The sequence below is a fragment of the Pongo abelii genome, chromosome 15 (genome assembly GCF_028885655.2).
Source record: "Pongo abelii isolate AG06213 chromosome 15, NHGRI_mPonAbe1-v2.0_pri, whole genome shotgun sequence".
Classification (NCBI taxonomy): domain Eukaryota; kingdom Metazoa; phylum Chordata; class Mammalia; order Primates; family Hominidae; genus Pongo; species Pongo abelii.
Window position 1 is genome coordinate 23,221,286 of NC_072000.2, and position 72,089 is coordinate 23,293,374.

At 41.6% G+C, this 72,089-nt stretch overlaps 2 protein-coding genes, 2 non-coding genes and 2 pseudogenes across 5 annotated transcripts; 5 read left to right on the plus strand and 1 right to left on the minus strand.

Moving 5' to 3' along the window:
• Positions 1-17,251: 17,251 nt before the first annotated feature.
• Positions 17,252-17,322, plus strand: TRNAG-CCC (transfer RNA glycine (anticodon CCC)). Its single transcript has one exon. It is a non-coding gene; the product is annotated as a tRNA-Gly (tRNA).
• Positions 17,323-23,602: 6,280 nt separating this feature from the next.
• Positions 23,603-24,112, minus strand: LOC100444177 (FAM231A/C-like protein). The gene has a single exon (XM_063715304.1). It carries the CDS (start codon positions 24,110-24,112, stop codon positions 23,603-23,605), a length of 510 nt encoding a protein of 169 aa, XP_063571374.1.
• Positions 24,113-26,634: 2,522 nt separating this feature from the next.
• LOC134759941 (uncharacterized) lies at positions 26,635-27,667 on the plus strand (annotated as a pseudogene). The gene has a single exon (XR_010136870.1). The product of XR_010136870.1 is annotated as an uncharacterized LOC134759941 (transcript).
• Positions 27,303-27,374, plus strand: TRNAE-UUC (transfer RNA glutamic acid (anticodon UUC)). Its single transcript has one exon. It is a non-coding gene; the product is annotated as a tRNA-Glu (tRNA).
• Positions 27,668-32,700: 5,033 nt separating the features above from the next.
• On the plus strand, positions 32,701-35,746 carry LOC134760020 (olfactory receptor 4N2). Its single transcript, XM_063715417.1, has one exon. It carries the CDS (start codon positions 32,701-32,703, stop codon positions 33,622-33,624), a length of 924 nt encoding a protein of 307 aa, XP_063571487.1. The 3' UTR covers positions 33,625-35,746.
• A 15,847-nt stretch (positions 35,747-51,593) lies between these two features.
• On the plus strand, positions 51,594-54,197 carry LOC134759942 (olfactory receptor 4K2-like; annotated as a pseudogene).
• Positions 54,198-72,089: the final 17,892 nt, after the last annotated feature.

The following is a 72,089-nucleotide window of genomic DNA, read 5'->3' on the forward strand; positions in this document are numbered from 1 at the left end:
AAGGGTGCAGTTACCAGCGAAGGACACTAGATAGAGCCACAGCCTAACCCCAGAGCCAGGAGAAGTTCCAGGTTGGGGGCTGCGACCTATTGGGTTCCAGTTCACCTTTTGTGCCTAGGACGCCAATTCTTCACAGGACTTCACATCCTGCCCATCTACCTCCCCCAGTCTTTCACCCCCAGATCAACCACATGCTCCACCCCGCATTCATCCCTCACCCACCCATCCAGCTGCGCATCCACTTGTTGCCTGCCCATCAACCTGCACCAGGCTACCCCACTTTTTCCACCCACCCTCTTGTTCCCAACATGACTTAGCCCCTCTTCTGACCCCTGTCACGTGTGCCCTCTCCCTCCCTCTCACACATATCCTAAGCCCCTCCCAGCTGACATCTCTCTGTCCCTAAAGCCCTGGTTCTGTGTCCACTTCCCTGACTCCTGAGACCCCAAGGCTGACTCTGACTGAGACCCCTGACTCTGCAGCCCCCATGGACCCCCACTCACTGATTTCTCCTCCCTCCCCACTCCCTAGACACAGGGATGCCATTTGCTGGGGCTGATGCTGAGCCGGGCACTTCATGATGGTGCGGGGAGCAGGCACCATGCCTGGTGATCCAGAGGGGGTCCCGTCGACACAGATGAGGGAGACAGAAGACCCAGCTATGTATCTATGTTCAGAAACATGCTGGCTCATGGCTGCCAGCCTCCACACCCCAGTGCCAGTGTCACCCCCACGCACATGCTGGTGCATCAGGAACAGGCTGTTTAATATTTCATGACCGACACTCAGCGGCCTAAATTATTCACCCGGTAACCAAGGCACAGTGAGTGCAGGGTGTTGGGGATCGGGGGCTGGTAGGGGCCCCCTGGGTTGTTTCTGCAGAGGCCCACGGCAGTGTGCACAGCTGGTGGGGGGCCAGACCTGCAGTGAGCTCTGCTCTCCCAGCACTCCCCACTTGGCAGAGATCCATGACCCAGGGGTGTCCAGCCAGCCGGAGAAGGTTTGAGAAGCTGGCGTCAAGCAGGATCTGAGCAGCAGGGGGCAGTGGTATCCACAGCCTCCTGCAGGGCCGCTGGCTGGCACTCCCAGCCCAAGTTCCTGGCACAGAATGAGCCCTCAGTAAGTGCTGGAGCGCATCACCATTCTCATTAGTATTTCACCATCTGCACTCTTGCACCGCATTATGGAGCCAGAGACTCCAGCCTGGAATATCCCAGAACACGGGGCAGATATGCTGATGGGCTGGGTGGGAGGGGGTCCTGGCTCAACATCCCCTTCTGCCTTGGCCTGAGGACAAGAAGAACAATGGGCACTCTCACAGTCACTGGGGAGTATTACAAAGATATGGATGGGCATAAGGACCAAAATGAAATTCCCATCACACACCTGGAATCCAAGCACCTTGGGAGGCCAAAGCAGGAGGACTGCCTGAGCCTAGGAGTTCGAGACCAGCCTGGGCAACATAGGGAGACCTCCCTCTCTACAAACAATACAAAAATGAGCCAGGTGTGTTGGTGCACACCTGTAGTCCCAGCCACTCAGGAGGCTGAGGAGGGAGGATCACTTGAGTCCAGAAAGTTGAGGCTGCAGGGAACTATGATCATACCACTACACTCCAGTCTGGGTGTCAGAGCAAGATCCTGTCTCTAAAATAAATAAATAAATGAGAAAATAAAATCCCCATCACTGGAGAGAGGAATTAATAAAAGTAATAATAGTAAATAATAGTGATAGCAGCCACCATTTACTGAATGATTACTCTGTCTCAAGCACTGTGATGAGTACAACACACACGTTCTCTCAGCTGGTCCTTGTAACAACCCCACAGGACAGGTATTAGCAGTGTTCTCCTGGTACAGATGAGGAAACTGAGACACAGAGAGTTAAGATCACTCTGTGAGAAAGAGGCAGAGCCCCGATTTGAGGCTGCATCTGATGCAGAGCCTGCTTCTGACTCCAAATGTGCCACGTCTACACCGCTTCTGCTCTTGGTCGGTCTGTCCCTCTGCCTCCCTCCCTCCCACCGCACAGACCACTGCCCTTCCCCACTGACCTCACTGCTGGGAACTCAGGAACACTCTTTGACAGCTGCTGGGGCACAGCCCCGCAGGAGGACCTGGCTCGAGTCCCGTGCCTTTGAGCTGTGCCACAGTCTTGCTTCTTGTCTCTTTGTGTTCCCAAACCCATCCATGAAATGGGGGCAACAGTTGTCATTCTGACCTTGTGTGGAGTGCCTGAGAAGTGCTTGCAGAGCCCTGAGCACAGGCCTGGTGCCTGGTGCACAGCTGTTGCTGAACTTTAGGATCCTTCCCTGTGCCTGGGAGGACCAGCTGCCAGGGGGGTCTATGGCTGGCCTGGGGTGTCCAGGTCCTGCCAAGTATGGGCCAGGCTAGGCATCATTTCTGCTGTGGGGAACACTACCTAGAGGGGAGAGGATGGGTCTTGGGGGAGACGTCTGACTCCCAGACCCTTGCCAGCTCTAGCCCCGACCACAGTGACAGCTGCAGAAAAATGCTCGCAGACCAAGGCCTTGCCCTTTGCCCTGGCTTTGACCCAAACCCTCTTTGTAGATCAGACACTCCCTGGCAATGATCATAGAAATCATGATTTGTTTTCTTTCTCCTGGGAACAAAGATGCTATGGACAAACTGTAACTATTCATCAGGTCACCTCTGATTACACAAAAGAAACATGGGTCGCCCGTGTGGGCTGTGGGAATCTCCGGTGGAGACTGGTGCCAGCTGACTGCCAACACCGCCGCAGGGAGTGAGCTGCCCATGGAGCCAGACTCGGGCTGCAGAATGATCCCCGCAGCCCTCCCCACTGCCAGTAATGCCTCCCCAGAGGGAGGCCAGGAAGAGGCTGTCCCTCCGAGGATCAGTCCGGTTGCGGCCTGTGACTGCCTTGAATTGAAATTCACGGAGCCTTTGGTGGCTCTACGGCTCTCGGTGTCCTCCAGTCAAACTTCCTGGCCTGTGTTAAAAGCTTCCCCAGTAGGCCTGGCCCAGGGAGGAAATACAGCCCTGATGTGAGAAAGGTTCTACACCCCAGCCCTTCAGCTAGCATGGAGTAGTTCCAGAAGCCTACAGTTGCCTGCAACTCTCCCAGCCTCCCAGGTCTTCCTCCTGGCCCGTAACTAGGCCAAATTTGATCCCACCTGAGGCCTCTACACCTCCCCACATCACTGCCAGTTCCATCACGGCAGGGCTGCGAGGCCGACCCTCTTTTCATTAGGGTCTCAGCTCTCCTCTCCTCAAAGATGCCTGGCTTCCCTGACCCCTCAACTTAAAGAACCATCTCCATCGCTTCCTACCAAACTGCTCATTTCACTATATAGCACTTGTCACTCCTGAATTATCTCGTTCTCCTATTCCTCAGACCCAAACACACGTGGATAGAAGAATGTGTGGCTGACATGATGACAGGCCAGGCAGTTGGGTGCACCCAGTTGCTGTTTGTCGAATGAATAAATATGAGAAGGGACATCCAGGCCAGGAGTAGGGGATGTCTCTTCACTCATGGCCTCAGCCTGGTAGGGCAGGTTGGGTCCACTTGCCAGATAGGCTCGGGAATGCCCAGAGGGGAGTTTCGTCTAGGGTCACATGCAATCAGCTGCAGGAGGAGTGGACAAGTCCCTGGATTCCATGCCGCACTCATTCAGCAGATGTTTACTGGAGTCAGGCTCTGGGCATACAGAGCCGGGAACGCAAAGCCCCTGGCCTCATTAGTCCGGGACAGATGCGATGAAAACACGCATCTGTCTGTGTGATGCAGGGCCTGGCCAGAAATCTGGAAATGCAGGGAGTGAAGAGATGGAATGTGTCTCAGGGGCTTCTCGTAGGGGTTAGCTTTCGGCTGTCACACAGGATGCACACAGAATGCAAAGCCAGGCGACCATAGGGCAGCTGGGAGGCCAGGTGCAGTGGCTTATGCCTGTAACCCCAGTACTTTGGGAGGCCGAGGTGGGTGGATCACTTGAGTTCAGGACTTTGAGACCAGCCTGGCCAACATGGTGAAACCCCATCTCTATTAATAATACAAAAATTAGCCAGGTGTGGTGCCATATGCACCTATAATCCTGGCTACTTGGGAGGCTAAGGCAGGAGAATCACCTGAACCTGGGAGGTGGAGGTTACAGAGAGCTGTGCCACTGCACTCCAGCCTGGGCGATAGAGCAAGACTCAAGTCTCAAAGAAAAAGGGAGGCAGGGAACAAGGCCAGTGGGAGAGTGAGTGGGCATCATGGGCGTGGGTGACAGTTTCAGCGAGGCTCAGGGTTGGCCTTGCTGAGGTGAGGTCTGGGCAAAGACTTGGAGGAAGGCAGAGAGCAGGCGGGGATCTCTGATCCCTGCAGAGGGATCAGCCTCTGTGAAGGCAGGGGCGCTGGCCTGTTGGAGGGGACCACAGCCCGGAGGAGGGACAGCCTCTGGGCCATTGTAAGGAAGTGAGCAGCCTTCATTGTAAGGAAGTGAAGCAGGCTTCAGTGGCCAGAAGCCTGTGATGGGATGTGCTCTTTTTTTTTTTTGAAACGGAGTCTTGCTCTGTTGCCCAAGCTGGAATGCAGTGGTGCTATCTCAGCTCACTGTAACTGCTGCCTCCCAGGTTCAAGTGATTCTCATGCCTCAGCCTCCCAAGTAGCTGGGACTACAGGCGGGAGCCACCACAGCTGGCTAACTTTTTTCCCCGAGATGGAGTCTTGCTCTGTCGCCCAGGCTGGAGTGCAGTGGCACGATCTTGGTTCACTGCAACCTCCACATTCTGGGTTCAGGCAATTCTCCTGCCTCAGCCTCCCGAGTAGCTGGGATTACAGACACCCACCACCATGCCCAGCTAATTTTTCTATTTTTTAGTAGAGACGGGGTTTCACCATATTGGCCAGGCTGGTCTCAAATTCCTGACCTTGTGATCCGCCCGCCTCAGCTTCCCAAAGTACAGGGATTACAGGCATGAGCCACTGCACCAGACCAGGAATTGCATTGTCTTCTCTTTTCTTTTCTTTTTCTTTTTTTTTTTTTTTTTTTGAGACGGAGTCTCGCTCTTTTGCCCAGGCTGGAGTAGAGCGGCACAATCTTGGCTCACTGCAACCTCCGCCTCCCGGGTTCCAACAATTCTCCTGCCTCAGCCTCCAGAGTAGCTGGGACTACAGCCACGTGACACCACACCCGGCTAATGTTTGTATTTGTAGTAGAGACGGGGTTTCTCCATGTTAGCCAGGCTGGTCTCGAACTCCTGACCTCGTGTTCTGCCCACCTCAGCCTCCCAAAGTGCTGGGATTACAGGTGTGAGCCACCGCGCCTAGCAGGACTTGTGTTTTCAAAGGCTGCGGGTAGACATGGACGGGTGAAGGCCAGGGCCTTTCAGGCTTACTGAGGACTTCCCCTTTTCCGTTCTGTAGTGCACAGCCTCATGGAGCCTGGCTGCTCCCATGGCCCAGCTGAGCCCAAGGGGTTCAGGTAGCCCCCACGTGAGGCAGAAAGGGGGTTTCTCAGAAGCCCTGGGACTCCCCAGCAGCATGCTGCTTACAAAGCCCCAGGGCCCAAGGCTCAGCTCTCCCCCTTAGAAGGGTAGGGCAGGGGCACTAGCCCCGGTTACATGACAGCTGGGACCAGGAGCTGCTGGTGGAGACACGAGATGGTCTCCTGCTGTGAGGGGCTTCTCCGGACTCCACCAGGCCCTTCCTTTCCCAGAGCCTCCACGTGGGTCAGGGGGTCAAGGACAGCAGCCACCTCCTCAGTGTGGACACAGGCCCCGCCCCCACTACCTGCTGCCAGGTGAACTGACAAACACCAAGGGTAGATCTGGGGCTGGTGATTAAAAAGGAATGAGCCCCCACGGCCTGTGGCAGAATCAGGGACCACCCCAGGCAGAGCCTCCAGCCTTCTACGGGGGAGAGTTGAGCCCTGGGCCCTGGGGCTCTCTAAGCTGAGAGTTGCTGGGGCTTCCCAAGAAACTCCCTTTCTGTCCCAGGTGGGGGTTGCCTGAACCCCTGGGCCATGGGAGCAGCCAGACTCCGTGAAGCTTTGCACAAAGGAAGGGAAAAGGGGAAGTCTCCAGTGGACTTGAAAGGCCCTGAGTGATTAGGACCTGGACCAGGAGTGGGCAAGAGACCCAGAGAGGAGGTACAGCCTGCTCAAGGCCACACAGCAAGCCAGTGGTGACCACAGCTGGTGAATCAGCCTCTCTAAAACACCATTTCTGTACCCGTCAGCTCCACGAGGCAGGGACGTTTGTCTGGTTCACCAGCATATCACTGGCATTTAGAATATTGCCTGGCACATAGAAGATGCTCAATAAACATTAGTTGAATGAGTCCATCTGTAAAATGGGCTGATTACATAGCTACTGCTCGGGGTGGTTGTGTGGCTCAGATGACACTGGGTGGTGCCAGACCCCCAGAAGATACTCAGCACTAGATTATTTTTCTTTTCTTTCTTTTCCTTCCTTCCTTTCTTTCATTCATTCTCTTTTTTTTTTTTTTTTTTTTTTTTTTTTTTGACAGAGTCTGCTCTGTTGCCCAGGCTGGAATGCAATAGCATGATCTGGGCTCACTGCAACCTCTGCCTCCCTGGTTCAAGCGATTCTCCTGCCTCAGCCTCCCAAGTAGCTGGGATTGATTACAGGCATGTGCCACCTGTACAGGCATAGCCCAGCCACACACCCAGCTAATTTTTGTATTTTTGGTAGAGACGGGGTTTCACCATGTTGGTCAGGCTGGTCTTGAACTCTTGACCTGAGGTGATCCACCTGCCTCGGCCTCCCAAAGTGCTGGGATTACAGGCGTGAGCCACCGTACCCAGCCCCAGGTACTTTCCAATCCCATTCCAGTCTAGTCTGGTCAGGGGTAGGGGAGGCTTTGGGGGAAGGAGGCACCTGCTGAAGTTGATAAAATCTCTGGGCTAACTGGTTTTCCAGCTTGCTGTGACTGGCAGCGCCCATGAGCCCAGGGGAAGAGCGTGGAGCCTCCTCACTCCCCAGCCTGGAAGCTCAAGCCTCAGGGTCCCATCTGATCCCCGGCTCCCTGACCCCCACAGCCCTGCCCAGCTGCTCAGGCTCTGGGGCAGCCAGAAGCAGGTGTGAGGGGGGAAGAGTGAGCTCCTGGGCTCCAGGACCCTCCTGGGAGGGTGGCCACCGGCCTTGGGGCCACCTGCTCTTTGCCCCTCCTCACTCTGCCCTGATTGGGGGTCTGGACCCCTTGTTCCCCTCCATCAGCCACTGGAGCTCCTGCCGGGAGGGCCAACCCTCCCAACTCAATCTCCCTGAGACCCAGGGCCTGGGACTTGCCCAGCCCAGCTCCTGCAAGCCCCATGCCTCCCAACTGAGAGATCCCTTTGCTTTTTCTTTTTTTTTTCCCCCTTGAGATGGAGTTTCACTCTTGTTGCCCAGGCTGAAGTGCAATGGCGCGATCTTGGCTCACTGCAACCTCCGTCTGCCGGGTTCAAGCGATTGTCCTGCCTCAGCCTCCTGAGTAGCTGGGATTACAGGCATGTGCCACCATGCCTGGCTAATTTTGTATGAGAGATCCCTTTTCTACAAGGGCTCAGAGGGAGGGTCCCACGTGGCAGCAGCCCCTGAGGTCACTGTGACAAGTCTTCTGCTTCTGGGAAGACTTGGTCCCATGAACGGGATAGACGGGAAGGTGTGGGGGACGTGCAGGACATTCCTGCAATCTCAAGCGCTTTCTATTATAACACCCCAAGGTGTAGCTCTGGAATTAGTTGAGCTTCCCCGAGGCTGTCCAGCCTTCCAGCTCCTCTGCAGCATGTCACTTCCATGTCCCACGGCCACCCACAGCCTCCCTGGGCAGGATTGAGTTTCCCACCAGCAGGTCTGGGAGCCCTTCCTTCCTCAGCACTCACCCACGCGCCAGCGAGAGAGCTAAGCCTTGTGAATAATTCACAGTGATTCACAGCAGGCCCCAGAGGCTCACAAGAGCATGAAGCTGGGCCACCTGGGTCCCCTGGGTCCCCTGATTGGGGCCTGTGGCCTGGGGCAGCTCAAGCCTCTGCCCTCCCCAGCTTCCAGCCCTCATATCCACAGCCTCGGTGAGCAGGAATCCCTACCCCCAAGATAGGAGGTTAAGTGGGTATCCCAGCCCCCAACCCCAATTCCCAGCTGCCTCTCCTGCATGAGCCCAGCATGGCAACCAGACAAAGACACCTTCTTATCAGTCGAGTCACATGCTGCTGTGGGGAACGGAGCCCAAGCCCTCTGTCCACCTCCCCGAGATTCATGGTGACTCCTGGGGGGCTGGCAGCTCGTCATTCCAGGCCATCTGGCCACTGAGTCGGCACCAGCGCTCAATCACACACAGCACCTGGCATGGCCTGGGAGGGGGTCAGGGTTCCCCAGCCCCAGAGCCCTGGAGGGCGTTCCACAGCACAACCAGTCTTCCTAACACCTGGGATCCAGCCCACGGAGGGATCGTGGCTTCTCAGTGAGGAAGGCTCGGGGGCTGGCGGGCCCCACCAGCACTTGCAGAAGGCGGGCTCAGCGTCTTCCAGTTCACACTTGGGCCATATTGGTCCCGCAATCAGGGGAACCTGCCCCTCTCAAGACCTGTCCTTCTCCTCTGCTTGAAGTGGGGGTGTGGGACAGGTGCATCAGAATCACCGCTGTGAGGATGGGGCCATGTCCCAGGTGTGGCTCCCAGGCCCCAACCTGGAGAGTCTAACTCAGGAATCTGGGACAGCCTCCAAGAGGTGCTGACAGGAGCCAGTTGGAACCCTCTACTCAAGGGTCCCTGGGGCCCTCTTAGTCTAAATCCCACTGACTTTGACATGATCCAAACCCTAGTTTGTTTGGAAGCAGTGAATTCGTACCAAAGCGGCCACCAAGAAGGCCTGGCAGGGCTGGTTGTGAGGCGCCCCCTCCTCAGGGTGCCGCCTGTTGGGTCTCCCACTAACCAAACCAGGGAGCCCCTTCTTAGCAAGGATGGAACCAGGCCCAGCTCCCCTGTCCTTGGCCGAGGGGACCACTGGAGCCCAGCCTGGTTGGTCCTAGGGCCACCCTACATCCACGCCAGTGTGCCTGGGCCCAAGAGGCTGCAGCCCTGGCCACCTTGCCACATGGCCATATGGCCAGAACTGGCCTCCAGCTTGCTCCCTCGTGGCCAGGGGCCCTGCAGGCACACCCAGAAACTGACCAGTGGTGGGGACAGGCCAGTCCCTCTCACCTCGTAGCTGCTCACATCCTAAGGCTGGGTCCACATTCACATTTACATCTCAGGCTCCCACTTAGACTAAAGAGGGTCACCCATCAGAGCACCCCACTCCCTGCTCAGACCCCTGTGGCATCTGACACCCTACCCTCTCAGACAGGGCCTGGGCAGCTTTTCCCAGGATCCCTGCCTCCCCAGGCGCACCTAAGACTTGAGTCCCTCCCTCCCTCCCCAAGACTCACACATGCTCCCTGCTCTGTACGACCCCCCACCCCACCCGGGGGAGCTCCCAGACCACTCCCCAGGAGGTTTGGGATCCCTGTGCTTCCCTTGGTAGAGGGAACGGGCTGAGGGGCCACAGGAGATAACAAGTTGCTCTCTGGATGGCCTCCAGCCAGGGGCTCTGGGGTCAGGAGGTGGGGTGGGTGTCTGGGAGGGGTCTTTCTCCCTTAACTGCTTGGTAACTAATGGGGTTCCCTTTCTGCCTGTTTGACTAGGGCCTAGGAGGTGCTCCTGCCCTTGCTGCCTCCAACTCCATTCTGAACAGTCTTGCAAATGAGCACAGCCTAAGCCAGACAGAGCCCCTGTGGCGGAAGCAGCCCAAGGGGAACAGGTGACCTTGACCTGTGTGCGCAGCCTCCCATGTCCAGCTGCGTGCGGCCGGGCAGCTGAGGATGCTGGGAGCACCTGCTTGCAAGGCTCTGGGGGCAGCCCCAGAAGGGGTTTTCCAGGAGGGGAAAATTTCACATTGAGTGGGAGCCATTTCTCTGGCCCCAGGATGGCCACTGGAGGGATTGTTGCCCTGGAGTGCCAGAGAGGCGTGGAAAATCCCAGGCCTCCCCAAAAGCCCTGGCCCGGCCCACCCAGGGGACCCCTTAAGAGGGGTGATCTTACTCAGGGTAGTGCCCGACGAGAAGCCTCAGGGAGGGGAAGTCTCCTTTGGTGGCAGCGTAGTGGATAGACAGGGCACCCATGTCTGTGGCCATGGTGGGGTCCCCACCGCCAAGATGCAAGAGCCAGTTCACCACCTCGGGGTGGCCGAAGTGGGCAGCCAGATGCAAGACTGTGGCACCAGAATTGTCTTTGTCCTGTGGGAGGAGAGCCAGTTCAAGTCCTAAAGCCTGTTGCTGCCCCGCCCCTGGCTTGGGCCACTCCCAGACTCCCACAGGCCTGGAAGGTAGCTCTGTGCTCTCTGTCTTCCCTGGAGGGATTGGCCAGGCCTCACTCAGCAATGGTTTTTTTGGGTCAAGCGGATCCCAGGTTTGAGTCCTGCTTCTGTCCTTGGGCAACTAATTGGCCCTCTCTGAACCGTAGCCAATAGGCAGCACCGTGCAGGGCTTTCAGAGGCTGCAGGTCCTGACTGCGAGCTGCCTACGTGACAGGCACCTGGTTGTCACAGCAGGAGACTGGCTCCATGCCCAGGGCCACAGCCCTGACTCCCAGGGGCTCAGGGAATGCCGGAAGGAGTGACACAGGGTTACTGGGGTGGGCAGGGCCAGGAAGGGGGGCTGTGGGGCTGTACCAAGCTAGCATCAGGATTAGGAGGCAGCCCCTGCATCCAACACTCACCCCCTCTCTCTCCACCCTTCCTAGGTGTCACATGGGAACAGAGACCTCTACCTTGGTGCGCCTCCAGCAACCCAACCTCAGTGCCTTAGTCAGGCAATAAGGGCCCTGGGGACTGGTTTGGGTGGGAAGGACACACCAAATGAGCAGGAGGAATTTCCCCATAGAGACGAAGAGAATCCAGAGATGGTGAGGGAGAAAAGCACATAAGAAATTAAAAACAAATGCAAACAAACGAGGTTGAAACAGGGCTGGAGGGTGTGAATGTGGTGATTCTTCTCTTCTTGAGGAGACAGGGTCCTGTGAGTTTTATCACAAGTCGGGACGCTTCATCAGCTCTGCAACACTTGAGTCCTGGATGGCAGGAGTTGATGGCTTAAGATATCTGGGTGCAAAGCCTGAGGCCCTGCCTGTAACTCCAACTCTCTCAAGGGCAGCTGAGAGGGAGGACTCGGCACTGGGGAAAGAGTCAGCAGACCCAGTCACAGAATTAGAATAAGGTGGAGCTACACAGGGAAGAGAACACCAACTATTTCTTTTTTTTTTTTTTTTTGAGATGGAGTCCAGGTCTGTCGCCCAGGCTGGAGTGCAGTGGCGCGATCTCGGCTCACTGCAAGCTCCACCTCGCGGGTTCATGCCTTTCTCCTGCCTCAGCCTCCCGAGTACCTGGGACTACAGGTGCCCGCCACCATGCCCGGCTAATTTTTTTGTTTGTTTGTTTGTTTTGTATTTTTAGTAGAGACGGGCTTTCACCATGTTAGCCAGGATGGTCTCGATCTCCTGACCTCGTGATCTGCCCGCCTCAGCCTCCCAAAGTGCCGGGATCACAGGCATGAGCCAGCACGCCCTGCCAACACCAACTATTTCATTGGCAGTAGAAGAATCACACTCTGCAGCTACTGAGAGGTGGAGGTGAAGCCACCCTGCCAAGCAGCCAACCTCACTTTTTGGTTATTATCCTTGTGCTGATGCTGCCAGACAAACTCTCTCTACAAATCTCAGCATGTGGAGGAAACAGAGGCAGGAACAATTGCCCAGCACCTTTCTATTTCTCGAGGACACTCTTGAAGTTATTTATCAATGTTTTAATTAAAGCAGATCTTATGGCTTTTCCTCAAATGGGAATTTGTTAACTTTTAGACTTTGTTGTTGTTCATTTTGGGCTTATCTTTGGTCTTTTCCTGCACTCTTAAAAGGGTGGAAATCAAAATCTGAGTATGATAATCTACTTATCATATGACTAATTACTTCAGTACAAGGAGTTCCTGCCTGTCTGTCCAATATTAATCTTACTACGTCCCAATGTCACATTGGCTTCTTTATCTTCTCAGTGGCAGCATTTGGAGTCTTAGTTAACTTAGGGTCAATTTCCACCTCTGAATTTTCCACCCCTCCCCCACAGCTGTTTCTGGGTCATGTTGTTTTCTTTTATCTCTATAAATATTGTCACTTGTAATTGTCACTTATATATTCATTCTGGCTATACTGAATCATTCCCCAATTATCCAAGTCATCCAAATATTCGATGTGCATTTCCACAAATCATGTAGTGGCCCCCTGATTGGTGATGATTTGTAGAATTAATTATATGCTTTAGATCTCCATTCAGGTCACCAATACATTGAACAGAGCAGGGCCCTGAACAGCTTATATGGATCAATGATTGACAGAGCTGATGGGGTTGGTGCAAAGCCACTGACTTTTGCTATTCCCCATAACAAAGTATGTTCAAATCTAGGTCACAGGTTTGTGGTAGGGTTGATTCACAGTATACATGTGCAATGGTGTTCAGTAGCATAGCAGTTGAGGTTGTGAAGACATGTGCACCCAGGTCAAAGAAGAAAGATCCTTAGACAAAGCCACTCAATTCCCAGGCACCCAATCTTCCTTGGGCTTTGTGAGCCTGAGATTTGACAGGCTCTTGGGAGTGTCTGTCTCTAAGACTCTGTTGGCAGGCTTAATCAGGCTGATGGCCATCTCCATATGTGCCCCCCAGCATTTGTGACAAAATAAAGGAAGGGGGACCCAATAAAACTACTTCTGAAAGCTTATGATCCCACCCCTCATTTAAACTGTGTGATGTTGTCATTGCCAAGTAACTTAACTAAAACACACTTTGCCGTTAGTCTTGAGTGTAGACACAGCATTATTCTTTTCTAGGCCTTAAGGGTTCCTTCTGCTTAATAATGTCTAACTTTCATGAAGTTTACCCATTATTAAAGTGCCTTCTGAATATATATTTATCTTGTTCTATTGGTTTCAATCTACCTATTTTCTTTAAAAAGAAAAAATTATGAACCACGAATGTTAACACCAGAAAAACCTTAAGGTACATCTGATCTAATTTTCCCACTTTAAAGTGAGAAAATCAAACATTGTCTAGGGGTCTGATTTTTCCCCAGGCTAATTTGGGTTTTCATATTTCCATCTCAAAGTGGACTTTCTTTGGCTAACTTTAAGTTTTAAACGTAAAGGCCTGAAAAGTAACTCAGGATCTAACTTTTTCATTAGTTTTGATCATGTATGAAAGCAAATATTTCTTTCTCCCAAATGAAACTCCCGGGCTTCCAGTATTTGTAGTGATAGTGTGAATCCATTAGGTCTATTTTTAATTATATCTCTCTTATTGGTTATTTTTTTCACATTTCCTAACTCATTTGTGATATTGCTTCCATATAATTCAACTTTTTGTGCGCTGGGTTCCCATTTGCCCCACAAAGGCCTATGTGCAAATCTGATATCCTGTTTGAATGACATTGTTTTGTTTTTACCTTATTTCTTCCTATCTTTCACAATAATGTTGTCAGTTCTCAACATTGAGGCATTAAAAATGAGCTTTTCTCAAATGTTCAGCATCATTAATCATTAGAGAAATGCAAATTAAAACCATAATGAGTATCATCTCACACCTGTTAGAGTGGCATTTGTCAAAAACGTGAATGATGTGTTAGACATAATGCAGAGAAAAGGGAACACACACATTGTGAATAGGTATGTAAATTAGTAGAGCTGGTGTGGAAAACAGTATGGAGCTTCCTCAAAAAACCAAAAATAGAATCTACCCTATGATCCAGTAACCCTATTTCTGGGTACATATCCAAGAGAAGCTTCAGAGAATGCTTTGTTGGCTTTTCTGGAACCCGGCAGGGCTCAAGTGTGTGGGGATGCGCTCTGTGAGCCTGTTTCCTCCGCTGTGAGGACTCCTCCCGCTCCTGTAGGAAAAGGCAATGCCCCTTTTGTCTTGTCCATGTGGGACTCCAAAGGGTCTAGACGCGACAGAAAGGCGGCGAATCCTCTCAGAGTGGCCAGGGGAAGAGATAGAATATGGGAATGGGGCAGTAGAGGGGTGGGATTTCATGACATTTCCTGATTTAAGGCTATGAAGTAGGCCTCTTTCGGAGCTCGGCCCTCCAGTCGCTGGTGAGGGTAACATCCCACCAGTCTCTGGTGAGGTCCAGTCGCCTCCCCCAACTGCATTTAAAGCCAAAAGCAGAACTAGGCCAGCACTGCGGCCTGGCGTCCAGTGACCAAGCGGTCTGCATATTCCCCAGGGTGGAAGCACTGGGACTTCAGGTTTGAAGGCAATGCGGTCACCACTGCAATAAGAAAAGCAACTAGGTAAAATAGCACCTTCTTCTCCAAACTTTTGAGACACTCTTGCTCTGTCGTCCAGGCTGGAGTGCAGTGGCGCGATCTCGGCTCACTGCGACCTCTGCCTCCCGGGTTCAAGCGATTCTCCTGCCTCAGCCTCCCAAAAAGCTAATTTTTGGCATTAAGAGAGAGAGAGGGAAGGCGGGGCGGGGGAGAGAGAGATTGATTTTAATGTCTTCAAGCAAAAAGAGACTTTCTGCCTGTTGGCCATCTGCTGCGAGGTGAACGTGAAAATCCATCCTGACGCTTTCTGTGAAAACCGCCTTTATCTCTTTGTCCCTCTTAGGTTAAAATGCGCACTCCAAAACCTTATTGAACAGAACAATTACAAAAAGCACAAATAAGACGTTTCAGTTTTGTAAAGGGTAAAATGAAACTGCCCTTCAAGAAGAATCAGAAGACCGACGAGGGAGAGAGGAGCGATCGTGAAATCTAAGTGGGCTTCCCCTGGGTCTTCCAGGGTTTTATACTCGGCCTCATGAAGGCGTGGCTTGGCCTGAGTTGATGTGCCCGTATTTTTAAACAGCCAAGTGCCCTGAGACACAGCCTTTGCTACGGTACCTGCTAGAATTTGAAAGTGTGATTAACTATTACTTACATTGAGTGGGACAGACTAAGAGACAGCAGCAGTGAAGGATGCCCTTTGGGAGGAAGACGTCCAGGCGCTGAGGCCAAAGGGTCCGCAAGGAAAGAGCGCGCAGCCCGCGCCCCTTGGCCTGCGGAAGGGAGGGCAAGGAGGGTCTTACGGTTCCTGGGAGGACGGGAAGAGCCAAGAGCTCTGACAGCTGGCGCGGGGGAAAAGGCTCCGAGGCGGGGTCCCCATCCCTAGAAGGGCAGCGTCCACACTCCTGCGAGGCACGGGGCGCCCAGGGCTCCGACGCTCAAAGTCCGCCGGCTCCTGCAGCTTCTGGGAGCCAAGAGTGTCAGCCGGGAGGATCCCGCACAGGGCGCTTAGTTCTGGAACTGGATACCCAGGGGAGGATGCGGGATCCTGAAGCCCGGGTGTGGGTCCCCATGGTGTTCCTGTTGGGGGTAGCTGCGGAACGCTAAGCCTGGGCCTATTGGGAGCCATAGTCTTCTTGATGGCTGGTGCTTATTGGGCTTTTTTCAGTCGAATTTCAAAATGCAGTTGAATTTCTTACTTTGGAAACAATAATAGAAATGGCTGATCTAAGATTTTCATGATTATGTTTTGCCTTTTCCAGTGTATGTGCAGTTTCTGTAGTGTAGTGGTTATCATGTTTGCCTCACATGTGAAAGGCCCTTGGCTCGAGACTGGTGGGAAATGTGGTTTTTTGGTTTTTCTTTTTGTCCCTTAATTTAGTGAGTTTAATCGAGGTTGGGAAACAAACAGAAAAGTAGTTGAACCTGTGGCTACATTTTAGAACTCCTCGATCTAGACAGATTGTTGACCAGGCTACAATTTCCACTGGTCTGCCAGCAAGAGGCCTGCTTAATATTAGCTTTGCTTCCAGAAATTCCTTAAGGTTCCCTTCATTCTCTTCTATCGCCTGGAAGTGTCCTGCTTGGCTTCGCTTTACTCTGATAAGTTGCAGATCTGGCTGATTTGCGAGACAACAAAAACAAAATATTTTTAAAAAAGGTTCTAAATCTGCATCTGGAACTCATAGAGTCAATATTCTGAAACCACACAAATTATCTATATACAAAAGATTTTGAATGCATACCCCTTGCCCAAATAATCCTCAGAAAACCGGTTAAGTTTTAGCATCTGTGACTCTGAGATGCATATGAGGCCTTTGTAAATTTAGAAGTTGAGAGTAGAAAGTACAGGTTTGTATTTTAGAAGGAGATTTGGGAATAAATGTAGCTCTGGTTGATATAGATCATACGTTAAGGTTTGTTGGCCAGAGCTGGTGTGTGTCTTGGGTGTTGGGTAAAGAACAGAGAACAGCCAAAGCTCTGCAAGGTCAATGTGAAGGGTGATTTCCTTGGTGGGCTCAAGTTTATGACTCAGCCTGGACCTAGCTTGGCTTCTCAGCTAGGGAAGAAGCATGATTCCATGTCACAGCTCCTGTCTTTGAAAAAGTCATAATGACTCCCAGACCCAACATGTGGGGAAAACTCTGGATTTGTCTCTTCAGTTGAATGTTTCCATTGAAAATTGAGGAAAGAAATCTCTCTACTATTTGAACTTCATCAAAAGACTAATATGTTAATATTTTGACCGGTCAATATTTCATTAAACTAGTCTACTCCTTTCATAGCTAATACATCAAAGCATATGTTTGGGATTCTCCCAAACAATGAAACATTGACAGCAAGGGTTCTTCATCTTTTCATATCACATTTCCTTCAAATGCTTTATACATCTTCCAGCAGACAAATAATAGTATTATAATGATTACGAGACCGATCATTACTGTTTTGCCAAAAAAACCAGTGACAAAAGACTAACTTAGTGGACCAACCTTTGTTTCTTCATTATCTGTACATTGATTCTGTCCTTTTATTTCCTCTTTCTTCTAATTCTGCTTCTGCTTCTTATTTATTCCCTGGATTTGAACTTTACTTACCTAAACCACCAGTTAGGTTACCTTCTCAGAACCTCTAAGGCAGCAGTTTGAGATTGACAATGGAAGATTTAGGATTAGAAAAAAGAAACATGAATGAATTTCTGATGTTTTATTATAGGGGTTTATAATGCAGGTAGAAAGACCTTTTTCAGAGTTAGTAGTTTGATCCACCAAATGAGCTATTTTGATATTTATAACTTTGTCTAGTAAAAGTTTCCTATAAAAACATTTGGTTCGGATGTCTTTGTTAGCTTTTAGTCGACACTTGAAGAAAGGCACTTGGAAGTTTGTAAGTCTTTCTGGATACTCTTTTCTGTTATCCTCCAGAGGATTGCTGAGAGGCATTGGTGGTTCAGTGGTAGAATTCTCGCTTCCCACGTGGGAGACCCGGGTTCAATTCCCGGCCAATGCAGGAGGGTCTTTTTCACTTCATTATGGCTCTTTACCGTCTTTTACGCTGCAAAATTATACTGCATAACCTAATAGTGCATTTAGGGGCTTGGCCACCACAAGGTAAAGTGACAACAGTTACCAGAGTAGTGGCAAGAGACGTTCAGGACACTAACCCAGGACCCATGCAATTGTTGGACTCCAACAGCTTAGCGAAGTGGGAAGCGTGAAGTGTTTCCGGTGAGTCACTGCAGTTTTGATATTGGTACCTGTTACTTTCATCTATTCACGGGGCGGATCCCTGCAAACCCGAAGAATCATCAGGTTCCTGATTCGCGTGCTGGACCTTGGGCTTACCGCTGAGCCACTGTGGAGAGGATCAAGAAAGGACGCTCTTGGAAGGAGAGAAGCTGAGGGCAGGACAGTCACCTCAGAGGTCCAAGAGGCTTCAGCGGCCCAAAGAAAGGGAAGGTGTGTGGGGAAGAATCTGCGTGGAGATGAGGGGAGCGGCGGAGACTGGTCCTTGCGCAGAGGTGGCCAGTGGACCCTCAGGGCTGTACCCCAGACACCGTGAAGCGAATTTGCTAACGTCGTCAGCCACGGCAGCCTCCGCGTGTTTTGTGGGCCCATCGGTGTTCTGCGAGGGATTCCGTGTGTCTGGCAATGTGTGTCGACAGGTGTTGGCCTGAAATTTGGCCGGGCACGTTGGCTCACGCCTGTAATCCCAGCACTTTGTGAGGCCGAGCGGATGGATCGCTTGAGGTCAAGAGTTCAAGACCAGCCTGTCTGACATGGAAAAATCCCGTCTCTACTAAAAACACAAAAATTAGCCGAATGTGGTGGCATGCACCTGCTATTCCAGCTACTTGGGAGGCTGAGACAGGAGAATCTCTTGAACCCAGGAGGCAGAGGTTGCAGTGAGCCGAGATTGCACCACCGCACTCCACCTGGGCGACAGAGCGAGACTCCGTTAAAAAAAAAAAAAAAAAAAAAAAAAAAGCAGCGAAAGAAGGCAGAGATGTCAATGGGACAAAGAGACCTCCCAGGAGGCTTGTTGTAGAGGCAGTGGCCGGATCCTGAGAGATGAGATTTTTTTTTTTTTAAATTATGCAGCAGAATGGGGAGAGAAACGGAGAAGCGCATGAAAGAGAGGAAAGCACGAAAATCTGCAGACGTCCAAGAATAAAGCAGATAAAAAAGTGAGTGTTTTTACATTAAAAAAATATAAGAAGTGCAATGGTTGTCAGCAGGCTTTGTGGTCGTGTAGTGGTTAATACTTGTAGCTGTGCTTGCCGCAACCTGGGTTCTAATGTGAGTCACAGCAGTGTTTTCTATCCTGCAATTGTGGCTAATAGACCCGTCGTTTGCTTTGCCTTTAATCCTAGCAGCCTCCAGAGAGCAGAGTAAACCTCTGGCCCGGAAGGGCGCCAGCTTCTGGAGTTTAGCCCACAGTGCAGAAACTATGGGGCGGCCTGGCCAAAAGGAAAACGTGGACATGCTCTTTGTCTCACAATTGAGCAGAAAAAATTCCCGTAGGTGAAGATGCCGCCTCTCAAGGGTCCTTTGTCTGTAGCTTCTACTGATGAAATAATGTGGTTATAGTCTTTTCTGGTAGAGAAAACGGCTGTATCAGTGGGATTTTTTAAGAACACAAAACGAGAACGAGTTTTTAATGAGTTTACAATAAAATCTAAAAGAGTTGTCATGGTCTGCACTGGCTTGCCTCCATTCCCCATCCACTAATTTTTAGGAGAACAGTAAATTATTACTATTATTATTATTTTTGAGATGTAGTCTTGTTCTTTCACCCAGGCTGGAGTGTCATGGCTCAATCTCGGCTCACTGCAACCTGTGTCTCCCAGGTTCAAGCAATGAGAACAGTAAATAAACTACAGTTCACATAAAGTGCCCAGATCTTTAGTGCAATTTCTTTAGTTTTGATCAATGTTATCACCACCCAGCTCAAGTTATAGAAAATTGCCATGATCTGAAAAAGGCCTGTTAGAGGCCCTGTCCAGGCGATTTCCACCCTGTGTCCTCTTAGTTAATCACTATTCTGATGTCTATTCCCATAGGTTACAATTGCGTGTTCTTAAAGTTCACACGAGTGAATATATCTGGCCTTTTTTCTGCAGTTACGTTCATTATACCCATGAGATATATCCATGTAGTTTCATAGATCACTTCTCAATTTTGGGGTTATTGAATTCTTGTGATGAATATTCTTATAACAGTCTTTGTGTGCACTTGAGATTCATGGAAGTCCTTCAATTGCTGGGTCATGACCTGAGTATAAGTTTAACCTTAGTATAAGTTTAACCTTAGTATAAATTGCCAGTCTTCTAGAATGCTTTTTTCACCAGTGATGACAGTTGAAGTGGCACCAAATTCTTGTCAGCATTTGGTGTACTAACTTTTAAATGTAGCTATGCTCTCAGACCAGTCTGGCCAACATGGCAAAACCCTGTCTGTACTCAAAATACCAAAATTAGCTGGGCATGGTGGCAGGCACCTGTAGTCCCAGCTACTCAGGAGGGGGAGGTTGCAGTGAGTCAAGATCTCACCATTGCACTCCAGCTTGGGTGACAGAATGAGACCCTGTCTCAGGGAAAAAAAAAAAAAAAAAAGTAGCCATACACTGGTGAGTGGTTAGTGATATCTCAGTGTGGAATTAATTTGTACTTGCCTAATGAGCAATACTATGAAGCATATTTTCTTATGTCTTCCAGCATATAAGAAATTCTCCTTTGCAAAAGCCTATTCAAATATTTTGCCCTATTTTATTTGGCTTAGCTCTATATTACTGATTTACAAAAGTTCTCTTATATATTCAGGAATTGAGTCTTTTTTTGACTTTTTTTTTATTATACTTTAAGTTTTAGGGTACATGTGCACAACGTGCAGGTTTGTTACATATGTATACATGTGCAATGTTTGTGTGCTGCACCCATTAACTCGTCATTTACATTAGATATATCTCCTAATGCTATCCCTCCCCCCTCCCCCCACCCCACAACAGGCCCCGGTGTGTGATGTTCCCCTTCCTATGTCCAAGTGTTCTCATTGTTCAATTCCCATCTATGAGTGAGAACGTGTGGTGTTTGGTTTTTTGTCCTTGCGATAGTTTGCTGAGAATGATGGTTTCCAGCTTCATCCATGTCCCTAGAAAAGACAGGAGCTCATCATTTTTTATGGCTGCATAGTATTCCATGCTGTGTATGTGCCACATTTTCTTAATCCAGTCTATCATTGTTGGACATTTGGATAAGTTCTAAGTCTTTGCTATTGTGAATAGTGCCGCAATAAACATATGTGTGCATGTGTCTTTATAGCAGCATGATTTATAATCCTTTGGGTATATACCCAGTAATGGGATTCCTGGGTCAAATTGTATTTGTAGTTCTAGATCCCTGAGAAATCACCACACTGACTTCCACAATGGTTGAACTAGTTTACAGTCCCACCAACAGTGTAAAAGTGTTCCTATTTTTCCACATCCTCTCCAGCACCTGTTGTTTCCTGACTTTTTAATGATCATTATTCTAACTGGTGTGAGATGGTTTCTCATTGTGGTTTTGATTTGCATTTCCCTGATGGCCACTGATGATGAGCATTTTTTCATGTGTCTTTTGGCTGCATAAATGTCTTCTTTTGAGAAGTGTCTGTTCATATCCTTCACCCACTTGTTGATGGGGTTGTTTGTTTTTTTCTTGTAAATTTGTTTGAGTTCATTGTAGATTCTGGATATTAGCCCTTTGTCAGATGAGTAGATTGCAAAAATTTTCTCCCATTCTGTAGGTTGCTTGTTCACTCTGATGGTAGTTTCTTTTCCTGTGCAGAAGCTCTTTAGTTTAATTAGATCCCATTTGTCAATTTTGGCTTTTGTTGCCATTGCTTTTGGTGTTTTAGACATGAAGTTCTTGCCCATGCCTGTGTCCTGAACGGTATTGCCTAGGTTTTCTTCTAGGGTTTTTATGGTTTTAGGTCTAACATTTAAGTCTTTAATCCATCTTGAATTAGTTTTTGTGTAAGGTGTAAGGAAGTGATCCAATTTCAGCTTTCTCCGTATGGCTAGCCAGTTTTCCCAGCACCATTTATTAAATAGGGAATCCTTTCCCCGTTTCTTGTTTTTGTCAGGTTTGTCAAAGATCAGATAGTTGTAGATGTGTGGCATTATTTCTGAAGGCTCTGTTCTACTCCATTGGTCTATATCTCTGTTTTGGTACCAGTACCATGCTCTTTTGGTTACTGTAGCCTTGTAGTATAGTTTGAAGTCAGGTAACGTGATGCCTCCAGCTTTGTTCTTTTGGGTTAGGATTGACTTGGCAATGCAGACTCTTTTTTGGTTCCATATGAACTTTAAAGTAGTTTTTTCCAATTCTGTGAAGAAAGTCATTGGTATCTTGATGGGGATGGCATTGAATCTATAAATTACCTTGGGCAGTATGGCCATTTTCATGATATTGATTCTTCCTACCCATGAGCGTGGAATGTTTCTTCCATTTATTTGTATCCTCTTTTATTTTGTTGAGCATTGGTTTGTTGTTCTCCTTGAAGAGGTCCTTCACATCCCTTGTAAGTTGGATTCCTAGGTAATTTGTTCTCTTTGAAGCAATTGTGAATGGCAGTTCACTCATGATTTGGCTCTCTGTTTGTCTGTTATTGGTGTATAAGAATGCTTGTGATTTTTGCACATTGATTTTGTATCCTGAGGAGTCATTTTTAAAATAAATATATTGCAAACGACTTTTCCCAGTCAGTGAAAAGTCTGACTGAAAGCTGTCAACTGAAAAATCACACAATTTATAAATTTAGAAGGGAAATTTTATTTTTTATAAAGGGTTATAGCCTGCAAGGTGGCCATTCCCACGGACTGGAAGGCATACCCTCCTGCTGAAACCCGAAAAGTAGGTTTTCAGGGAGGGGAGGGGGGAACAGGGATTTATGTTGATCTGGTGGGCCACATATGCGTATTCAACAGGGAATAGGAGGAACTCTAAATATTCATGAAGGAATCCTGCTGCATGCATGCTGAGTAAACATGCCTGTTACATGCAACCCATGTTCACTTTGGGGTGGAGACAACATTTAAATACATTATAATTAGGCCCTGTGCTTCAAAAGGTGAAGCAGGGACACAAAGGCAATCAAGCGCACAGCCTCTGTAAACTGTCCAGAACCAGTCCACAGCCAGTGGTCTCTTATCAAGAGAAAGTTACTGAAATCAGTCTCTTGTCCAATCAAAGCTGTAGTTATGGCTTGTGTAGGGAGGGCTCAGTCAGTTTATGGTAATGGGTGAGCTGCAAGTGCTTCAGCATTGCTTATCTCAAGGCCAGTGCTTGTTTAGCTAGAGAAAAAAAGGAAGAAGAAAAAAACCTGTGGCAATTAGAACATAGTTTATTCTTTAAGTTGAGGGGTGCATGACTTAACCTTGCCTGGCGTGGCCTTAGGTCTTGTTTATAATATGGCATCTTACTACTATAAGGAGTCTGTTCTGTCATTCTTGTGGTCTCTATTTTAACAATAATGCTGGTCAGTTGTGTCTAAACCACAAGAGGGAGAGAGTATAAGGAGAGGTGTCTGAGCTTCCAAATACTGGGCAGGAACTCAGTATTTAAGACTTCTCTGGGGTCTCCTTGGACAAGAAGCAGTTTGTCCAGTTGGTTGGGTGGCTTCAGATTTTAACTTTAGTTCTGAAAGCATTTAATTTGATGAAATTTTGCCATATTTTTTCTTTATTTTTAAAGCCTGTTATGTTCTATAAGAAATCTTTCTACTCAGGATAGTGAATGTATTCTCTTAATTTTATCTCTCTATGAGTTCCAGAGTTTTAGTTTTAATTTTTAAATTGATGACATCTAAAATTCTACTAACCAAAACATTCTTGGGGGTTACCAAGGACAACTCCAAAAATCTTCCATAAATTGTCCTTAAAGAACTTTCTGGGATCCTGCGCTGCAGGGCACAGTGGCTTTAGTGCACCTCTGCTTTTAAGACTGTTCAGAAATTGTCTTTGTGAACCCATCAGGCTGTTTCAAAATCAGCAATTTAGGGCTTGCTTGCAACATGCAGTTATGCAGCAGCTGTTTTTTGGATCTCGTGAATGCCTGCACGTATACTTCCCCGGGAATTTTCTACATTTGAATTCTCATGGTATTTCAAGTGACCTAGTTGTCTCTTTCTATTGCCTACTGCCACACACATACCACCAAACCCTGCACTCCAAGCTTCTCCTTCTGCACCCTGAACTCCCAACCTCCAGTTAGACAATCCACATCTTCCCACGCTTGCCTCAGGCTCCATCAGGCCACCGTGCCTCTCGCAGCAACCAGGCCAGGGGGAATCTGGATTCCTATTACACTTCTGAGGAAGGTGGTCAGGGGGCGTGGAGGATGTGGATGGGAGGGGGTGAGGTTGAGGGCAGGAGTACACTGAGGTCTTCTGTCTTCTACCTCATTGGCCCAGGTGCTGCTCTCCCTCTGGTTGTCTGCTTTCAGCCCTGGGTGGGAAATCAGGTCTGCGCCCTGATCTTCCTGACTCTCATTTTGTGAGGAACCTGAACGGATGAGCCATCGCTCTTGTCCCACACGTTCTGTCCAAAAGGTGCCCTCCTCTCTGCTTGCTTGGGGGCCTGCTCTCTGAGCTCTGACACTCAGGCTGGGATGCCGCCCAGTATAGAGGCTCTGCAGCCCTGCAGGGGTCTGACTGTTCCACACCAGCAGGATAAAGGCCACAGGGCATGCTGTGGTGGAAAAGCATTCAGAGGTGTGGTCTGAAGGCCTCTCTTTCCACAGTCCCTTTGAAGACCCCATGGAAGTAGGCACCCCTTTGAGGAACAAGGTGGCCCAAGGCCTGGCTTCATGTGCAGGCTCTTGGGTCCCAGCGGGTCCTCTCTGTGCCTGGTATAGCCAACTGCTTCATGCATCTTAGCTGGTTTCCTCTCCTCCACCACCCAAGCTCCTCCTCGACCCCCTTGCTCAGCTGTTCTCAGGACAGCAAGATCCCCAGCCCTTGGAAAAGCCCATCTCCAGTGCTTGGGGAGGGAGTTGGGTTCAGGTAGTCTAACCACAGAAGAACAGAGAACCTGAGGCAGGAGGAAATCCCTTCTCTTACTGGGTCTCTTGGTACAGCCCATCCAGTGGTCTGGGTCGGGGTCCAGGTATCCTCTACCCTCCTTGAGGACCTGGGTTTTCAGGCCCCTGGGGTTGGTCAACGTGGAGTCTTTCCCACTGTTCATCTGGGAACTGAAGGAGTATCCCATGGGGCCCTCTCTTACTCATTAGATACACCCAGAAAATACTCCAGCAGAAACTAGGTGCAGTGTACCAGACCACTATAATTATAATTGCAGGGTGTGGAGGTCAGATACGTTTTGTGGCTATTTTCTCTCTGTCTGTGGCTTGCTTGCCTTTTCACTTTCTTAGTGCTATCTTTTGATGAGAAGGTGTGGCTAACGTTGATGAAGTCTCATTTATCATGTCTTTCTTATATATATATTTTTTGTGTGTCCTGCTTGTTGGTAGGCTAATCTTTGCCTACCAACAAGTCACAAAGTATCCTTGAAATGCTTTATATCTTTACCTTTTAAGTTTTGGTGTATAATGCACCTGAAATTACTTTTGTGTGTAGTGTGAGGGAGAATAACATTGTTGGTCTCCCCACTTCCATATAAAAGTCCATTAATTGAAATGATTTATTTTCTTTTATTGAACTGCTTTTATTGAAAACCCATTTATTGACTGTATAGCTGTGGATCAGTTTCAAGTCTCTTAACTCAGTCTGTTTATTTGTCACTCCTGATGCCTTGTCTATAATAGCTTATAGTAAGCCTTAAAGTCAGATAGAACAAGTCCTTGTTCTTTTTTATACATTGCAATAAATTTTGAAATAGGTAATAACTCATAAAACCACCACACACATCAGGATATGCTGTCACTTCATCCGTTTCTGATATGGTTTGGCCGTGCCCTCACCCAAATCTCAACTTGAATTGTATCTCCCAGAATTCCCATGTGTTGTGGGAGGGACCTAGGAGGAGGTAATTGAATCATGGGGGTGGGTCTTTCTTGTGCTATTCTCCTGAGAGTGAATAAGTCTCACAATCTGATGGGTTTATCAGGGGTTTCTGCTTTTGCTTCTTCCTCATTTTCTCTTCCTGCCGCCATGTAAGAAGTGCCTTTTGCCTCCTGCCATGATTCTGAGGCCTCCCCAGTCATATGGAAATGTAAGTCCAATTAAGTCTCTTTTTCATCCCGGCCTCTGTTATGTATTTCTCAGCAGCGTGAAAATGGACTAGTACACTCTCATTTCTGAGTGGGACACATGCTCTCACTCACATATGCTGGTTGCTGACTTGTGACGGAAGATTCTCTATTGTACCCTCTGGAGACAATACATCTCCAGTTGTCTGCGGAGAGGATGAACATGCAAAAAATCCACAACACTCAGCACAGTCTCTGGATTTAGTCCCATTAGTCTGAATGGGACTAATGCCCTTATAAAAGGGACCTCTCTCTTCTGCCTACCCAACAGGACAGGACTCGCCGCCTTTCTTTCCCGGCAGAAAGGGGTCCCTTGCGGACAGGACCAAAGTGAGCAGCTGGTTTCCCCTACGTGTCCTTCCGGGACTGGGCGTCTCGGGAGCTCAGGCTGACCCGAGACCTAACTCCCGGCGAGTGGGACCAGCAGGAGCCTGGAAGAGCGCGCGCACAGTGATGGAGTTTGGGCGCCGGGGGTCGAGAACCGCAGTCAAACTCTTCTTCCCGGGCACTGCGCACCTGCCCCCGGGGATGCCAAAGGAAGTGGCCCATAAAGCTTCTCTGCAACCAAAAGAGGTCTGAAGCTCCAGGAGGGCCGAGAGGAGCCTCGTTGAGCGAACCCAGCCCTCTGCTTGGATGGCCGTGGTCGACAGGCTCGGAAGAGGCCGATTTGGAGGACAGAATGGAAGAAAAGACCTAAAGGTTTCGAATCTCATGATGTGGAGATGTTAAAAGCCTCCAATCCCAAGGTCCGACTGTGCGGGAGACCGAGGGGTCTCAAGCTGGATCGACCCGCGAGCCTTCATCTGGAGAGTCCTCTGCACAAGCTCAGAGCAGGACAACGCGCATCAGTCGTTCTCAAGAGGGGGCAACTTCGCCCTTACACGCCTCTCCCATCCCCGCTGGGACAGTAGGTCACGACTAGGGGAAGCAGGGAGGGAGAACGTTAACCCCTTGGCATCTATCTAGTCAGCGGAGGCGACGGATGCTGCTAAACACCTTGCAATCCACCGGCCCTCCCCTACCCCGAAGTAGCCATTCCGCAGAGGTGGAGAGACTCGCGTGTAAATCAATGCTCACGCACTTAGCCGATGGGAAATCACGAATTGATGACCAGTTGGATCTTGGATCTGAGGAAAAAAGTCCAGCGTCAGAGGAAACTCTGGAAGTTTGGCCCGGAGCAAACGGAAGGGTGGCGTTGCCATCGCCTAAGATGGGAAAATGGCAGGTGTCACGGTTGCAGGGGAAGGTCGGAGACCAGTTGAGGGTCCCGGAGCCTTCCAGGAAAGAGTTTCCCATCCAGCTGGTCTCGGTTTCCGCATCCGTCTGAATCCTTATGATGTTGAGGGTGCTGGCGTCTGGGTCCTTTAGGATGCAGAGGATGCCCCTGTCTCACCCCGCTCCCGCCTCCTCCTGGCAACCTGGTGCGCGGCTCCGGACCTGGCGACGCACGACCTGCTGGTCACTTGCTGCCGCCTCGCAAAGGCGCATCTCTAGTTCAGTGGTGAGCTGCGGCCGGGTCGCTGCAACTCGCTCCAGGACTCGGGACTCGAGGCCTCGGTGTCCCTGGCGGAGCCCTCGGTGTGTCGCTTGCGGGCTCTTTTTTTGAAGAAAGCAGGGAGGGAATGGCCTTGTGAGAGACTCCAGGAGCAAAGAGCGACCCTCACAAGGCCCAAGTCCTCCCAGAGTTCAGGGAAACTGTCGCTTCTGACGGAAGAAGGTAGAGAAGACACCCTGCCTTGTGTCCCTGGTGGTCTAGTGGCTAGGATTCGGCGCTTTCACCGCCGCGACCAGGGTTCGATTCCCGGTCAGGGAATTGTTTTGCACTGGCCGCCCTCCTGCAGGAATCTTCCTTCACTAGGCTGTCAGCCGGCCTGCTCCAAGGGCCAGAGGCAGAACAGTCTCCGCAGCGAGGGGCAAAGCCGGGCGAAGGAGGGCAAGTCCTGGTGGACCATCTCTCACGACACAGCGCTCCTATTTATCTCCGTGTCCCTCATCCGCGGAAGCAGCTTTAGAGAGCGACTGAGCGTCTCGCTCAGGTGTACACAGCCGTGCAGAGATGCCAGCCCCCGGGGAGCTGCACCCAATAAGCCCACCCTCTTTCCCGTCCTTGACCTCTTCATTTTCACATTCACAGGTATGAAAGTTTCTTCTGCTGCATATGGTTCTGTCACTCATTCACAGAATTTTGACAGAAAGTTGTAGAACCAAAAAAAAGCTTGATATACAAACCACTAGCTGTACTGGCAATTTTACACGAAGGCATTACTGACCCTCCACAACTTCTCTCTATTAACTATTCAGATTTATGCAACTACCATTATCCCAGGGATTACTCAAAGACATTGACAAAAGATCTAGCAGCATTCTGTCCATTCAATATAACTACTTTTAACATCTAAATATTTTCAGGATTAACTTTGGTTGAAGCATACTTGAATGAATTACATATTAATACCATCATCACCTCATTTGATCCTCATGTTACCCCCATCAGACCCAAAGAGTCAATACATTAAACTATTTGGTAGATGAAAACTCAGGCTTCTGAAAGCTAAGTGACTTCCCCAGAATCACACAATAAGTTAATTGCTCAGTCAAGGCATGAGAGTCAGATAAATGATTCCCAAATCAGGGATCCTTTTATGTTATTACATTGCCTAAAAAACTGGCATTCAAATGGAATTTAGAGGCCATTTAATCTGACCATCTCATTTAATTGATGAATAAATTTTCTGGCTAAGAATCTATACGTTTGTTTAGTGCTTTATATACTCATCATCAGCATCAGTATAAATTAAATTTTCTGTTATGTTCTCAGCCTGATTCACACTTTTTAGAAAATATAAAACTTATTATTTCATACTCAAATAATTTACTAACCTTGCGTAGTTAGTAAGTTATTACTACTAATATTACATCCCTATTTTTGAAATTTGTATTCAATATATTTATTTCATTAGGATGCTACTAATGAAATTAACTTCTTTTTTTAAAAAAAAAGGTGAATCATCTCATTTTTATCAGGTTCACTTACAAGCTATATATATATATATATATATATATATATGAATGAAGTAGTTGATAAGTGACTCAGCATTGGCCAATTGCAAGAATACCACTTAAAATAAATGGTTATTACTGAAGAGTGAATTATATATTTTCATTTTGTAGACTTAATATTTAAAATGGAAGATGGTGGGAAGCACACACATTTCTCAGTCTTGTTGGGAAAGAAAATGACAATGAGATTTTCTGTTTTTTGTTTTGTTTTGTTTTAGATGTATTAGCAAGACAGGTGTAGGGTAGAATGGAGTAGCCATGAACATAGACGAAAAAATGGAGAGAGTGAAAACGTATCAGAGTGAAAAAACATAGATAAATGTAAGGGAGAAGAAAGAAAAAAATAATAAAGAAAAATATTTAAAGAGAACAAAATAAATAGAGCCAGAAAGAAACAGAGAAGGGGAAAAGAACAGGCAACAAATTAACAGGGAAAAGAAATCACAATGAGAAAAAAAAAAAAAGAAAATGAACTGCTTATTGATGAATAAAGAAAGAGAGAAAACGAAAAATAAGGAAGGAGGGGGAGTAAGCACATAGGATCTCTAAACACTTGGCTCCAGGAGCCCATCTGACCACACTCAGACTCCAGGCATGCACACACAGAGTTGCCTGGAGATGTTTCTGTGTCTCCACCCTGCAAATGCGGTGAACCCTTCTCCTTCATCTTCCCTATTTCTGTAGTGTGTCATCATGGCCAGAAACTGATCAATCCACGAATTAGCTAAAATGGCAAGAAGGATTAGAGATACAGCGAGGAGGGTATGGTACAGACTTTTGACAGAACTTTCTCTACTAATTTGGCTAAAATGGAACACTTTACTCTGATGATGCCATCATTTATGGATTTTTTTTTGGTAGAAACTTATTTTATTTTGCTTAGAGGAATGCTCATCTGATTAGTCTCTGCGTCTATTCCAACCACCATTTAGAGAAGGTAGAGATAATTCAAAGATGGAAATGGGACAGGGAAGAAAGTTGATCAAGATGTCAAGTAGCACAGAATCCCATCTGTTAAGAAACAGTGGAAAAATAACAGTGAGGCTGGGACACAGGCAGAATGGAAGAGCTTACAACCTTCAATTTCAAAGTCCTTCAGAAATCCTCAAATGTCTCAGGGATATTGTTAAATGCTAACACATCAAGAAATACCTCACTGTATGTTAGCATGTGGGATGCATAAAACATGAGTAAGTACAGTTGACCCCAGAAAAACATGGGTTTGAACCACACAGGTCCACTTATATGTGGATTTTCTTCCACCTCTGCCACCCCTGAGACAGAAAAACAAACCCTTCCTTTTCTTTGTCCTCCTCAGATTACTCAGTGGGAAGACGACAACGGTAAGAACTTTATGATGATCCACTTCCACTTAATGAACAGTATTTATATCTTCCTTTCCTTATGATTTTGTTTTATTTTATTTTCTGTAGCTTAGTTTATTGTAGGAATATAGTATATAATACATAAAACATAAAAATATTTGTTATTCAACTGTTTATGTTACCAGCAAAGCTTCTGATCAACAGTAATCACTAGAAGCTAAGTTTTTAGGGAGTTAAGGTATGTGCTAATTTTTTATTGCACAGGGGGTCTGCCCTTTTAACTCCTGCATTGTTCAAGCATCGACTGTAGAAGGGGCTCTTGATTTAAAGAAATATTTATATAGGCAGATAGTAGAATAAATGTTGAGACAAATGGCTGGCAAAGGGGGAAAGGTTAAGGCATGAGCAGAAAAGCTCATTTGGAGGAACTACAAAATATTTTTTCCTATTACAATTTTGTGTGTGTTTGTATGTATTTGTGTGCATATGTGTGTGTTCATGTGGTATTTGCATATGTATATATGATGATGTGTTAAAGTATGACTTTCATAAATTCCACATGTGGCTGCCAGTAACACCCAGAAATTTCTGTATTAACCACTCTATTCCATTCTAGGGATACATAAAGCAGATAATTTTAATGCTTCTTAAAATACGTACCCTAAGATGACACTATATAGATGTGCTGTCTGTCTTTTGGTGTTTGTTTGCTTGTCTGTTTTGATTTTCTATTTCTCTCTTCTTTCTTTCCTCATCCTCTATCTTCTTGTCTTTCTTTTCTAGGTACTGTTGCAGTAGCATTTTCTGTCAAAGATTTTCCCTTCCTTCCGCACTCCATGTGCTAGAGCACTTATTTATTTATTTATTTATTTATTTATTCATTTATTTTGAGACGGAGTCTCGCTCTGTCACCCAAGCTGGAGTGCAGTGCCGCAATCTCGGCTCACTGAAAGCTCTGCCTCCCGGGTTCACACCATTCTCCTGCCTCAGCCTCCTGAGTAGCTGGGACTACAGGCAACCACCACCACGTCCGGCTAATTTTTTTGTATTTTTTTAGTAGAGACAGGGTTTCACCGTGTTAGCCAAGATGGTCTCGATCTCCTGACCTCGTGATCCACCCGCCTCAGCCTCCCAAAGTGCTGGGATTACAGGTATGAGTCACTGCGCCCGGCCGCTAGAGTGCTTATTTAAAACAAATACACTGTTTAGTTAAATCATATAAGAATATCCTTTTATATTACAGTTTGTATTTTGTTGTAGGCCAGCAATTTTCAAACTTAAAAAATTTATTCCCCTAAGACATTTTTTGAATATATAACCTTAAATATATGCATATTTATTTATAAAATATATATAAACCATTGTACTATGTTATCCATTATAAATATTAAAAAGTGAATTTGGAAAAGAATGAAATGTAGTGATACATATAAAATGTTATACACCGACTAAATATAGATAAATTACTATGTTCTTTCTATACTTCAGTGGATTATCATGTGCACCTTCTGGAATGAGTATACTCCATGAAAACAATCTGAATTTTAAATATGAATTTTCTTCACAATGCACATTGTTTTTCTTTTTATTTAAACAAGGTTGAACTTACAAATCAAAGCAATATGGGAGTGATTTTAGACTAGCAATATTATTTTTAGTTATTCAGATGCACAAAAAGGACATTCATTCATTGAAGCTGTGATTAAAAAATTCTTTATCTATTTAAACTGAATAGTATACACTTGCATTATCCTACTACTTATCAAGCAGAGCAAAAAAAAACTCACTCTAAACTTAAGTAATATAACTACAGGTTATTTCTCATCTTTGAAATGGAAGAATAACACTACAGTATCTTTATGGCTACTTACAGTGTATCTATGCTATGATTTTATGAGTTGAGATAATGACATTTTAGTTTTACACTTGCAAATTTTATATTGTAGCATATTGTTTGTTAAAAGGCTGTATCTTGGGTGTCATACTGGGAACAGACAAAGAAATGTGTTGTGAGTTCATTAGTATTTGAAACTCAAAAAGTGCTAAATAAGCGGCACGCAGGTGTGGAGTGGCCACAGGAGTGGTGCTCAAACAGAGTTACAGCTGGAGCACTGTGTCTGTATTAGGTCAAAAGTGGAGCTATGGCTTGGGATTCTCATGTACAGTCTGGGAGAAGAGTGTACAAGGATATCAGACCAAAAGGAGTATAATAAGAAGTAAATTAGATGATAAGAGAAAGGGCAAGGAAGAGAGTTACCAGCTAGGAACTGGGAATTACACAGGAATTGAGGGAAGAAAATGTCTAGGAAAATTTTGGGGTGGTGTGGACAAGGAGAAAAAGGGTCTAGTCCCAAGAAAACAGCTAACCCTCAAGCATAGTATATCCACAAAAACTCAAAGACCTTCAGATTTGAAGTTAGGTTGTGTCTCCATTAGGAAACTTACATGATTTAAGAATGTAAGAATCCCAGCGTGGAGGATACCAGACTCCTAACATGGAAAATTATTCTGTAGAAGCACATGGTTGAATGGGAATAAAACTGTAGCTTTGAGAACCATATTTTGTTTTCATTTTTCATTTTAAATTTGGAGAAATTAAGGTAATGGAGTTTCCCAGAATAGGAGAGGGATGGGAAGTGTTGTTTTTAGCTGAAGTACTGTATGTGCCAAATACTTTTTAGCTGTAGAACTAGTATCTAGTTGGAAGACATAGTAATAACAATTTTGCTTCTTAATGTACTGCAGGCCAGGGAAATGGAAAGCGAGAACAGAACAGTGATAAGAGAATTCATCCTCCTTGGTTTGACCCAGTCTCGAGATATTCAGCTCCTGGTCTTTGTGCTAGTTTTAATATTCTACTTCATCATCCTCCCTGGAAATTTCCTCATCATTTTCACCATAAGGTCAGACCCTGGCCTCACAGCCCCCCTCTATTTCTTTCTGGGCAACTTGGCCTTCCTGGATGCATCCTACTCCGTCACTGCGGCTCCCCGGATGTTGGTGGACTTCCTCTCTGTGAAGAAGGTAATCTCCTACAGAGGCTGCATCACTCAGCTCTTTTTCTTGCACTTCCTTGGAGGAGGGGAGGGATTACTCCTTGTTGTGATGGCCTTTGACCGCTACATCGCCATCTGCCGGCCTCTGCACTATTCGACTGTCATGAACCCTAGAGCCTGCTATGCAATGATGTTGGCTCTGTGGCTCGGGGGTTTTGTCCACTGCATTATCCAGGTGGTCCTCATCCTCCGCTTGCCTTTTTGTGGCCCAAACCAGCTGGACAACTTCTTCTGTGATGTCCCACAGGTCATCAAGCTGGCTTGCACCGACACGTTTGTGGTGGAGCTTCTGATGGTCTTCAACAGTGGCCTGATGACACTCCTGTGCTTCGTGGGGCTTCTGGCCTCCTATGCAGTCATTCTTTGTCGCATACGAGGGTCTTCTTCTGAGGCGAAAAACAAGGCCATGTCCACGTGCACCAACCGTATCATTGTTATATTCTTCATGTTTGGACCTGGCATCTTCATCTACACTCGCCCCTTCAGGGCTTTCCTAGCTGACAAGGTGGTTTCTTTCTTCCACACAGTGATTTTTCCTTTGTTGAATCCTGTCATTTATACCCTTCGCAACCAGGAAGTGAAAGCTTCCATGAAAAAGGTGTTTAATAAGCACATAGCCTGAAAAAGGGCAAAAAAAAAAAAAAAGAATAAAAATAGACTGTAGAATTTTATCTGAAATTGATTTGTTTATTTCCAAGTACTGCAATCATTGAATACCTCCCATTTGTCAGGACTATTCTAGGAACTGAAGAAAGAAATTACTGAGGCAGATAAGGTCTATCTTCTCTTCAAGAGATACAACCTAGTGAAAATAGACCACCGTTAAGATAGAAAATAAACAGCATAGTTTCAGGAAGAGATACTGCTCTGTAAAAACTAAAAAGAAAAGTGAAATGATAAATTGTGACTCTGGATTGGGAGTAACCAATTTGTGTTTAATAATCAAAAGAGGCCTTGAAGAGCTGACATTTTGGATCATATCTGGATAAACTGAAGAAGCCAAACATGCAAACATTTGTGGCTATAGTATTCTAGACAGAGGGCACAGGTAGTGCAGAAACTCAAAGATGATGATGAACTTGATATATTTGAAGAATACAATAAAGTCCATGTTACCCGGAATATAGTAATTCAATGTGAAGATGATTAAACTTGAAGTTGGAGATACTGGTAGTGTCAAAGACATATGGTCTACATAGTAAATATGAGTTTTCATTTTATTACAATTACAATAAGAAGCCATTCTGTGGCTTTAAGCAAAAGAGTGATTCCTCTACTGAAGGGTCATAAATGACTTAGGGCTGTAAACTCAAGATTCTATGCAGATATCAAAGAGTTGGAAAATATCATTAAGAGGAAAATATTATATTTGTAAGTGCACTTTGAAAGATATTAAACTACCAATTTTTCTTACATAAATAAGAGAGAGTGGCAAAAGAAAGTTGGTTACCTTTACTGAAAAAGATGACAAAAACATTTTACTTTTTTTTCTAGAGCTTCTTTATTAATCCTAGCAAATTTTTATGACTTTTAGCTGTATGTTTGACCTTATTGCCAATTGATTTCACTATAAGTTTAGTAATGACCGTCTTTTCGTAGACCAGTCAGGATTTTGTGTCAGAGAGAAGAAACCATTCTAGCTATTTGAAACAAAACATCATTTAATATCGAGATTTAGGTGTTCACAAAATCGCTAGAAAGTCTGAAAGAGCAGACTATAGGCTGGACATCCAGAGATGCCTTACAGACTAACACAGGGACCTATGTTGTCAGGGAAGTTGTCCTTGCTACAATCTTAGCCACCTGTTGTCTGAGAAAAACACTACAATTTTAGCCATGCGCCTGGGATCAAGTTGATGATCCGGAATCACTTTGGACCTAACGAATTGCCCCTAGTATAACAAAAGCCTCTCCTACTGCCTCCCTTTAACTAGCTTACTACATATTCAAATCTCAAGTGAGTACATTAAATGGGCATCATCCAAAACATCTGGAACCCCAAATGCAAGGGGGTCAAAAATTGAGTTTTAAAATATTTTATTTTTGATAATAACCAAAGTTTATACTTAGGAATATAAATTTTGTACATGTAAAAATATTCAGACTATGGAAAAAGTGGTCTGAATCTTCAAATAATCCTTCTCTATTCTCACTCTGTTTATTGTATTGCTTCCTGTTTTACTGAGAAAGGTAGCAGGTGAGAATTCCTTAATCTCCCATCACTACCACTATACAACGTGCATCTGTGATTAAGTTTCCTTTAACTTCTCCTGAGACTGGGTGACCTGAACCTGCTCCTACAGAAGTAAACCCTTCCACCTGTGCACCAGATTCCATCCCCTCCCCTTTACTAAAGGCAATTACTCCGATAACTCTCCTTTCTCTCATCTGTATGTAACATGAGCTTTGTCCTCCCTATTGGGTGTAACCTTTAGCATGTAACCACATTTCTTCCCTCCTAAATAAAACCTTCTTGCCACCTTTTCCCCTGTCCATGTCACTTCATGAGTCTTTGTGTCTCCACATGAATTTTAGGATTTTTAAAAATTTCTTTAAAAAATGATGTTGGGATTTTCACAGAGATTGCATTGAATCTATAGATTGCTTCAGGTAGTGTGGATATTTTAACAATATTAATTATTCTATTCCATTAACACAGAAAGTATTTCCATTTATTTACATCTGCTTTAATTTCTTTCATCAATGTTTTACAGTTTAAGTGTACAAGTCTTTCACCTCCTTAAGTTTACTCCTAAATATTTTATTTTTTGGTTCTAATGGAAATGAGATTAATTTCTTAATTTCCCTTTTAGATAGTTCTTTTTTATTGTATAGAATTGAAATGATTTCTTTTGTAGATTTTTAAATTTATAAATATTTAATTGACAAATAAAGATCAAATATATTCAAGATATATGAAATGATAATTTGATATACATATACATTGTATAATGATTACTACAATCAAATTAACACATTAATCACCATCCATGTTGTACATTAGTTACCAAGAATGTGTTTATCTTATGGCTGAAAGTTTGTACCATTTGACCAACATATTCCCCTTTTCTCTGACTTCAAAACCCTATGACAACCACTGTTCTACTCTCTCCTTCGATGAGCTTTTTTTTTTCAGATGCTACATGTAAGTGAGATCATATAGTGTCTGTCTTTCTGTGTCTGGCTTATTTCACCTACCATAATGTCTATTAGGTTTATCTATGTTGCTGCAAATGGCAAAACTTCCTTCTTTCTGTGGCTGAATGAGTCTATCACATATATGTACCACAATTTTTATACTCATTCATCAATTGATGTACACTTGGGTTGTTTCCATATTTTGGCTATAGTGAATGATGCTGCAGTGAACATAGAAGTATAGTTATCTTTTAGAGATACAGATTTCATTTCCTTTGGGTATATATCTAGAAGTGAGACTGCTGGAACATATGGAAGTTTTATTTTTTATTTTTTGAAGAACATCTATATTGTTTTCCATAATGGCTGTGCCAATTTACATTCCCATCAATAGTGTAAAAGGGTTCCCTTTTCTCCACATCCTTACCAACACTTGTTATCATGTGTCTTCTCATAATAGCCATTCCAGTATGTATGAGGTGATGTCTCATTGTGGTTTTAATTTGCATTTTCCCAATGGTTGATGATGTTGAGCACCTTTTCATACACATGTTGGCTATTTCTATGTCTGTTTTGGGAATATGTCTGTTAAAATCTTTGCCAATTGTAAAAATCAGGTTGTTTGTTGTTTTACTGTTGACTTGTGTACTTCCTGATATATTATGAATATTAACCCCTTATCATACATATGGTTTGCTAATATTTTCTCGCATTCGATAGGTTGCCTTTTAATTTGGTCAATTGTTTCTTTTGTGGTGCAGTGGAATTTTTAGTTGATATAGTCCCACTTGTTTATTTTTTTGTTGCCTGTGCTTTTGTGGTCATATCCAAAAATTGATTGCCAAGACTGTTGTCAAGGTGTTTTTTTCCTTATGTTTTCTTCTGGTAGTTTTACAGTTTCAGGTTTTACATTTAAATCTTTAATTTATTTCCAGTTAGTTTTAGTATATGTCATAAGACAAGACTTCAGTTTCTTTCTTTTGCATGTGGATATTTAGCTTTTCCAACAGCATTTATTAAATAGACTTTTCTTTTCCCATTGTGTATTATTGGCATCCTTGTCAAATCTTAGTTGGCCATATATGTGTGAATTTATTTTTGGGCTCCCTACTGTGTTTCATTGTTATGTGTCATGTTTTTATAGTACCATACTGTTTTAATTAATATGGCTTTGCAGTAGAGTTTGAAGCAGTGAGTGTGATGCTTCCAGCTTTGTTCCTTTTTCTCAAAATTACTTTGGCTATTTGGAGTCTTTTACAAGTATATACAAATTTGGTTTTGTTTTTTCCATTTCTATGATGAATGCCATTGGAATTTTAATAGGGACTTGATAGAATCTGTAGGTAATTTAATTATTTTAGATATTTTAACAATATTAATTTTTTTAAATTAATGTACATAGATGTGTTTACTTTTAATTCTCTTTTTCCATTTATTTCATCAATGTATTATAGTTTTCAGTGTACAGAGCTTTCACCTCCTTGGTTGAATTTATTCCTAAGTATTTTGTTTTAATTTTTTATAGTTATAAATGGGATTGTTTTCTTGACTTCCTTTTCAGATAATTCATTGTTAGTGTTTAGAGATACCACTAGTTTTTGTATGTTCGTTTTTTAATCTGCAGCTTTATGAACTCATTTATTCTAAAAGGTTTTTTTGAGGACATCTTTAGGATTTTCTCGATATAAGATCACATCATCTGCAAACAGACAATTTTACTTCTTCTTTTCCAATTTGGTTGCCTTTTATTTCTTACCTACTTACTCTAGCTAGTACTTTCAGTAAGATATTGAGTAGACTCGGTGAGAGTGGGCATCCTTATTTTCTTTCTTATCTTAGAAGGAAAGTTTTCAATTTTTCACCATTGAATATGATGTTAGGTGTGCGCTTGTCATATGTGGCATTTATCACTGTGGTAGGCTCCTTCTAAGCATAATTTGTTGGAAGTTTTTATCATGAAGGATGTTGAATTTTGTCAATGCCTTTTCTGCATCTATTGAGGTGACCATACGGTTTTTGCCTTTCATTCTGCCAATGTGGTATATCACATTTATTGATTTGCATATGTTCAAATATCACTGTGCTTGATAACAGTGAATTATCCTTTTAATGTGCTGCTAGATTTAATGTGTTAGTATTTTGGCATTTATGTTCATCAGAGATACTGGATTGAACTTTTCTTTTAGTATCCATCTGTGGCTTAGGTATCAGAGTAATGCAGGCCTTCTAAAATGAGTATGGAAGTGTTCCTGCCTCTTCAATTTTTGGAAGAGTTTGGAATACATTGGTATTAGTTCTTTTTCAAATGTTTGGTAAAATTTAAAAGCGAATCCATTAGGTCCTGGGCTTTTCTTTGCTGGGAGATTTTTGAAACTATTGATTCAATTTTATTCCTTACTGATCGGTTAAGATTTTTTATTTCTTCTTAATTTAATTTTAACAAATTGTGTCCAGAAATTTATCTATTTCTTCAAGTTTATTCAGTTTGTTGTAGTATAGTTGTTAAAACTTACACAAATTAGGGTTTTTTTTATAGTTTTTGACATATTTATAATGTCATGTATTCATTTCTACAGTATTAGAAGGAATAATTTCTCCACCCTAAATTGTTCTTCAACTTAAATTATTTGACTCTTCTTTCTTCTCCTTGTACTCTTGGTAACCACCAGTCTTTTACTGTCTCTATAGTTTTAATTTTTTTAGAATGTCATATAATTGGAGTCATACAGTATATAACCTTTCAAAACTGGCTTCTTTCAGCTAGCATTATGCATTTAAGATTCATTCATGCTTTTTTTATGGCTTGGTAGTTAATGACCATTTTATTGATGAATAACATTCTATTGTAAATATAGCACAGTTTGTTTATTTGTACACTCGTTGAAGAACATTGTGGTTGTCTCCAATTTTTGGCTGTTAGGGAATAAAGTTGCTGTAAACATTCATGACTGGGTTTTTGCATACACATGTTTCAGATCAGTTGGGTAAGTGCCTGGGAGTATGATCATATGGTAAGGCTATGCTCAGCTTTGTAAGAAACTTCCAGTTTGGTCAAGATGTCTGACTAGTTGCAGCCAGGTAGAGCAGCTGTCACTGTGGGACTGGGATGACTGGCACAGTCCTAACAGGTCCTCAAGACACAAAAGCTGGGCAGAAGCTGGGCGTGGCTACCGTGCAATGGGACTTGTTCCTCACCCCCAAGAACTTTGGGGGAATGGGTGAGGAACTGGCCAGGAGCAACCTACTCTTGCCACGAGCCTCTGGAATCCCACGAGGAGGAGACCCCTCAATCACCACAGACACAGGGTTGGCAGGGGAGGTGCTTAGAGGAGTGGTAGGAGCAGCACGCTAGCCGATACGGAGCCCAGAGGGTTTGCTGCAGGAACATCTATAGCAGAGCACGGCCAGGGATGCCCATCCCTCCAGACTTGACTTGCTTCCATAGGAGACTTTAGCCCTAGGGGAACTGTGGGACATGAATTCTGCAGGGCAGTCTTGCCCATCAGATGGGGCAGATCCAACCTTAGTACCCCCTGGTCTGCTGACCTCTCCCAGTGCTCCAGCCTGGTTTTTTTCTGCTTGCAGTGCAGACTCAGGTTCCCTGGAGACCTGCATCTTAGCTTCTGTAATGTCAGACCATATCTGATTGGTGGAGAGCTCCAGTGAGGTGGCCCCTAGGGCCATGCACCAACCTGCCTGCTCCCTCCCTCTGCTGCAGCTTCTTCCAAGCCCATGGCCAACTGCCCCTGCCCCCTGACATCATTTGGCTGGCCTGTATGTGTGCAGGTGGATTTTCCCTGCCCTGCCCCACCAGCTTATGTGAGCACGTGCACCCTGCCCTGCCTCTGCTGCCAGCAGAAGTGCACTCTGCTCCCCTTCCTCTGCCATACTGCCATTGCAGTCAGAGCTGTAGTGGGCACAGAGCCCACCAATCCTGCCTCTGTCTGTGACCTGCCCCTGTGCCAACACTGCCACCAGAATGAAACTAGGTTCTGAAAACAATGAACCCTCCTCTGCCCTGAGTAGCCACAGAGGGTGTACACACACCTGCACCCACCAGTGCCCTGCCCCCATACTAACACCACCATCAGTGCAACAATGCACACAGTCACCAGTGGGGACCTGCTGACCCCCTGAGTTATGCTGACTCTACCCCTGCTGTCAATGCCTTCATGGAGGCAGGCATCTCAGCACCTGCTAGCAGTCTGCTGCAGCTGGCAAGCATGCATCCTGCTTTAATACTGCCGGTGCTGGTGCTGCTGAGGGCACCTGTGAACGAGGACAGATCCCACTGCCGCCACGCTACAAAACCCTTTGACTAGCACCATTCCATCAACACGTAGTGACCAGCAGTCCAGGAGCACCTTAGCACCCCCATCACAGTCTGTTCATAACCTTGAGAAGTTAGAGAACAAAGTAGGGTAGGATACAAGTCCCCCAGAATTAAAACATGCAGTTGGGGAGATGACAGCTGAACCTTGGTCCCCAAAATCTTCCAGAAATGAAGCCAGTTGACTGAACCCACCTTATAACACAACCAAACTCTCAAAGTCATCTAATAGGATAAAAAAAAAAAACATCCAAAGGACAGGAACTTCAAAGATTGAAAAAACACTAGCCCACAAAAATGAGAAAAAACCAGTGCAAGAACTCTGACAAGTCAAAAAGCCAGCATGCCTTCTTTCCTCCAAATGCCTCCACCAGCTCTCCACCAGCTCTCCACCAAAAGTTTTTAACTGAACTGGGATGGCTGAAGTGACACAAATAGAATTTAGAGTATGGATAGAAAGAGCATCAAGGTGCACGAGTATGTTGAAACCCAATCCAAGGAAGCTAAGAAACACAATAAAACAATGCAGGAGCTGACAGACAAAATAGATGCTATAGAAAAGAATATAACTGACCTGATAGAACTGAAAAACACACTGCAAAAATTTCATAATGCAGTCACAACTATTAACAGCAGAATACACCAAGCACAAGAAATGATATTAATGCTTTAAGACTGGCTTTCTGAAACAAGACAGGCAGACAAGAATAGAGAAGAAAGAATGAAAAGGAACAAATAAAACCTCTGAGAAATATAAGTTTATGTAAAGAGAACAAATCTATGATTCATTGGTGTCCCTGAAGGAGATGGAGAGAATGGCAGCAACTTGGAAAACATATTCCAGGATGTCATCCATGAGAACTTCCTCAACCTAGCTAGAGAGGCTAACATTCAAATTCAGAAAATACAGAAAACCCATGTAAGGCACTTCACAGGAAGATCACTGCCAGGACACAAAATTATCAGATTTTCCAAGGTTTAAATGAAAGAAAAAAAAATGCAAAAGGCAGCTAGAGAGAAAGGTCAGGTCACCTACAAAGGGAAGCCCATCAGACTAACAGCAGACTTCTCAACAAAAACTCTACAAACCAGAAGAGGTTGGGGGCCAATATTCAAGATTCTTAAAGAAAATAAATTCCAACCCAGAATTTTACATCTGGCCAAAGTATGCTTCATAAGTGAAGGAGAAATAAGATCCTTTTCAGACGAGCAAATGCTGAGGGAATTTGTTACTACCAGACTGACCTGCCTTACAAGAGCTCCTGAAGGAAGCACTAAATAAAAAAAGGAAATATCATTACCAACCACTTCAAAAATATGCTGAAGTACACAGACCAATGACACTATAAAGCAACCACACAAACAAGTATGTATGGTAACCAACCAACAGCAGGATGACAGGATCAAATCCACACATATCAATAATAACCTTGAATGTAAATGGGCTAAATGCCCCAATTAAAAGGCACAGAGTGATACGCTGGATAAAAAAGCAAGACCCAATGGTATGCTGTCTTCAAGAGACATGCAGTGACACCCATAGGCTCACATGCAATGACACCCATAGGCTCACATGCAATGACACCCATAGGCTCACATGCAATGACACTCATAGGCTCATATGCAATGACACCCATAGCCTCAAAATAAAGGGATGGAGGAAAATCTACTAAGTTAATAGAAAACATAAAAAATACAGAGATTGCAATCCTAATTTCAGACAAAACAGACTTTAAACCAACAAAGATAAAAAAAGACAAAAAAGGGTAATGACATAATGGCAAAGGGTTCAATTCAACAAGTAGTGCTAACTATCCTAAATATATGTGCACTTAACACAGGAGTACCCTGATTCAAACAAATTCTTAGAAACCTGCAAAGAGACTTAGACTCGCACACAATAATAATGAGAGACTTCAACACCCTACTGACAGTATTAGACAGATCACTGAGGCAGAAAATTAGCAAAGATATTCAGAACCTTAACTCAGCACTGGATCACATGGACCTGATAGATGTTTACAGAACTCTCCACCAAAAAGCAACAGAATATACATTCTTCTCATCACCACATGGCACATATTCTGAAGTAAGCCACATAACTGAACATAAAACACTCCTTGGCAAATGCAAGAGAACTGAAATTATAATGACCATTCTCTTGGACCACAGCACAATAAAATTAGAAATTAAGACTAAGAAAATTGCTCATAACCATAAAATTACATGGAAATTGAATAACCTGCTCCTGGATGACTTTTGGGTAAATAATGAAATTAAAACAGGAATCAAGAAATTATTTGAAACTAATGAGAACAAAGATACAACATACCAGAATTTCTGGGCCACTGCTAAGGCAATGTTAAGTGGGAAATTTATAGCACTAACCACCCACATCAACAGGTTAGAAAGATCTCAAGCTAACAACTAAGTGTCACAACTAAAAGAACCAAAGAACCATGGGCAAACCAACCTAAAAGCTAGCAGAAGACAAAAACTAACCAAAATCAGAGCTGAACTAAAGGAGATTGAGACACAAAAAGAACATTCCAAATATCAACCAATCCAGGAATTAATTGTTTGAAAAATTAATAAAATAGACCACTAGCTAGACTAATAAAAAAGAAAAGAGAGAAGATCCAAATAAACACACTTAGAAATGACAAAGGGGATATTATCACTGACCCCACAGAAATACAAATAACTATCGGAGAATATTTTGAACATTTCTGTGCACACAAACAAGAAAATCTAGAAGAAATGGATAAATTCCTGGAAACATACACCCTCCCAAGACAGAACCAGGAAGAAATTGAATCTCTGAACAGACCAATAATGAACTCTGAAATTGAATCAGTAATAAATAGCCTACCAACCTAAAAAAGCCTTGAGCCAGACAGATTCACCTCTAAATTCTACCAGATGTACAAATAAGAGCTGATACCATTCCTATTGAAACTATTTTATGAAACTGAGGTTTCATGGATAGGAAGAATCAATATTAGTAAAATGGCCATGCTGTCCAAAGCAATTTATAGATTCAGTGCTATTCCTATCAAACTATCAATGACATTCTTCACAGAACTAGGAAAAACTATTTCAAAATTCATATGGAACCAACAAAGAGTCCAAGCTGCCAAGGCAATCCTAAGCAAAGGAACAAAGCTGGAGGCAACACGTTATCCAACTTCAAACTATATTACAGGGCTACAGTAACCAAAACAGCATGGCTACAGTAACCAAAACAGACACATATAACAATGGAACAGAATAGGTATATGATTCATTTGTTCCCAAACTATCTTTTCTCTATTAAATTGCCCTTGCACCTTTGTTGAAAATAATTGACTCTATTTCTGTGGGTCTATTTTTAGGCTCTGTTTTCTGTTTCACTGATTTAAATGTCTATTCTTTCACCAATATCGTGCTGTTATTTTATTGTATTTTATTTTGTTTTGTTTTATTTTATTTTATTTTATTTTACTTTATTTTATTTTATTTTTTGAGACACTGTTTCTCTGTCTCCTTGGCAGGGTGCAGTGGTGTGACCATGGCTCACTGCAATCTCAACCTCCTTTCTCAAGTGATCCTCCTGCTTTAGCCACCTAAGTAGTCAGTACTACAAGTGTGCACCACCATGCCCGAGTAATTTTTAATTTTTTTGTAGAGATGGGGGATCTCACTATGTTTCCCAGGCTGGTCTTGAACTCTTGGGCTCAAGTGATCTTCCTGCCTCATCCTTCCAAAGTTCTGGGGTTACAGGCATGGGCCACCATGTCTAGTCCATGATGTCTTAATTAGAGTAATTTTATAGTAAGTCTTGAGGTCAGGCAGTGTGAATCCTCCAAATTTGTTCTTTTTCTTTGGTATTGTGTTATCTATTTTAAGTCTTGTGCCTTTCCATGAAACTTTTGAGTTAGTTTGTTGCTATCTACAAAACCTCTTTTCTACTTTTAATGACTTCTGTGATTTTATTGAGCTCATTCTTTTAATACTGGATAATCTCTCTATTGTAAGGCAAGCTGATTAGCAACCTTAAATCCATCTACAAAGTCCCTTTTGGCAATTCAGGTAACATATTCACATTATAATATTGTAAGGTCTTATATATACTTGGTCTATATATAATTTGTTGTTCTCAAGTCCCTTATATTAATTGTCAGTTGTTTTCTGTGCTTCTCCAATATTACTTAGATATTATGGTTTTATAATTTTTTTGCAGATTTGATCTTCAACAAAGCTGACACTGGGGAAAGGACACACTCTTCAATAGATGGTGCTGGGAAAATTGGATAGCCACATCCAGAAGAATGAAACTGGACCACTATCGCACTATATACAAGAATCAACTCAAAGTAGATTAAAAACTTAAACATAAGACCTGAAACTATAAAAATACTTGAAGAAAACCTAGGGAAAAATTTCCTGGACTTTTGTCTAGGCAAAGAATTTATGACTAACACCTCAAAAGCCACAAGCAACACAAATAAAAATAGACAAATGGGACTTAATTAAATTAGAAAGCTTCTGAGCAGCAGAAGAAAAAATCAGCAGAGCGAAGAGACAACCTCCCGAATGGAAGAAAATATTTGCAAACTATTCATCTAATAGTGGGCTAATACCTAGAATTTACAAAAAACCCAAACAACTCAACAGGAAAAAAAATAATTCCACTGGAAAGTGGCCAAAGGACATAAATAGACATTTTTCAAAAGAAGACATACAAAAGGCCAAAAGATATATGAAAAAACACTCAACATCACTAATCATTATAGAAATGCAAATCAAAACCACAATGAAATATTATTTTCCCCTAGTCATAATGACTATTACTAAAAATAAAAACAAAAACAAAACAAAACAAAATATAACAGATTGAAAAAGGAACTCTTCTACACTGTTGGTGGGAATGTAAACCAGTATAGCAACTGTGGAAAACATTGTGGAGATTCCTTACAAAAGTAAAAATAAAATTACCATTGGAACCAGCAATTTACTACTGGGTATTTACTCAAAGGGGGAAAAAAATCAATATTTCAAGGGGATACCTGCACTCGCATGTTTGTTGCAGTACTATTCACAATGCAAAGATATGAAACCAACCTAAGTGGGGGTTTGGGCTTATGAAGCTGATAGTAAAAAGACTCAGGGTTTGTGAAGTTGGTGAAGGATTTTGCAAAGCTCTTCAAACTGCATGCAGAACTGTTGACCAGTGAGGATGGCAAGGTGGACAGCTCAGCAGCCAGGGATGTGCTGGTGCGCAGGGGCAGGAGCATGATGTGCAGGTGTACCCAGCAATGTTTGGGGTACTCAGGTCCCAAGTGGTGCTTGGAAGAGGTGATGAAGCTCTGAAGTAATTTCTGAGCATGATCTATTATCAAGCCAGTAACATACAAAATACAGAATATTTCATGATGATATCCTGCAATAAAAATCACGAAAAAATAAAACAGAAAACAAAACAAACCAACAAAAAATGTGGTGTGTATACACAACGGAATATTATTCAGCCATAAAAAAGAATGAAATAATGTCATTTGTAGCAACATGGATAAAACTGGTGTGAAATAAACCAGGCACAAAATGATGACTATCCCATGTTCTCACTTATATGCAGGAGCTAAAATAATTTCATCACATGGAGGTAGAGAGTGGAAAAGTAGATAACAGAGACTGAGAAGAGTGAGTGGAAAGGGCAGGGGAAAGAATAAAGAGAAGTGCATTAAAGGATAAGATAGGAGGAATAAATCGAATGTTTCATAGCAGAGTAGGATAACTATACTTTAAAAAGTATTGTACTGGAGTGACGAACACCCTCAATATCCTGACTTAATCACTATGCATTACATACATGTAATAAAATTCCACACATATCCCATAAATTTGTACAAATAAAAAAAGTTTAAGTTAGCTAAAAACCAAAATATAAAGCAAACAAAATGAAATAATATTTCTAATTCTTGACTACTTTAATCTGATCTGCCTTCAGACAAATTTCGAAAATTATTTTGTGAACTCAAAAATATCTCATGGTTTATTGAATTTTATTTTATAGGAGAGAAAATGTATGTGTTGAACGATGTTGCATTTTTCTCCAATACCATAATAAGTATTTAAATTTGTCAACCTTTTTCTTTTTTTAGAATAGTATAGTTTTTGTCATTTATAAACAACACATTTCTGTTTAAGATTATTCCTATTTACTTTATATAGCCTATTGTTCATCTGAATAGGTTCTTTTTGCCTACATTTTAACGTATTACATTTTAACATATTACATATTTAATATAATGTTAAATATATTTATTTAACAATTAAATATATTTAAGTTCAATATATTTAAGTTAAATATATTTAATTGTTGAATAATTTATAAGAAGGTTATTGAATTTATTTTCTCATTTTGAAATTTGCCCTTGTACTGAATTATCTGGGTTTACTTTTTAAAATTCTACTTTATAAAATTATCTTAAAGTAAAATGGACCTTTTCTTTGTTCTGGTAAACAATCCATTAATTTTAGCACATATATAGATTATGTAATCAGCACCACAACCAAGATATAGAACAGGTTACTAATACCAAAAAACTCCTTCATGCTCTCTCTTTCTGAATTATTTTTTATTTCTATTCTTTTTCTGTTTATTCTCTTGCCTTTTCCAGTATTCCTCTAATAATAATTATACCTGTTTTCCAGGATTTATACAGTTTTCCAGGATTACTCTAATAATTATTATATATCCTTCTATTTTGTTTTACAATAGGATAAATATTTTAGATTTACAGCTAGCCCTCTTTTTCTGTGTGTTCCATATTCTTGGATTCAACCAATAGTGGATCTAAAATATTAATAAAAAACAATACAAATAATATAAATACAGAAAGTGATACAGTATAACAACTAGTTACATAGCATTTATATTGTATTAGGCATCACAAGTAATCTAAGATGATTTAAAGTATATGGGAGTATGTGTTTAGATTGTATAAAAATATCATGCCATTTTAACTCAGGGATTTGAGCATCCTTGGATTTTGGTATCAGCAGGGATCCTGGAACCAATCTTCTGTGGATACCAAGGGACAACTAGAAAACTATTAAACCTTTATACCAGTTTTGTTAATTTTTTAAAAAGTCATTTCCTTTTTCTTCGTAGAAGGAAAAACATCTTAAAACTAAACTTGCTTCCTTATTTCAAAGAGTGCTAGAAATGTGGTCAGCTAGGCAAGATTTTCTTGGGCTCTATTGCCGGACCTGTGGAGAATGTAGGATGGATATGACAGTTGTGAAGAGTTCAGTCTTTGAGGTATTTGGGAAACAAGTTGTGCTTAGAGAGCAAGCCTCTAAATAAATGATTGACCTGCAGGCAAATATGGCAAGACCCTTGGCTTATGGTTTTAGGTTGTGAATCCACATCTGTATCTTCCTGGATAATCCATTATGAACACTTCAAAAATAATGATAATTATTATAAACATCTCTGCTATTATTTCTACTATATTTTATTAAGACTTTCCTTGTAGTAAGCGTTGAACTGAATGTTTAAAGTTTATTTCTGTAATTTAATTTTTACACTATTCGTCTAAGGTACTCCATACTACCCGTCTTCTCTTCTCCTGGCTATGTTGGACTTTCCAGCGTCCCCCTTTCTATGATTCACCTATCCCTTGAAACAGCTATCAGTATTAGTTTGTGCTAATTTTTTAATGTATTGTCAGAAACTTTAATGCATGATTCTTCCTTTAAAACGCAACTTCCAGTAAGCAAGTATTTGCTGGAGACAAATTGCCTTAGCCTAAAAGAATAATTTTCCAATTATGGGATTTTGAACATTGGGGCATAAATATTTCCATAACTAAAGGAGTAATTTTTTGTTCCCCATATGCTCTGTAAATGACTGCTTCAATGTTTTCTTCTCCTAGGCCAGTCCCTGTTGTGCTTTTCTCCAATGAACATTGCTACATCACAGGTGTGCATTCCCACTTTAAATAGCAGAGACACACTTCACAGTTCTTGTTGCAACTCTGTGAAAATTTGGGTCAACATTTTAATGACTCCCACTGCAAGTAGATTATAGTGTTTAATCCCCGATCTAGTAAATGTCACTGCTTTCTAAGGGGTTTTATATAAAGACAGGAGAAAAATATACATCCATACTCTAGGCTTCTGACGCTTGCTAAAGACTATGGTGATTTCAGTAGGCTTGTGAATCTCGGAGGAAATGGTGTTTTTGATGCTAGGTGCATAACTGGTAGGTCAAAAGCTAGATATGATAGTAAGGGTCTTCAGAAGCAGTTGTGGTTTGCATTCTTCAGATAGCAAAACAATTAACATTTATTTAATAATTATATAAAACAGAAATAATGGAGGAATAGTAAAGAAAAAGTATATATGACTTAAAGACATAAAAATGGATGATTCCATTAAATAGGGATTAGAGCATTCTTTCTGGTGATGAAAAGGAGAAAAAATATAAATATAAATTTATGTATATGTTTAAATCACTATAAGAATAGTTCCCATTAGTAAATAAATCGTCAGTAAAATAGAAATATTCAAATGTGTGAAGCTGAGGGTTTTCAATGCATTTAATATAAAAGGAACTTGTGCCATTTTCATATGAAAAATGCAATTTCAAACAGATGAAATTATTTTGGTAGTACATGGTCTTTTTCTAAATCCCTGAACTTAAATAGATTAGAATTTTTATTGCATATGTTATTAATAATATAACACACTGATTATTTCTGAACGGCATTCTTAAATTTGGATTTTGAAACCTAGAAAATTCCTTAAATTTTGCCCAGAAAATATGCTTCAAGCTTTACATAGATCATCTAATATAATTCTCACAAGTAGAGGTCAAATCTTAGGCTACCGAGATATAAGTGAAGTCCAGAATACCGTAACTACTCTTAACCACTGGGCAATAGACTCCTTTTAAGAATTCTCGAATATCATTCTATGACAAAATTTTAAAATAATTTTTCTTTTTTTTGAGATGGAGTCTAGCTCTGTCATCCATGCTAGAGTGCAATAGCACCATCTTGGCTCACTGCAACCTCTGCCTCCCAGGTTCAAACAACTTTCCTGCCTCAGCCTCCCGAGTAGCTGGGAATACAGGCATGCACCACCACGCCCGGCAAATTTTTTTATTTTCAGTAGAGATGGGATTTCACCATGTTGGCCAGGCTGGTCTTGAACTCCTGACCTCGTGATCCACCCACCTCAGCCTCTCAAAGTGCTGGGATTATAGGCGTGAGCCACCGCACCCAGCCAAAATAATTTTTCAATATTGACAAAACAATTTAAATATGTGCAAATAAATGGAGATGTAACCAGATTTTCCTCCACATGGGAAAACATGAGGTCATCTAAAGGAAAAATATTGCTGAAGGTAACATTTATTTGTATTTTTATTTTTGAGATGGAGTCTTGCTTTGTCTCCCAGGTTGGAGTGAGTGGTGTGATCTCGGCTTACTGCAGTCTCCGTCTCCTGGATTCAAGCAATTCTCCTGCCTCAGCCTCCCGAGTAGCTGGGATTACAGGTGCCGGGATTACAGGTGCCCACCACCACACATGGCTAATTTTTGTATTTTTAGTAGAGACAGGGTTTCACCATTGTTGGCCAGGCTGGTCTTGAACTCCTGGCCTCAAGTGATCCACCCATCTTGGCCTTCCAAAGTGTTGGGATTACAGGCATGAGCCATTGCCCCCAGCCGTGAAGGTAATATTTAAAATTTTGATATTTAGTGTTCAATCACAGAATGAGTTAAGGATAGAATAATAAGGTAAATTGTAATTAACAGAGTATAATTCATTTCCAGTACATTTGCTTCTGCACAGCAACAATTAAAAACAAATTAAAATTTTTAAAAATGAATCAGATTTTTTTCCCATTTTTATTTTTCCACTTCTAACTGGACTCTGAAAGTTGCTGCAACAGAACAATTGCTATAATCCTTCTACTCGAAAGTCAGAATGTGTAGTCAATGTAAAATTTGTGATAATTATCCAAAAAAAAGCCAAAATTGTTTTGGAACATTTGTTTTAGTTTTTACCACAAATCAGGTAAGACTTTTTCTTTAGACTAGAAACCATGCCACTACTTTTAACTAAAAGCAGTCAGCTAATCTGCAAATTTAATCAGCCAATCAGTTAATTCAGAAAAATGGGGGCACATAATCATAAAACTTATTTTTTCACTGAATTGATACATTGGCACTGTCAGACAGTTAAATCTGTATGTGTATTGATCTACAATCTAAAATTTCAATAGTCAGTAGTCTCAGGCATTCATAATGCAAGATTTTCTTTTTTATTATTTATTTTCAAGAATTTTTGGAGGGATCATTGGGAATAAATTAATGGAAGAGAATGAAGAAAATAAAAGTCAAATAGTTCTTTTTTTTTTTTTTTTTTGAGACAGGTTCTCACTTAGTGCTCAAGCTGGAGTGCAGTGGCATGTTCTTGGCTCACTGCAGCCTCTGCCTCCACCTCCCAGGTTCAAAGGATTCCCCTGCCTTAGCCACCCGAGAAGCGGGTGTGGGATTACAGGTGTATGCCACTATGATTGGCAAATTTTTGTATTTTTAGTAGAGACAGGGTTTTGCCATGGTGGCCAGGCTGGTCTCAAACTCATGAGCTCAAGCCATCCGCCTGCCTCAGCCTCCCAAAGTGCTAGCATCACAGGCTTGAGCCACTGTGCCCTGCCCGTTTTTTGACTCTTTTTCCATTTCTTCATTCTTTGAGTTTATAACAATGATTTTATTGTTTTCTAAGCATATTAATATTGACTACAACTTAAATATTAGTATATTGATATTTAAAAATTTTTGACATTGGTCCCCATGTTTCACTGACATAATGAAATCTTTTTTAGTGTACCTTGAAAACTTTTATTGAAGAAGGAATGAAATATTGCATTTTCAAAGATGGATAAGTTAGAATACAGGATTAGACAAAATTGCATTATCTATTATAATTAAATTATTATCAAAACTAGATAAATATTCAAATGTATAAAGTGAAATATTCAAATGTGTAATATAACAAGGGAATTCATATAGTTTTACATGTGGAAAAAGCAATTTAAATAAAAAGATGATTTAGATGCATATAGACTTGCAAATGCCTGATCTAACACTATATTTTTTTACTTAATTAATTTTAGTCTCATCAAATTTTCCAGTAACCCAGACAACTTTCCAGTTACCCAGCTAAAATTTCTGTAGTCAAAGGCTTAAATTTCATTAGGGTGGCTGGCAAAGTAAACCCTACCTGATCACAAAATTAGCTTTTATTTACTAGGAATAAGTTTCATTTGCTTTGTACCACACTTTTGACTATTTGGTAAAGACATTGATATTCCATAGGAAATAAAACTTCTAGAAGTTGGGAAGCACTGTAAATGAAAAAATTAATTTTGAAAAATAATTCTGAGTTCTTAATGTATCTTTTTGTTTGTTTTTCTAGTTTAAAATTAGCTTTGGGTAGAATGAAGAGGATTAAAGGAGGGAGATTCTCTTTTTAAAACATGTTTCTATGAAATAATAAATTACCAAAAGTGGAGAATAACTCTTGTAGGTTACAAGTATGCCTTTTGGTTATCAGTTGTCTTATGGAATTAAGAAATTAAAAATTAAATAATTTATCCCCCTCATAAGATATTAAATGGATCTTCTGAAATCATTATAGTAAAGTCTTAGTTAAGTCTAGTGTTTAACAATAGTTGATGCAAAATAGTCACATTTTTGTGTGTAAGAGAAACCTTTGAGAGTTCAACACTTCTTTTATTTTTAGTTTTATTTATATGCCTTATTCAGTAGAGCACACAAATGTAATGTAATCTGCCTCAATAAATGTGTATTATATAACTCGTTAAGTAGTATTCAGATAGGTATATAATTGTGTGGGCATGTGATGACTACAGCTCAACATGTACTGATGCTGGTCAAAACCAAGAGGTTAAACTTTTCAGATTATATCTGGTAGCAATTGTTAAGTGATTCCCCCCAAAAATGTTTACCCTGAGAATTTTTAATTGGATTCTAGGTAATCAATCTTTTAGTGAATGATAAGTTAATATGTGGTTGTAGAAATATCACATTTTCAAACTCTGTAATTTTGTTCCTTTCACAATTATAAAGCCGAGTCTGCAGATGAATGGAGGGGTTCAGCTATTCCAGAGTATCTGAATTCATGTTACTTGGACTTACTGATTCTCCTGAACTCCAGATATTCTTTTTTGTGGTGTTTTCTGTCTTCTGTTAAACGACCATGTTGGCCAACTGCCTGATTTTGCTCAGCGTCCTATCCACCTCACACCTTCACTCTCGCATGTACTTCCTGCTCAACAACCTGTCTCTCATTGACATGTGCCTGTCCTCCTTTGCCACACCAAAGATGATTATGGACTTTTTTGCTCTGCGTAAGACCATCTCTTTTGAAGGCTGCATTTCTCAGATCTTTTTTTTTGCACCTCTTCACCGGGACTGAGATTCTGCTGCTGATCTCCATGTCTTTTGACAGGTATATTGCCATATGTAAACCTCTCCATTATTCAACAATTATGAGCCAAAGAGTGTGTGTTGAGCTTGTGGCAGTTTCTTGGACAGTGGGCTTTCTGCATACAATGAGCCAATTAGCTTTTACCCTCTATTTGCCCTTCTGTGGTCCCAATGTTGTAGACAGTTTTTTCTGTGATCTTCCTTTGGTCATCCAGCCAGCTTGTGTGGATATTTATGTTCTTGGGATCTTCACGATTTCAACCAGTGGTGTGATGGCTCTTATAAGTTTTCTGCTTTTGCTCACCTCCTACATCATTGTTCTTATTACCGTCAGGGACTACTCCACAGGATCCTCCAGGGCTCTTTCTACCTGTACAGCACATTTTATTGTTGTGTTAATGTTCTTTGGACCCTGTATTTTCATTTGTGTGTGGCCTTCCACAAACTTCCTGGTAGACAAAATTCTGTCTGTTTTCTATACCATCTTCACTCCCTTTCTGAATCCACTTATTTATACTTTGAGAAACCAGGAAGTGAAGACAGCAATGAAGAAGAAACTGAATATTCAGTATTTCAGCCTTGGGAAAACTGCTCCGTGATGCTTCATGCAATGAATAGAGATCTCTTTTGTGAGATATAATATCAACAGTTATGTTCTTATAGCAATCAAAAAATTAAACTTGAATTTACCTTTCAAATCATTTAGTTTAAATTTATGAAAAGAAGTCAGGGATAAGAAATGTGTGACATCTTGACGAAAAGTTAGCGCAGTGTTTACAAACCTTTTGAGTTATGGGTCTATTTGATAATCTGGTGAAATGTAAAGGTTATTTTCATAGAAAAATGAACATATCATCAAAATTGTGAACATAAATTCAGGACTTCATAAACCTCTGGATCCTACAAACATACCTTGGATTAAGACTACTTAAAGAATCCTGAGATAAAATATGAATCTCCTGTTTTCTAATCCGGAATATTCCCATTCTGTACAGCCTTGTGGTACTCTGATGGTATTTAGATTAATTTAGAACTGTAATTAGCAGTGTAGGACAAAACAAGTATAACACTGGAAATAGTTTTATGGGAAAATTTATACTGTGAAGAGATTGTTTTAGGTAATGTTCAACAATCTTGATTTAAGGGGTTCAGTTGTTTGAGTTCTGTGTCAACTTTGAAAATAAGAGAACAGTTCAAAGATTCAGAAATTTAACAATACAGTTTCTTAATAGAACACCTATTAAGTCTGATACTACTATCAGACTTCATAATTAATATAGCAAATAATCAAATAATAATTTGTAAAGTTTAAATCATAGACCGTAAACTACTCAAATCTGGCTTTCAAAATCTGGCTGAAAATTATAAGTATGATGAATTTATTTATTACCAAGACTCAATGTTTGGGAAAAACATTAGCTATTAAATTAATCATAAGTTTTTCATTTCCAAAATAAATATTGCAGCATATTATTAGTCTTAGAAGAAGCTTTGTGTCTAATTTTCAACATAATGTAACCTGTGGAAAGAAAGGAAAAAAAAGAATTTAAGAAATACATAGCATGATTCTCCCTAATTTGGTATATTATTGATCATGTTAAATAGATTTTTTATTACAAGAGAGTCTTTGGAAATCAGCTAGCCAGTCCAATTTTCTAACAGCTGAAGTACTGAAGGTCCAGAGAATTCATAGAACTGGTTTAAGGCTGAATCACATGGACCCTGGAATTAAATCTTGATTTTGTCATTTCCTAGTTGTATTATCCCTGGGGATTCACTTTACCTCTAAAAGGTAAATTAAATATTTGTCATGACTGTTTTATGGGAAGTATACAGAATGGGTTCTAAAAATGTCATTTCTATTTCCCTATAACTTCTTCCCAAAATACATCTTATATTAAAGTAGTATGCCTTTGAAGAATAACTTCTTTCAAAAAAAATCACTAGCAGGTTGTATTCAATATTCTAGTTTTAGGATGTCTCTAAAACTGCAGCTTGTTAAGACATATGACAGAAAAACGAATAGAAGGTTTTCCAGTTTTTCATTAGTAATATGGTTGAGGTGACAAAAGTAGGTTAGATTGCATGGTATTTTGATATACTGATAAAAATGTGTCTACTTAAAATGACTGACGTATATAAAAAGAGTTCTGGAAGCAATCGGTCATCATAGATTTGAACAGCGAGTAGCATGAGAAAAACACGACTTTGCCTTGCAAAGAAAGAAATGGCATTAATAGTTTTGCCACTTAAAAGTCCAAGATAATTGTAAAACATGCTTCAACACAACCTCCAAGCCAAATATTTAACATTAAATAATGTGCAGAAGCTTATGAAGAAATGTAGTGTTGGAGCTAGATAGAAAACCACATTTTAAATTTGAAACACTAGTTCATTTTAACAAATTATGAACTCTTCCTTATGTCAGTTAAGCAAATGAAAAAAAAGGTTAACGTGGAAATGTACTTTTACCTCATTCTGACTTTTCTGCCAAAATTCTCACCTTTGTTTTTGAACATAAATCTCTGCTCCTGAAATGTCAATCTTTAGTTCAATAATTATTTGTTGAACATCTACTCTGTTTCAGGCCCTCGCTTGGTGCCAGAGATCCACTAAAATACAAAATCTGTTTCTCTGTCTTTGAGGGACGTGTGTCCAGCAATTAGTTAGATCAGTCTGTTGTAGGTGTCAATTCCAGTGTCACAAATTTCTTGTTTTGCAATGTTGAGCAAGTTTTTTTCAATGTTTCTAACCCTCAGTTTTTTTGCCTACAAAATGTGGTAATAATATTTAACCATGAGTAATGTTGTGAAAATTAAGCAAAAATACATGTAATATATTTAACAATGCTTGGTGTTCATTAATGCTTTAGTAAATACTAACTAATTATATTATTGTTATTGTTGCTGTTGTGTTAAACATGCATAAGATAGCAGGTACTAGAATGTAAATAAGGGTTCTTACTTGAAATTAAATGGCAGAATTTCATACTGTAATAGGATGTATCAATTTACCTAGTATTAATTATTGTTAAAATACTGGATTTTTGTCAATTATTATTAGTCTTTGATGCATTTCTGTAGTTAGCATTGTCCTTTGTATGTGTTGGCCTTTGCATATTTTTCCAAAGAAGTATTATACTTTTGGGGTTTCTTATTTTGAATTGAAGAATATGCCAAGACTGCATAAAAGGGAAAAATAATAAATACACTGTGTTCAATAGGTCAATGCCTTGTTTTTTGTTTTTTGTTTTTTGTTTTCACAACAATGATTTTAAATAAAATAAACATAGTTTAAATGTCTGAAGTATTTTGTCCCTATTCAAAAGATAGTAATGGAAATGCTTTCTTATATATATTAACTGAGAAGTAAATGACTTAAAAGTTATCTGTTGAATTTTTTAAAAACACGTTAATAAACAAGGCAGACTTTGTCCAGATTTATAAAAATATAATAAATTGTTTATTTTCAGACATGGTAGAATGTACTGTTCAGAAAATTGTTAAAAATAGAACCATAAAATTAAAGCATGAAGTAAGACATTTCATCTGACTAATAAAGCCCTAAAGCTGGAGAATAAATCTCTAATCTCTACCGGGGAATTTCTGGTAGTAGAGCTCATTTGGGGGGAATCAGTTAAGCCCTGAACTGTGCCCTCAAAGCCTTACTCATGGAGCCTAGTTAAAATTTCTGCATAAATACAGCATGTCAGATTAGCCATTCTTCAACATGTTACACGTGCCAGTATCTGAATATGGCTCTCACATTTGCAGTACCCTTGACTCTTCCTCAGACTGCAGTTTAGGTGACTCACTTTAGAGCCCTTGTCATCAAAGAAAGAAGATGAGTCAGAGGTACAAAGAGAAGAAATTGGAGGTAGAATGAGAGGAAAAATGGATGCAGTCAAATAAATAATTAGCTATTAATACATTCACAACTTTGATTCCCCCTTTTTTCTCATCCACTACTCCATACAATCCACTAAATAGTCCTCCTATTTTAAAAATATATATTGACTTAATTTATGTCTCTTCATCTCTGCTGCCATCTCCCTAGACAAGGCAGTCTCTACTGCACAGTAGTACCACCTCACAGTATACTATTATAGGGTGGTACGGACTCTATGAATAGAATCCAGGAGGTCTGGGAACCAAGGGGAAAAAAGTCACACATGTATTTTTTACTAATATCTAATTGACACGTAACATTTCTTTCAATTATGAATGTAATCAGTATTATCAGTACTTGTGATAATGTCATCACAAATATATTTATGTCATAAAAAGCTGTTGCAGAAATCTCACAAGATTGTTAAAGATCACTATTTCATTTTACTTTTTAACTTTTAAGTTCAGTGGTACAAGTGTAGGTTTGTTACACAGGTAAACTTGTGTCATGGGAGTTTGCTGCACTGATTACTTCATCACCCAGGTATTAAGCCTACTAATCATTAGTTATTTTTCCTGATCCTCTTCCTCCTCCTACCCTCCTCCCTCTGAAAGGCCCCAGTGTCTGTTGTTCTTCTTTGTGTCCGTGTGTACTTAATATTTAGCTCCTACTTACACATGAGAACATGCAGTATTTGGTCTTCTGGTTCTGTGTTAGTTAGCTAAGGATAATGACTTCCAGCTCCATCCATGTCCTGGCAAAGGACATGATCTCATTCTTTTTATGGCTGCATAGTATTCCATGGTGTATATGTACTACATTTTCTTTATCCAGTCTATCATTGATAGGCATTTAGGTTGATTCCATGTCCTTGATATTGTGAATAGAGCTGCAATGAACACATACATGCATAGGTTTTCATAATAGAATAATTTATATTGCTTTAGGTATACACCCAGTAATGGGATTGCTGGGTTAAATGGTATTTCTGTCTTTAGGTCTTTTTGAGGAATTGCCGCACTGTCTTCCACAATGGCTGAACTAATTTACACCCCCTCCAACAGTGTGTAAGTATTCCCTTTTCTCTACAACCTCAACAACATCTGTTATTTTTTGACTCTTTACTAACAGCCATTCTGACTGGTGTGAGATGGTATCTCATTGTGGTTTTTATTTGCATTTCTCTAATAATCAGTGATGTTGAGTTATTTTATTTTATTGTACTTTAAGTTTTAGGGTGCATGTTTAAAATATGATTATTGGCTGCATGTATGTCTTCTTTTGAAAATTGTTCATGTCCTTTGCTCACTTTTTAATGGGTTGTTATTTTCTTGTAAATTTGCTTAAGTTCCCTATAAATGATGGACATTAGATCTTTGTCAGATGCATAATTTGAAAAAATTTTCTCCTTTTCTGTAGGTTGTGTGTTTACTCTGTTGATAGTTTCTTCTTTTGTGCAGAAGCTCTTTGGTTTAATTAGATCTCATTCATCAATTTTTGCTTTTGTTGTAATTGCTTTTGGCATTTTCATCGTGAAATCTTTTCCCGTGCCTATGCCCTGAATGGTATTGCCTAGGTTGTCTACCAGGGATTTTATAGTTTTGGGTTTTACATTTAAGTCTTTTAACCATCTGAGTTAATTTTTGTATATAGTATAAGGAAGGAGTTCAGTTTCAATCTGCTGCATATGGCTAGCCAGTTATCCCAACACCATTTATTGAATAGAGAATTCATTCTCCATTGCTTGTTTTTGTCAGGTTTGTCAAATATCGGATAGTTGCAGGTGTGTGGTCTTATTTCTGGGTTCTCTATTCTGTTTCATTAGTCTATGTGTCTATTTTTGTACCAGTACCAAACTGTTCTGGTTACTGTAGCCCTGTAACATAGTTTGAATTCAGGGAGCGTAATGCCTTCACCTTTGTTACTTTTGCTTAGTATTGCCTTGATTATTCAGTCTCTTTTATGGTTCTATATGAATTTTAAAATAGTTTTCTCTAGTTCTGTGAAGAATATCAATGGTAGTTTGATGGAAATAGCACTGTATCTATAAATTGCATTGGGCAGTATGGCCCTTTTAATGATATTGATTCTTCCTATCCATGAGTGTGGAGTATTTTTCCATTTGTTTGTGTCATCTCTGGTTTCGAGCAGTGTTTTGTAGTTCTCCTTGTAGAAATATTTCACCTCCCTAGTTAGCTTTATTCCTGGGTATTTTATTCTTTTTGTGACAATTGCGAATGGAATTTCATTCCTGATTTGGCTCTCAGCTTGACTCTTGTTCATGTATAGGAATACTAGTGATTTCTGAACATTGATTTTGTATCCCAAGACTTTGCTAAAGTTGTTTATCAGCTTAAGAAACTTTTGGGCTGAGACTATGGGGTTTTCCAGATACAGGATCATGTCATCTGCAAATAGGGATAGTTTGACTTCCTCTCTTCCTATCTGAATGCCCTGTATTTCTTTCTCTTGCCTAATTGCCCTGGCCAGAACTTCCAATACTATGTTGAATAGGAGTGGTAAGAGAGGGCATCCTTGTCTTGTGCCAGTTTTCAAGCAGAATGCTTCCAGCTTTTGCCCACTCAGTACAATGTTGGCTGTGAGTTTGTCATATATGGCTCTTAATATTTTGAGGTATGTTCCTTCAAAGTCTAGTCTTTTTTGTGTTTTTATCATGAAGGAATGCTGACTTTTATTGAAAGCCTTTTCTGCATCTATTGAGATAATCATGTGGTTTTTGTTTTTAGTTCTGTCTATGGAACATTACTATTTTAAAATTGGTTTAGCTATTAGATTCTCACTAGATCTTATTCAGTGTGTTCAGAGAGCACTTGTATTTCTATATCACCATTGAAAAAATATTTGAATACTACAATTTAGTATAATTGATTTTCTTTGTGTTCTTATATTCTTAAGTTTAATTTATTTTTAATTGGCAATAATTCTACATATTTATGTGGTGTACATAGTGATGTGATACATACAACATGTAGAGATCAGATCAGGGTAGTTAGCATACCCATCATTTCAAACATTTATCATTTTTTGTTGGGAATATTTGATATCTTTTCTTCTAGCTATTTGAAAATATAAAAAATATTATTTTTGGCTATAGTCATCCTAAAGCGCTATAAAACATAAGAACTTATGTCTCTAATCTAGCTGTGATTTTGTGTCCTTTAACAAATATCTCCCTTTCTCCTTTTTTCTCTACATTTTTCAGCCTCTAGTAATCTCTATTCTGCTTTTTCCTTCTGTAAGATCAACTTTTTTTTTTTTTTGAGATGGAATCTCGCCCTGTTGCCTAGGCTGGAGTGCAATAGCACGATCTCTGCTCACTGCAACCTCCGCCTCCGGGGTTCAAGCGATTCTCCTGCCTCAGCCTCCCAGAATAGCTGGGAACACAGGCGCCCACAACCATGCCCGGCTAATTTTTGTAGTTTTAGTAGAGACAGGGTTTCGCCATGTCGGCCAGGCTGGTCTCAAACTCCTGACAGGCGATCCACCCACTTCGGCCTCCCAAAGTGCTGGGATTACAGGCGTGAGCCACCGCGCCTGGCCAAGATTAACTTTTTAAAATTTCCACATAAGAATGAGAACATGTGATGAACGGCTTTTTCTTCCTGCTTTATTTCACTTAACATAATGTACCCCAGTCCCATACATGTTGTTGCAAATAACATGATTTCGTTATTTTTATAGCTGAGTAATATTCCATTATATATATGTACTGCATTAAAAAAAATCTCTTCATCTGCTGTCAGACACAGGTTGATTCCGTGTCTTGGTTATTGTGAATAGTGCTGCAATAAATATGAGGCTACAGATGTCTCTTTGATATATTGATTTTCTTTCCTTTGGATAAATGCCCAGTAGTGGGATGGATGGATCACATGGTAGTTCTATTTGTAGTTTTTTGTTTTGTTTTGTTTTGTTTTTTAAAGGAAACTCTGTATCATTCTTCATGGTGGCTGTGCTAGTTTATATTCCCACCAATAGTGTATAAGAGTTCTCTTTTCTTGCTCACGCCTGTAATCCCAGCACTTTGGGAGGCCGAGACGGGCAGATCACGAGGTCAGGAGATTGAGACCATCCTGGCTAACACAGTGAAACCCCGTCTCTACTAAAAATACAAAAAATTAGCCGGGCGTGGTGGCGGGCACCTGTAGTCCCAGCTACTCTGGAGGCTGAGGCAGGAAAATGGCGTGAACCCGGGAGGCAGCCCTTGCAGTGGGCCGAGATCGCGCCACTGCACTCCAGCCTGGGCGACAAAGCGAGACTCCGTCTCAAAAAAAAAAAAAAAAGAGTTCTCCTTACTCCACATCCTCACCAGAATTTATTATTTTGTCTTTTTGATAATAGCCATCCTAACTGGGGTGAGACAACCTATCATTGTGGTTTTGATTTACACTTTCCTGATGATAAGTGATGTTGAGGGTTTTTTCCATGTATTTATTGGGCGTTTGTAATTCCTTGTATATTTTATCTTATGTGTGCAAGATATTATTCTGAGAAGGGTTCAGACTTCACCAAACTTCCAAAGGGATATATGATGCATATGATGCATTTGTATATGCACACACACACACACATACACACACAGAGCTAGGAACCCCTAGAGTGGGGATCGGGAGCACCATAATTGAAACTGGATTGCCTGATTTGAATCTAGCTTTTCACCATTTACCAGGTTTGCAGCTTGGGGAATTAGCTTCTCTATTCTAATTTTCTCATCATCTTCTAAGCAGAGTTTGTAAGTTAGCACCCTGCAAGCCACAACTGTCCTCTATTCCCAACATGTTTTGTGTTCCCTCAAAGACTTATAAAGAAATCAAGTTAATTACCAAAATTAGATAGTGGAAAATTTCACAAACAAATACAGATTTGTTTATTTTCATGAAAAATGAAACAAATAAATACAAGCCTGCCAATATTTGGCCAGAATTCCAAGTTGGAGCTGAGCTTTTAGATCGAATTACAACCAGAGACCTCATCTCTCTGTTTTGTTTTGCAGCAGGCCACTCCATTCATATATATTACACCAGCAGTTCTGCCTACATGAATAGAGCAGCCTGGTGCAAAACAGAACATGCCCTTTCTACCACGATGCCTACAACTTTTTTTGCTTTTCTAACTCTCACTTTACTGTAATCCACCCTTGTTCCTAGCCTTTCATGCCTTACTCTCAACAAACAGCATTTGTTGAATCACCAGGAATACAATGTTCTTACAAATTAATCCTATATGAGACATTAGGTCAAGCAGGGTTATAGAATCTGTTATACTTCTATCCTCTTCTTGTTTTATACCTCTCTCCCTTGTGTCCTGATTCGTTTTCTGTTTGCACTCTAGCAGAAATCTGTTTTCAGTCATTGGCATTTCCTTATATATTGAAGAGCTATGCTAGCTCTTCCAAGGATACGTCTAATTATAAGAGGATGGGATTTTTCTCTAGATGAAGTATCTCAGAATTAGTTAGTAGGGAGGAGACGACTGTCATAAGCTAGATTTTCTGCCTTTTAGGTTCCTCTCAGTAAAGATAATCCAGGAAATGTTTTTTGGCCCTTTTTATATATCAGAATCTGTGAGATGTACTGAGGAAACAGAAATGATAATACAACTTTCCTATCATTGAAGAGATTATATTCTAACAAGAGGAAAGATAATTGCCATGGTATAAATTTGCATGTAGTGATATGGGAACCTAGGAAAAGACAAGTCTAAATGTCCCTGGCAAAGTCAGAGTAAGCTTGGAGATCAGAGATAGTGCTGAATTTGAGATCTGGATGACAGGTTGGAGTAAAATAAGCCAGGAAGGGAAGAGCATGGACAAAGGCAGAGGAGCATAAAATGCCCAATGAATTCAGGAGCTACATTTGGTTTACTATTTCTGGAGCACAAGATATTAAGTTAGTAGTAGTGGAAATAGAATCTGTGCTGATAGGAGGTGGTCAGAGCCTTGGATGCTACCATAATAAAGGCATTAGGCATATTGTAGAGGTAATGGGGAAGCATTGATTAAGTGGGGGCAGACTATCAGCAGCTGCTTAACTTTTATCCAGTTTCTGCTGTGAGGACTTTTTATAGACTTCTGGGGTGATTTGCTTAGGATGTTTTATCTTATTTTTCCCTGTAGTGGATAAAAGGATGCTAAACATACAGTCTGCACTTGAAGACTATATTGGAGCTACAGAAGAAAAGTTATCCTTGTTCTTTTTGTCTCTTTCCACCCCTCCTGTATAACTTTGAATTTGCTTGTTTTGACTAACATACTGAGACTTGGCTTATGTGGAGTTATGTGGACTATTAGCCTAGTAATTTCCAGACCAAAATCTCTCTTTTCCCTCTTATTACCTTCTTTCCTCATCGCCTTATGTCTTGAAGCAACTTCTCAGAGTCTCTCTACCTCCCATACTCTGAAATGACCTTATTGGTTTATGGAAATCTGTTCCTCTGCATTGCAATTCTTGCATTTTCACTGATGTGGCAGTTGGTGGAAGCCTAGGCATTAAGATGATAGAACACCTGGAGGGGAGCAGGAAGGATTGCCGAAGAGATCTAGATATCCCTCATGAGGGAGGCACTGCTCAGCACTTGTTTTTCCAGGTGTGAAGTATTCTGACTTGATACTAGTTTTGACAATTTTCATCCACTATTGATGAATATCATATATTTATTTATTCTCAAATATTTGTTACTAAAAGTTTATAATGTGATGGGCATTATTTTATGGATTACAGAAAAAATGGCAGTGAGGCTGGGAAATAGAAAGCAACAAATTACTACAATGTAGGATTCTGCCTACCTCCTCAGCCCTATTTTGCATTTTTCTCCCCCTTGAACACTAACTTCCCTTGTCTTTTAGTGTGCCAGGCTCCATGCTGTTGGGGCCTTTTCCAAATGCTATTATATCTATGTAATGATATCCATTTGCTCAACCTGCCCATGTGCTGTACATGTACCCTCAGGACTAAACCTTGATGGAATCTCTCCAAGAAGTCTTCCAATGACCACAGCAACCAGGGAAGGTTCCAGCATTATATGTTCTTTTGCTATTCTATACATGCTCCTAGTAGAGCACAGCATAATTATAATTAGAAATGATTATGCTGTTCTTTATTGAATACCTTTATATCCCCCCTCTAGACTGGAATTCCTTGAGGGTAGAGCGAAATACATCATATTTACTCTCTATTGCCAACAAGTAACAGAAGGCATGGCATACACAGATACTTGTGCACTTGTTGAAATATTAAATGAGCTGCAATGATAGAAGTATCTGCAGGTTAGTTTTGGAATGTAGAGGAGGGATTGGCCAATTATGACAGGTATAAAGGAAGGTTAATTGATGTAACAGAATGTGGTGATAGTCTAGTGGAATCTTAAAATAGGATCTTAGGACAGCAGGGTTGAGGGGAGAGCATTCTAGGCAAAAGGAAGAGCATATGCAAAATGTGGAGGGTAAAACAACATGATGTGTTCTGAGAAGTGGAACTCATTCATCAGTTTAGAAGAAAAAGATGCTGGTTAGGAGACTAGTAAGACATGAATCTAAAGATTTAGGCATTTAGATAGACCTTAAACTACTTATAAAGGCAATTTTCTATTTACAAATGTGCATACCTTTTGAAATAAAATCTTATTACTGAGGATTTATTCTATGAATACGACTGGATACGTAAGAAATGGTATATGTTCACTAATACTTATTGTGGCACTATAATAAAATAAATAGGAGAAAACTTCATTATGTATCAATAAGATACAAATTAAATAAATTATCCATAGAGTGAAATAATATGAAATGGTAAAAATAATTAGAACTCTCTGTACTGATATTAAAAGCTTCCATACTATTAAGTAAACAAAAAAATAAGTTCAGATATGTAAAACGAATACTCATTTTAAATGATAAGAGGCAAAAATTATTAATCTATATTTGAATCTGCTTGTATTTGGTTAAAGAAACCACAGATATGGTAATAAAAATTAAATAAAATTAATAAAGTAGATTCAGATGCGTGTGTGTTTGTGCATGTGTATGCATACACGCAAGGGAAACTGGAGAGAGAAGAGCAGGGATGGAAAGCACACTTTCAATTTTATATATTTTGATATTATTCTGATTTTTTCTTTTTTATTATCTTATCTTATTTTTATTTTAGTATTATGTCAGGCATCAGATTTTTTTTAAAGCAGAAGTCATTTTATTGATATAAGACAATGCAATTCATGACAAATATCATTAAATAATACAATGAGGATTGTTTTCTATAAGTGAAGAATCAAATTCACAGTGAAGATATAATGGACATGGAAATATACACATCAATTAATATTGCACCCCAAACTGATGGAAACACGATAGAGGTGGAAGATTTCAAAACACCACTCTCAGGCTTTCACATATCAAGTAAACAAACAAAACATAATATAAATACAGGAATTGTGTAATATAATGAATAATACTGAAAAAACTATATGCTGCGTAATACCCAAAACACATAATAAAATTTCTTTTATAGGGCTCGTGGAACATTTATAAAAATTAATTATGCATCAGGTTATAGATAAAACCTCAGCAGGTTCCTCAAGGCAAAAATGGTAAAAGTCATAGTTTCTAATTGTTAGAAATGAATTTTTTTCATACTTGATAATGCAACTTTTTATTTTATTTTATTATTATTACACTTTACGTTTTAGGGTACATGTGCACAATGTGCAGGTTTGTTACATATGTATACATGTGCCATGCTGGTGTGCTGCACCCATTAACTCGTCATTTAGCATTAGGTGTATCTCCTAATGCTATCCCTCCCCCCTCCCCCCTCCCCACAACAGTCCCCAGAGTGTGATGTTCCCCTTCCTGTGTCCATGTGTTCTCATTGTTCAATTCCCACCTATGAGTGAGAACATATGTTTTTTGTCCTTGTGATAGTTTGCTGAGAATGATGGTTTCCAGTTTCATCCATGTCCCTACAAAGGACATGAACTCTTCCTTTTTTATGGCTGCATAGTATTCCATGGTGTATATGTGCCACATTTTCTTAATCCAGTCTATCGTTGTTGGACATTTGGGTTGCCTTCAAGTCTTTGCTATTGTGAATAGTGCCGCAATAAACACACATGTGCATGTGTCTTTATAGCAGCATGATTTATAATCCTTTGGGTATATACCCAGTAATGGGATGGCTGGGTCAAATGGTATTTCTAGTTCTAGATCCCTGAGGAATTGCCACACTGACTTCCACAAGGGTTGAACTAGTTTACAGTCCCACCAACAGTGTAAAAGTGTTCCTATTTCTCCACATCCTCTCCAGCACCTGTTGTTTCCTGACTTTTTAATGATCGCCAATCTAACTGGTGTGAGATGGTGTCTCATTGTGGTTTTGATTTGCATTTCTCTGATGGCCGGTTATGATGAGCATGTTTTCATGTGTTTTTTGGCTGCATAAATGTCTTCTTTTGAGAAGTGTCTGTTCATATCCTTTGCCCACTTTTTGATGGAGTTGTTTGTTTTTTTCTTGTAAATTTGTTGGAGTTCATTGTAGATTCTGGATATTAGCCCTTTGTCAGATGAGTAGGTTGCGAAAACTTTCTCCCATTTTGTAGGTTACCTGTTCACTCTGATGGTAGTTTCTTTTGCTGTGCAGAAGCTCTTGAGTTTAATTAGATCCCATTTGTCAATTTTGGCTTTTGTTGCCATGGCTTTTGGTGTTTTAGACATGAAGTCCTTGCCCATGCTTATGTCCTGAATGGTATTGCCTAGGTTTTCTTCTAGGATTTTTATGGTTTTAGGTCTAACAAGTAAGTCTTTAATCCATCTTGAATTAATTTTTGTATCAGGTGTAAGGAAGGGATCCAGTTTCAGCTTTCTACATATGGCTAGCCAGTTTTCCCAGCACCATTTATTAAATAGGGAATCCTTTCCCCATTTCTTGTTTTTCTCAGGTTTGTCAAAGATCAGATGGTTGTAGATATGTGGCATTATTTCTGAGGGCTCTGTTCTGTTCCAGTGATCTATATCTCTGCTTTGGTACCAGTACCATGCTCTTTTGGTTACTGTAGCCTTGTAGTATAGTTTGAAGTTAGGTAGCGTGATGCCTCCGGCTTTATTCTTTTGGCTTAGGATTGACTTGGCGATGCAGGCTCTTTTTTGGTTCCATATGAACTTTAAAGTAGTTTTTTCCAATTCTGTGAAGAAAGTCATTGGTAGCTTGATGGGGATGGCATTGAATCTATTAATTACCTTGGGCAGTATGGCCATTTTCACGATATTGATTCTTCCTACCCATGAGCATGAAATATTCTTCCATTTCTTTCTATCCTCTTTTATTTCATTGAGCAGTGGTTTGTAGTTCTCCTTGAAGAGGTCCTTCACCTCCCTTGTAAGTTGGTTTCCTAGGTATTTTATTCTCTTTGAAGCAATTGTGAATGGGAGTTCACTCATGATTTGGCTCTCTGTTTGTCTGTTATTGGTGTATAAGAATGCTTGTGATTTTTGTACATTGATTTTGTATCCTGAGACTTTGCCGAAGTTGCTTATCAGCTTAAGGAGATTTTGGGCTGAGACTGTGGGGTTTTCTAGATATACAATCATGTCATCTGCAAACAGGGACAATTTGACTTCCTCTTTTCCTAATTGAATACCCTTTATTTCCTTCTCCTGCCTAATTGCCCTGGGAAGAACTTCCAACACTATGTTGAATAGGAGTGGTGAGAGAGGGCATCCCTGTCTTATGCCCATTTTCAAAGGGAATGCTTCCAGTTTTTGCTCATTCAGTATGATATTTGCTGTGGGTTTGTCATAGATAGCTCTTATTATTTTGAGATACATCCCATCAATACCTAATTTATTGAGAGTTTTTAGCATGAAGGTTGATGAATTTTGTCAAAGGCCTTTTCTGCATCTATTGAGATAATCATGTGGTTTTTGTCTTTGGTTCTGTTTATATGCTGGATTACATTTATTGATTTGCACATGTTGAACCAGCCTTGCATCCCAGGGATGAAGCCCACTTGATCGTGGTGAATAAGCTTTTTGATGTGCTGCTGGATTCAGTTTGCAAGTATTTTATTCAGGATTTTTCATCAATGTTCATCAAGGATATTGGTCTAAAATTTTCTTTTTTGGTTGTGTCTCTGCCAGACTTTGGTATCAGGATGATGCTGGCCTCATAAAATGAGTTAGGGAGGATTCCCTCTTTTTCTTTTGATTGGAATAGTTTCAGAAGGAATGGTGCCAGTTCCTCTTTGTACCTCTGGTAGAATTCGGCTGTGAATCCATCTGGCCCTGGACTTTTTTTGGTTGGTAAGCTATTGATTATTGCCACAATTTCAGAGCCTGTTATTGGTCTATTCAGAGATTCAGATTCTTCCTGGTTTAGACTTGGGAGGGTGTATGTGTCCAGGAATTTATCCATTTCTTCTAGATTTTCTAGTTTATTTGCATATAGGTGTTTGTAGTATTCTCTGATGGTAGTTTGTATTTCTGTGGGATCGGTGGTGGTATCCCCTTTATCATTTTTTATTGCATCTATTTGATTCTGCTCTCTTTTCTTCTTTATTAGTCTTGCTAGTGGTCTATCAATTACATTGATCCTTTCAAAAAACCAGCTCCTGGATTCATTAATTTTTTGAAGGGTTTTTAGTGTCTCTATTTCCTTCAGTTCTGCTCTGATTTTAGTTATTTCTTGCCTTCTCCTAGCTTTTGAATGTGTTTGCTCTTGTTTTTCTAGTTCTTTTAATTGTGACGTTAAGGTGTCAATTTTGGATCTTTCCTGCTTTCTCTTGTGGGCATTTAGTGCTATAAATTTCCCTCTACACACTGCTTTGAATGTATCCCAGAGATTCTGGTATGTTGTGTCTTTGTTCTTGTTGGTTGCAAAGAACATCTTTATTTCTGCCTTCATTTCGTTATGTACCCAGTAGTCATTCAGGAGCAGGTTGTTCAGTTTCCATGTAGTTGAGGGGTTTTGAGTGAGTTTCTTAGTCCTGAATTCTAGTTTGATTGCACTGTTGTCTGAGAGACAGTTTGTTATAATTTCTGTCTTTTGCACTTGCTGAGGAGTGCTTTACTTCCAACTATGTGGTCAATTTTGGAATAGGTGTGGTGTGGTGCTGAAAAAAATGTATATTCTGTTGACTTGGGGTGGAGAGTTCTGTAGATGTCTATTAGGTCTGCTTGGTGCAGAGCTGAATTCAATTCCTGGGTATCCTTGTTAACTTTCTCTCTCGTTGATCTGACCAATGTTGACAGTGGGGTGTTAAAGTCTCCCATTATTACTTTGTGGAAGTCTAAGTCTCTTTGTAGGTCTCTAAGGACTTGCTTTATGAATCTGGGTGCTCCTGTATTGATTGCATATATATTTAGGATAGTTAGCTCTTCTTGTTGAATTGATCCCTTTACCATAATATAATGGCCTACTTTGTCTCTTTTGATCTTTGTTGGTTTAAAGTCTGTTTTATCAGAGACTACGATTGCAACCCCTGCCTTTTTTTGTTTTCCATTTGCTTGTTAGGTCTTCCTCCATCCCTTTATTTTGAGCCTATATGTGTCTCTGCACATGAGATGGGTTTCCTGAATATAGCACACTGATGGGTCTTGAGTCTTTATCCAATTTGCCAGTCTGTGTCTTTTAATTGGACCATTTAGCTCATTTACATTTAAAGTTAATATTGTTATGTGTGTATTTGGTCCTGTCATTATGATGTTAGCTGGTTATTTCGCTCGTTAGTTGATGCAGTTTCTTCCTAGCCTTGATGGTCTTTACATTTTGGCATGTTTTTGCAGTGGCTGGTACCAGTTGTTCCTTTCCATGTTTAGCGCTTCCTTCAGGAGCTCTTTTAGGGCAGGCCTGGTGGTGACAAAATCTCTCAGCATTTGCTTGTCTGTAAAGTATTTTATTTTTCCTTCACTTATGAAACTTAGTTTGACTGGATATGAAATTCTGGGTTGAAAATTCTTTTCTTTAAGAATGTTGAATATTGGCCCCCACTTCTTTCTGGCTTGTAGGGTTTCTGCCAAGAGATCTACTGTTAGTCTGATGGACTTCCCTTTGTGGGTAACCCGACCTTTCTCTCTGGCTGTCCTTAACATTTTTTCCTTCATTTCAACTTTGGTGAATCTGACAATTATGTGTCTTGGAGTTGCTCTTCTCGAGGAGTATCTTTGTGGTGTTCTCTGTATTTCCTGAATTTGAATGTTGGCCTGCCTTTTTAGATTGGGGAAGTTCTCCTGGATAATATCCTGCAGAGTGTTTTCCAACTCGGTTCCATTCTCCCCATCACTTTCAGGTACACCAATCAGACATAGATTTGGTCTTTTCACATAGTCCCATATTTCTTGGAGGCTTTGTTCATTTCTTTTTATTATTTTTTCTCTAAATTCCCTTCTTGCTTCATTTCATTCATTTCATCTTCCATCACTGATACCCTTTCTTCCAGTTGATTGCATCAGCTCCTGAGGCTTCTGCTTTCTTCACGTAGTTCTCAAGCCTTGGCTTTCGGCTCCATCAGCTCCTTTAAGGACTTCTCTGCATTGTTTATTCTAGTTATCCTTTCATCTAATTTTTTTTCAAAGTTTTCAACTTCTTTGCCATTGGTTTGAATTTCCTCCTGTAGCTCAGGGTAGTTTGATCGTCTGAAGCCTTCTTCTCTCAGCTGGTCAAAGTCATTCTCCCTCCAGCTTTTTCCATTGCTGGTGAGGAGCTGTGTTCCTTTGGAGGAGGAGAGGTGCTCTGCTTTTTAGAGTTTCCAGTTTTTCTGCTCTATTTTTCCCCATCTTTGTGGTTTTATCTACTTTTGATCTTTGATGATGGTGACATACAGAGGGATTTTTGGTGTGGATGTCCTTTCTGTTTGTTAGTTTTGCTTCTAACAGACAGGACCCTCAGCTGCAGGTCTGTTGGAGTTTGCTAGAGGTCCAATCCAGACCCTGTTTGCCTGGGTATCAGCAGCAGTGGCTGCAGAACAGCGGTGGCTGCAGAACAGCGGTGGCTGTAGAACAGCGGATCTTGGTGAACTACAAATGCTGCTGCCTGATCGTTCCTCTGGAAGTTTTGTCTCAGAGGAGTACCCGGCCATGTGAGGTGTCAGTCTGCTGCTACTGGGGGGTGCCTCCCAGTTAGGCTGCTCGGGGGTCAAGGACGCACTTGAGGAGGCAGTCTGCCCGTTCTCAGATCTCCAGCTGTGTACTGGGAGAACCACTACTCTCTTCAAAGCGTCAGACAGGGACATTTAAGTCTGCGGAGGTTACTGCTGTCTTTTTGCCTGTGCCCTGCCCCCAGAGGTGGAGCCTACATAGGCAGGCAGGCCTCCTTGAGCTGTGGTGGGCTCCACCCAGTTCAAGCTTCCCAGCTGCTTTGTTTACCTAATCAAGCCTGGGCAATGGCAGGCGCCCCTCCCCCTGCCTCGCTGCCGCCTTGCAGTTTGATCTCAGACTGCTGTGCTAGCAATCTGTGAGACTCCGTGAGTGTAGGACCCTCTGAGCCAGGTGCAGGATATAATCTCCTTGTATGCCGTTTTTTAAGCCCGTTGGTAAAGTGGAGTATTAGGGTGGGAGTGACCTGATTTTCCAGGTGCCGTCTGTCACCCCTTTCTTTGACTACGAAAGGAAACTCCCTGACCCCTTGCGCTTCCTGAGTGAGGCAATGCCTCGCCCTGCTTCAGCTCGCACGCGGTGGGCTGCACCCACTGTCCTGCACCCACTGTCGGCACACCCTAGTGAGATGAACCTGGTACCTCAGATGGAAATGCAGAAATCACCCGTCTTCTGCGTCTCTCAGGCTAGGAGCTGCAGACCGGAGCTGTTCCTATTCGGCCATCTTGGCTCCACTTCCCTCATGCATCAGTTTTATCTTCTTATCAAGTTTGATATACACCCTTTCTTTATAGAAATTCTTATCAATATCTTTTTTTATTTAAACAGTTACATTTTTAATTATGAGCATGACAATTTCCGCAAAAATAATGTACCAACTTTGTGCCAATAGTAGCGGAGGATGCAAAGGAAGGCAAAATCTAGTACTCTGGAGAATCTTCCGATTTAGTCAGGAAGACATGCAGCACATAACTAGGTGTATGTGTAAGTATTTTACCATAGATCTACAACATTCATGACATAATCTCAGCTACACAGGGCAATAGGAACACCTTAAGTATTGTCAGGTAAAATAATAAGAAAATGTAAGTGATATTTTAGAAGTCAGTTATGCTCACTGC

What these genes read in the sequence shown, in the direction of transcription:
- LOC100444177 (XM_063715304.1), bottom strand. Translation starts at nt 24,112, where the DNA reads ATGGGGTCTTCAAAGGGACTGTGGAAAGAGAGGCCTTCAGACCACACC.
- LOC134760020 (XM_063715417.1), top strand. Translation starts at nt 32,701, where the DNA reads ATGGAAAGCGAGAACAGAACAGTGATAAGAGAATTCATCCTCCTTGGT.